Here is a 72,089-nt window from a genome sequence, read left to right on the forward strand (position 1 = left end):
ACTCCAGGTATCCCTATGTCCCAAGAAAACTACTGTATTTTTATTCCAGGGACTAACCACTTCCTTCATTCATATCTAGGTGCTCTTTAGGGTCATTTACTTACTCTTGATATGGAGAAGAAAGGGGAAAGAATCCTCAGCGATATCTGCTAATTCAGAGCTTTGATAGAGGATCACTGCACAGATATTGACTTTGTTAGGAAAATATAAAAGCCAGTATTTAAATTTTAAGGAGAGCTTCATTTCCTAATATGATGGTGAGCTGACATCTGTCTCTGGTTCTTCCTTCCTAAAGAAACCCTGAGATGCTGCAGAGAAACATAAGAAATACAAGTTACAGGTAATTATGATTCTCCAAGATATGGTGAATAACTTACTGAAACTCTGAAGGTATCTTGGGAAGACCGCGGGTGTTTGAGTATCAGGAAACAGTGGCAGAAAGGCTAGCCTGGAGCAGATGTTCAGAGGTCACAGATGTGGGGTAGTTTACAGAAAGCTTTTTCTTAAAGTCCAACCCATAATTCTCCCCTAGGTAGCCTTTCACTGACTCTCAACTCCATCAAGTGTCCTGGACAGATCACTGCATAGCTAGCTAGAAGATTAAATAACCATAAGCTTATAACAGTTCAGTTTAGTTCAGTTGCTCATTCGGGTCCAACTCTTTGTGACTCCCCTGGACTGCAGCATGTTCAAATAAAAGTTAATGTATATGAATTACATTATTACACATCTATAAGCACTAGACTAAACCTAAATGTCACTATCTATTATCCATATTTTATTAATTTTGAGATGAATAACACCATGGAGACTACATATTAGAAATAAAATCATTGCTAATTTTTTTCGTGTGTTTAAGAGAAATGATGGCAGTGAATCCGGATAAACTAACAGGTAGGCCTCTAGTTGTACCCTCCTCTCAACTTTCCCAATCTAGGGCTTAACAGTTCTTATAAGAAATGTCTCTGACAGCTATTCTTGCAGTCAGCCTAGTTTAAATCCTTGTGTAAATTACCTTTTTTTTTTTTTTTTTAAAGATTTTTCTCTTTGTCCTTGAAGTGCTTAAATTTCACTATGACATGTCTAGGTATGTATGTGTTTTTATTTAATTTGCCCAGAATATGATGTTTTATTTCCATATGATTACTCATGTCTTCCTTTGGTTTAGGTAATTCTCAGTTATGATCTCTTTAAATATGAACTCTAATAAGATGTGGGCTTCCCAGGGGGCTCAACAGTCAAGAATCTGCCTGCAAGGCTGAAGATGCAGGTTCAGCCCCTGGGTCAGGAAGATCCCCTGGAGAAGGGTATGGCAATCCACTCCAACATTCTTTCCTGGCGAATCCCATGGACAGAGGAGACTGGTGGACTACAGTCCATGGGGGTGCAAAGAGCTGGACATGACTGAAGCAACTAAACACACATGCACCATCAGACGCATGCCAAATATGTCCCTAATTATCACTGGGTTTTTTTTTATGGAGCTATAAAACTCTTCTTGTATAATCAAAGACATTAGGTAATCTAACATAACTATATTTGTCATAGATATATCCCATCCTGGACTAGAATTCTTTGCTTTCTAGGCATGTTGGTCAACTATCTTTATTTTAGCCTTTTTCCATAGGTTTTTTTTTTTTTTTTTCTTTTCTTTCATAGTCTATCTCCTGTTTCTCAAAACATTGGCATTTTTTTGTTTTTATCTTTCTCTCTGTTTCTTCATTTTGTGTGCACATATCCCCCAGCAGAATTCTAATAAAAGGTGTGTTAAATAATTGAAAATTACTTAATTTTATACCCAAATTTGACTTATAGTTTCACTAAACCTTCTGAGTTGAAGATTATTTTCCTTTAGTATTTCAAACATCATTGTCTTTAATTTCTAGTATTGCTATTTAGAAGTGTAATGACATATCAGTTAATGCTTTGTTATATGTGCAATCTATTTTTTCCTTTTCAAACCTTTTAGAATCTTTCACTAATCCATGATGTGTTGAAAACTTGTGATAATGTGCTTTTCTGTTGAACTTTATTTTTTTTTATTGATTGTACTAGGAACTTAATGGCCCTGTCACAGTGAAAATTGCCACTTACTGTTTGGGGCATTTATTTTTCATTTCTGATCCACTGAGATATTTATTTTGAGTATAATTTTTCACTTTGACATTTGAGAAAGTGTTTATTATTTCTCTGTATTAAAATTAAAGGCAATTTCATCCATAATGTTACAGAGTCATCATTCAGTTCAGTTCAGTTCAGTCGCTCAGTCATGTCCGACTCTTTGCGACCCCATGAACTGCAGCACGCCAGGTTTCCCTGTCCATCACCAACTCCTGGAGTTTACTCAAACTCATGTCCATCGAGTCGGTGATGCCATCCAGCCATCTCATCCTCTGTCGTCCCTTCCTCCTCCTCCCCCCAATCCCTCCCAGCATCAGGGTCTTTTCCAATGAGTCAACTCTTCGCATCAGGTGGCCAAAGTACTGGAGTTTCACCATCAGTACTTCCAATGAACACCCAGGACTGAGCTCCTTTAGGATGGACTGGTTGGATCTCCTTGCAGTCCAAGGGACTCTCAAGAGTCTTCTCCAACATCACAATTCAAAAGCATCAATTTTTCGGTGCTCAGCTTTCTTCACAGTCCAACTCTCACATCCATACATGACCACTGGAAAAACCATAGCCTTGACTAGATGGACCTATGTTGGCAAACTAATGTCTCTGCTTTTTAATATGCTATCTAGGTTGGTTATAACGCTCCTTCCAAGGAGTAAGCATCTTTTAATTTCATGGCTGCAGTCACCATCTGCAGTGATTTTGGAACCCAAAAATATAAAGTCTGACACTGTTTCCACTGTCTCCCCATCTATTTCCCATGAGGTGATAGGACCAGATGCCGTGATCTTAGTTTTCTGAATGTTGAGCTTTAAGCCAACTTTTTCACTCTCCTCTTTCACTTTCATCAAGAGGCTTTTTAGTTCCTCTTCACTCTCTGCCATAAGGGTGGTGTCATCTGCATATCTGAGGTTATTGATATTTGTCCCAGCAATCTTGATTCCAGCTTGTGCTTCTTCCAGCCCAGCGTTTCTCATGATGTAGTATGCATATAAGTTATATAAGCAGGGCGACAATATACAGACTTGATGTACTCTTTTTCCTATTTGGAACCAGTCTGTTGTTCCATGTCCAGTTCTAACTGTTGCTTCCTGACCTGCATACAGGTTTCTCAAGAGACAGGTCAGGTGGTCTTGTATACCCATCTCTTTTAGAATTTTCCACAGTTTACTGTGATCCACACAGTCGAAGGCTTTAGACTACAGTCAATAAAGCAGAAATAGATGTTTATCTGGAACTCTCTTGCATTTTCGATGATCCAGTGGATATTGGCAATTTGATCTCTGGTTCCTCTGCCTTTTCTAAAACCAGCTTGAATATCTGGAAGTTCTCGGTTCACGTATTGCTGAAGCCTGGCTTGGAGAATTTTGAGCATTACTGTTTTGTAATTTTTATGTAATTTTGAGCATTACAGAGTCATCATAGCTATAAGTAATTCTAATTGGGCTCCACTTATTTATTAGGCTCCTTCAATCAGTCCTTAATAGTGATCTTTCTAATGCTCAAATCTGATTATATAATTCTTATCCTTGAATTACTTCAGAAGTTTAGGAATTTGCCAAGCTCTAAATTCCGTTGCACAGAAGACAAAACCAAATTCCTTAACATAGTGGGCAAAACTCTTTATGACCTGACCTTGCTTAGTTCTTTGTTCTCATGGAACTTGATTTTTCCCACTGATGTACTCAACATTCACCACACCTAAATTTATTCTTCTTCACAAATTACTGATTCATTCAGATGCTGCCCAAAGATGACATTCTTTTCTAAATTTTGCCAATTGAATTCCTGCTCATCAGGCAAAATTTAATTCAAGCATTGCTTCTTTTAGACAGTGTGATTTGAATCTTCAATCTAAGCTAAATGAGTTTCCTAATAACCTACATGCACTTCTATCATATTTTTTGAAAACTTTGATTTTTTATTTAGCTTTGTGACAAAATGATATACTCGTTGAGTTTTGACATTAGGGAAGAATAGCTATAACAAACCTAGACAGTGTTCTAAAAAGAGGCATCACTTTGCTGACAAAGGTCCATCTAGTCAAAGCTACAGTTTTCTCCAGTAGTCATGTATGGATGTGACAATTGGACTGTAAAGAAGGGTGAGCGCCAAAGAATTGATGCTTTCAAACTATGGTGTTAGAGAAGACTCTTGAGAGTCCCTTGGGCAGCAAGGAGATCAAACCAGTCAATCCTAAAGGAATTCAACCGTGAATAGTCATTGGAAAGACTGGTGCTGAAGCTGAAGCTCCAGTACTTTGGTCAGCTGATACAAAGATCTGACTCATTGGAAAAAACCCAAGGCTGGGAAAAATGAGGGCAAGAGGAGAAGGGGAAAACAGAAGATGAGATGGTTGGACGGCATCACTGACTTAATGGACATGAGTTTGAGCAAATTCATGTTTAGTGAGATAGTGAAGGACAGGGAAGCCTGGTGTGCTACAGTACATGGGATCACAAAGAATTGGATATGATTTAGCTACTGAACAATAGCAATCGCTGTACACTTAAGAAAATGAGTACTACCTATGACACAGTAGACCACTGTCTTTGTTTGCTTTTTGAGAATAGAAAAAATTTAAAATGTTGTTTATAATATAAATGAACACAAAATTACAAATATATGTATTTAGTACTGGATTCAACTTGAAGAGGTCTTTACTAAAGTTATAAAATTGTGAAAAATAATTAAGGAAAATTGTAAAAATAGTTTTTTATATCACTTTGCTTTAAAGGCTGTCTCATGGAATGAAGGAAAATACAGATTGAAACCACCAAAAAGCTTTTATGCATACTAGATGCTAGGATGAACACAGTCCTTTTCAAATCCCAGAGAAATTACAATTTAAATAGCTTACAAAATTTATGCTTCATTGAAAAATACTGACTCTGTAGAATAGATATATGAGGGAAAATGTATGCACTTTTTTAAAAAATGTGAAACTAGAGAAGTATCTCATTAAATTTTTCAGTATAAAGAATCCTGACCTCTGTTATATGCACAAAGTAGCATGTTTCATTTATTTTATTAGGGGGTAATACTTAATTTTCCACTTGCTATAGTTTCAGGATTTTGCTATTGAGTATTTATATATAGCATTTTCTTTAAACTCATATAATGACATTCTCTTATGTGGATTTTAATTTCTAGAGAAGAAAAATGTAGACTGCATCTCTTTTTTGTTTGTTTATTTTTCAAATTTATTCCCCCCTCCCTTTTTTTCTGATAGGTTTACTCAGATTTGACTTGGTAACATACTTTCTTCAGTGGATACTATCATGCATGAGTTTCATGGACACTACACTTCACAGAAAAAATTAAAAAAAAAAAACTAAGAATTTGTTGGGCAAAAATTTACAAAGATAATTAGCAGAGTCAAATACATGGTTCTTCATATTTTTCCTGGCCCAAAGAGAACTGTGCCTAGATTGAGACTGGTTGGACTACACACTCCATGGACAGGATTATGGGAAAGAAAGATTTCTCAAATGATCTAAGCATTTTAGATAATTTCTAAAAGGGAGTAGAGAAGATCTGTGTAACTTTGTAACAGAGGAGGCTCCTTGTGTTGAAATAGTGACCTTGTTAGGAGGAAGCCCTCCAGGATGCAGACTCTGGTATTGGCTCATTCTTTCAATTGACTCAGTTAGAAGCACTTTGTTAGCTTTCAGCCTGTTTTGTTAAGTTACTATAAAGGATGAAAGAAGCAAGTTCTGTTGTATTTGTCTTTCTAAAATTACAGTATTGATGATTTGTCAAATGAGCTGTATTTTTCTGATTCGGGTGCAAACCAAGGAATATCCCTGCCTTTAGGTAACTTTCATTCTCCTGAAGGAAAACAACAGGAATATTAATTAATTAGTACACGACTAAAGGAATAATTAGTAAATCACTAAATATAATGTAGTACAAATTGCTTTGCACATAGTTAAAATTAGATAATGTGGGGGAAAAAAAATGTTACTAGGTAACTGCTTGTTTAAGTGGCATACCAAAGACTGTTAATGATCAGCAACTTTCTTGTTTTTCTCTTCAGTCTGGGAAAACCACTAAGTTATATTTTCCAACCTCTTTTCTTTAGTGTGGTTATGTAACTGAATTCTGGCCAATGGAATCAGAGAAAATCAATTAACTCTATCTGGTTCATAAAAGGACCCTGTGCAAGTCCACAAACTCTCTTCCCTAAAGGTGATATAGTCCAGATACAGAAAATTCAAGGTGGAAGGAATGCAGGAGCTTCTGTAGGCCCTATAAGATACTGGAGCCACTAAATTGAAGAAGCACCTGGAAAATTCATGGGGCTGATCAAATTCTTAGCATGTGCATAAATACACATAAACACACATATAGATTTGGTGAATTAAACAGAATATATAAGTGAGAAATAAACCTCATGTGTGTGTTTGTGTGTGTATGGGGGATTGTAAGCTTGAGAGTTTGGACTTTTTTGGTATGGCAAATGATTATATAATGATATGAATTTAAAATCATGATCAAATAAAGGAACCATCCATATACAAATCATGGGTAAGGGATTTCTCAGAGGTGGAGAAGGACAATCTATGTACAATCAATGTAAAGAAGACTGACTGGTGGGATGAGCAAAGGGTGAGCTAGTATGTGATGAGGCCAGAGAATCAGTGGAATTATATTATAGGCCAAAGCAGAGTATCAGTATGATTTTGTTGTAAATGGGAGGAAATCTCATTGAAAAGTTATAAACAAGAGGGTAATACCCCAAGCAATATTTCTAAAATACCATTTTTATCCTATTGTGGAGAAAACAGAACTGTTCAGATACAAAATGAAAAACTATTCAGAGTGCTATGGTAGTAGTCCAAATGAGAAATAAGGATGGTTTGGTCTAGATGGTCTTAGTAGAGACTGAAACAAGTGGATGGATTTTATATACACTTTAGAAGTATAATCAATAGAATTAATTGGGACTTCCTTGGTCCAGGGGCTACTCTGCACTCCTAGTGCAGGAGGCTTGGCTTGGATTCCTGGTCAGGGAACTATATCCCATGTGCCACAACTAAGTATTTACATGCTTCAACTAAAGATCTCTCGTGCTGCAACTGAGACATGGATTACAAATAAATATTTAAAAAAAATAGTTTCTGCTAGTGAGCTGAACCTGCCATAGATTTTGGGCTTGGCCAACTGATTGTATAATGGCATGGTTTACCAGGGTGGAAAAAATGAAGAAAGATCAGATTGGGAGTGGGAATTGTTTAAGCATTCTGCTTTTCACATGGTAAGTTTTAGGTGCTTATAGATCATGCATATGAAGATGCTAAGTGGACAGCTGGATACTGTATAAACATCTTGAGCTGAAGAGAAGACAGTGTTGAAGAGAGATATTTGGGATTCACTGACAAGTGTAGTAACTGCTGAGAAAGTTGAATGAGGTCACAGGTGGAGCGTGTGCAGATAGTGAAAAGGTGACAGGGACAAGACCCAGGAGACACTTCAACACTTGGAAGTCAAGCAGAAGATGACAAGCTGGCAAATGAGCTTGAAAAGGAGTAGCCAGTGAGTTAGAAAGGACATTTCTTATGGCAGATAAGAGAGAGATTTTTCTAGAATGGTTAAGAAGGCTAAAAGCTACTCAGGAGCCAAGTAAAGTAAAATCAGAGAAGTGACCATCAGATTTCACAAGGATAGAGACTTATGTATGTTTCATAGGTAGTTTCTTTAGAGTTTGGTCATGAAACAATTGTGTGGGTTAAGACAATGCCATGTGAGGAAGTGTAAATAGCAACAAGTTACTACTCCTTTTAAGGAGCAATGATGTGCAGGGTAATGAAAAAGTAGTAGATGGCGGCAGAATGATAAAAAATTAATTTTTATGAATATCTTAAGGAATGCTTGTATGTTGAAGAGAATATGAACAAAGGTAAAAGTTAGGGGAGAAATATCCTGGAGAATGTAAAACTGTCAGAATTCAGTCATAATAGATGACTTCTACAGTGCAAATGGGGAGTAGACTTTGGTGCAAACAGGACATTTACTCCAGCGTAACAAGAGGGAAGAACTAGTTTACCAATAATTTGACCATATAATGATGATCTAAAGAGATATTTCTATAGTTGCTACTAAGATTCAGAAAGCTGCTCTGGTATTTCCTTTATGAAGCCTGGGTCTTCAATTCTTTAAATCTCTGTATTACCCCATATCCTGCCAATATATTTTATTTTTCTTTAACTAAGAGTTAACTAACTCTTTTGCTTTGTAAAGAAAACTTCAACAGATAAAATGTCAGTGCTATGTGAAGATACCAGTCTTCATGAAAATTTGAGAAGCATTAGGTGGAAGGATTTTCTTGTACTAAAATGTCTTCTCAAGCTTCCTCAAACATATCCACAGATTCTAGAACTAAAGGATATTCATCAGGGTCTCAAAGACTACATAGTTACAGAAAGCTCATCATTGATGTGAACTGTAAATATAGTCAGGGTAAGGTGAGTAGATATGAAGCAATGGACTGATTATCTCTTCCTTCTCTCCTTTTCAATAGGTAAGAAATAGTTCCCAGCCTCTTTTATGACATTAATGAAAGTTATTTTGCATACAAAACATTTTTCTGTGATCAAGGTTGATATTTTAATGTAAAAACAAAAGTCAGAAGAATTGAATTTATCTAGGGCACTGCTTTTCCCCCATTACTTTAGCTATGGAACTGATTCAGTGAATGCAAACATGCGAAAACATATTCTGTAAAGTTAAAAATTGAACAGATTTGCTTAAATTAAGAAAGGGTATCCACAAACCCAACTTTGGTTAGCTTCTCTCTCAACCCTATCCATAGACTGCATAAACTTGGGGCTCTATTGGAGACCATGGTTTGGAAAACTACACATCTATATAGTAGAAGGAATTTATCTATCTATTTATCTATCATCCATCTATCTATTTATCTATCATCCATCTATCTACTTTCCAAATGTTAAAAAAAATAACACGAGTGAATATTTTGAATGTGTTACAGTACGAGTAGGTTCTTTGATCAAAATGCAAATCAGAACTGAAAGTGCTTAGTGAATTTGCTTCTGATTATACAACTATAAACTATAATTTGAATGGTTTGAATACATGCTCAAAGCCTTAAATTAAGTAGTATCCACCAATTCAACAAATCATATGGATCATTACATGCTAATTATATGCATTTTAACTTTATTACTTGTATTGTTTTTCTTTTTGTGTTGATGCAGAATAGCAGTGTCCAAACAAATGTGTGGGTGATAATACTAGTATATCATTATCTCAATAATGAGTAAGGTTGATTCAAGACAAGATGGGCTGGCTCTCCTCCTCCCTGACTATTTATTGTCTGTGCTTCAAAATATGTGCTCATTAAGAGTGAGTTTTTCAGATGGGGAAGAACATTATTTAGTCAAGAGTACATTAAGCACAACCTATCAAATTATTTTTTGTACATTTTATGATGAGTGCATTTGCCTCCTAAGAGAAAGTTTTATGTGGGCATGAACCCTTATTGCTCAGTTATCTTCAAAAGAGGTTCTAAAAGTTAGAGGGGTTAAGAATTGTATTCTTAAGATAATTAGCTATGGCATTTGTTTAAAAAATAGCTAAATCAACTTGCCCACTCTTATACATAGAACCATTCATCAGAGAACAGATGGTCCCCTAAAAGTGAAACTAAACAATTCTCAAAACATGACAATCCATTTATCTTAATGTGAACATCCTTTAGCAGATATTAAAAAAAAACAAGCAAGGCAGATTCATAACTTTTGTAGTGTATTATACATGCTCTTGAAATCCAAGAAAGCATCTTTGATTTAATAATCTGATTCATATTGGTAAATGCTACATGAAAATGTATATTAAAACAGTGTTTAAACATTTTGATTATATTCAAAGCTGCATTAGTAGGAATGATAACATTTATCATCAATATTTCTTTAAGCTTTCTATTCTGTCGTGTGGCAAAAATTATCTGAAATTCCATTCTGAATATCTCTATTTGCCTAGATATTCAAAATTTGGGTATCTATTGTGGAGCTGCATACTTTTACATTAAATTAAATAGTAAACATATGTGTGTTCTATTTTATCTTTTTGTAATTCATGCATTCATGTTTCAATTATTTAGCAAGTAGCTGTTGGACAACTGCTATGAATTATACCAGGAAATGGAAATAAATAGATAAATCAGTGGTCTCTACTTCTGCCTTTACAGTCTTATAGTATAAGTTGGTAGAGACACACTTATATCACAACAAGTGAAATAAGAATTGAAATATAATGGGGAAATATATGTTGGAAATATCATCTAATGTTACTTTCTCTCCTTATTTACAACTTCTTGGTACCTTCCAGCGCCCCCTCCTTTTCCTTCCCCTCATGCTATAAATTGGCTTCTTCCTGATTTTTGAGTTGTAAAAATATAGTTTCTGAAGAAAAGGAAAAGGACTAAGGGCTTTCCAAGGACTGGTAGACACCCAGTGTAGAAGAGCAGGTCCTAAATAGGAAAGGATTTTCTGTATTAGAGGAAGGAAGGAGCTGAAAAGAATATGATAAGATTAGATGGTTGTTGGTCATTATGAATGGGTACTCTTCTTAGTCTCTAGGAGAGCTGATCTACCAGAGTCAAAGATGAGCAAATAGATCCTGTAGAGACATTCATGATATCTGAGAGTAAAGGGAAACTGTACTGCTGCACACCTTGCCCAGTTATAATACTAGGCATTTGTGCTGGTCCCAGATAAACATTGATTGTGTGTTATGCTAAGCAGACAAGGCAGGCAGACTCTTATGGAGTTCCCCTAGATACACATGTGATACTGTAGCAGTAGTCGTTCACTCATTTACTTTTTTATTTACTTATTCATTCATTTTTATACTCATTCAATAAATGTTCCAGAAACTCTTCCTGACACTTGGGATAAATGGAATTCAATAAGCAGAATTCTAAGATGGCCCCCAATGACATTTGACCTTATATGATTCCCTCCCCTTTGAGTGAAAGGGAAAGCTGTGAATATAATGAGATATCTTTCATGAGATATGTTCTGTATAGCAAAGGCAACATATATGGATTGGCTTAGCCTAAATTACACAAGAGCTTGAAAACAAAGTTTTATCCAGCTGGTAGCAGAAGCAGAAAATACAGAGAACCTAAGCATGAGAAGAGTTTGACAAATTTTGCTGACCTGACAATGGAAAGAGTCATAGGGCAAGCAGTGAGGGCAACTTCTAAAAGCTAAGAGTGGCCTCTGCTGACAATCAGCAAGGAATTGGGGGCTTTATTCCTATGACTGAAAGGAACTGAATTCTGCCAACAATCTGAACAAGCTTGGAAGCACATTTCCTACCCTGAGCTTCTGGGTATGTGCCCAGCCTGGCTGACTGACACCTTGGTTTTGGTTTTGTAAAACCCTAAGCAGAGAATCCTGCCAAGTCCCTCCAGACTTTTGAACTATAGAACTGTGAGATAATGAAAGGCATTGTTGTAAGTCACTAAAGTTGTAGTAATTGTGTAAATTGCTATATAGCAATAGAAAACAAATACACAGATGAATAAGAGAGACAAAAAGCTCTACCACATGGAACCTAAGGTCTAGTGGGAAGAAATAGATAATTAAAAAAAAATAGAAGTTTTTTCTGTGACATCAAAAAATGCAAAATGGGAATTATGTTAAGGAGAACTGGAAGTGGGGAGATGTTGCAGTTTTAGAAAAGTGATTGAAAAGTACCAAGCTGAGATAATATTTAAGTTAAAAATTTCAGGAAGGAAGAAAGTTAGTCATGCAGATATGTCGGACAAGCAAGCCTGGGAATGGAAAGGATAAAGTCAGCTCTAAGTGCAACATTTTGAAGAATAACAAGAAGGACAACGTGGCCATAGTAAAATGGACAGAGAGGAAATTAGGAAATAAAATCAGAGGAGTAACAGGGAATTAGATCACATAGGGATTTACAGACCATTGTCTCAATACTGTTGTTTCCTCTGAATGAAACTAGAATCCAACTAGAATTTTGGTCAGAGGAGTGAGATGATCTGACTTTTCATTTAGTCACTCTAGCTGCAAAAGGAGCAACAGCATGAGTATGATAAAAACATGGAAAAAACAACTTTTAAGTCTAATGGTAGAGAAACAAAGCAAAACTCACATGAAACCTATATATTCCTGTAGCAAAGGACAAGATAATACTGTGAAGATCTCAAAAACTGTCTTTGAGGACAGATATCCCCTAGCATGTAAGCTTTATGAGGCAAAGTTTATTGTTTGTATTTGTCTTTGGCTTACTTTCCTAATTAGGGTATTTTTGGGGGCATACAATAGAATTTTACATAGTAATTAGTTGTCAAATAAATAAAGACATATATGAGTGAAACAGTGATCACCGAAAATCCCTCATTTATCCATTTTGCTTTTCAAACTGGGAGAAGTTAGGGGGTGTGGCAATGGGTTGAGCCTGTTTCTGATGCATTGATATAAGTATATATTTTGACTCTTTATTCACTTTTAAAGATATTATTTTCCCATTATTATTGAGAACCAATAAACTCAACGTCTCTTGAGGGAAAGGAGAATGTTTTGTTTGACTATAACCCCAGAAACGAGCAGACTCTTTCATACATTATAGGCACTGAAGAGGATATACATGTATATATATATATACATACATATATATATGTATATGTATATGCTGCTAAGTCGCTTCAGTCATGTCCGACTCTGTGCGACGCCAGAGACAGCAGCCCAACAGGCTCCTCTGTTCCTGGGATTCTCCAGGCAAGAACACTGGAGTGGGTTGCCATTTCCTTCTCCAATAATATATATATATATATATATCATGTACATATGGGCTTCCCTGGTGGCTCAGACAGTAAAGAATCTGCCTGCAATGTGGCAGACCCAGGTTCAATTCCTGTGTCAGGAATATACCCTGGAGAAAGGGACCTACTGGCAACCTCCTCCAGTATTCTTACTTAGAGAATTCCGTGGGTAGACGAGGCTGGCAAGCTGTGGTCCATGAGGTCACAAAGAGTCAGACACGACTGAGTGACTAACACACAGCATGTACATATAGGCACTGAAAAGGATATATATGTACGTGTGTGTGTGTACATGCTATGTATGTGTATATACATATGTACACATACACACACATAGCATGTGTGTATATATATATATATATGTATATATATATATATATATATATATATATATATATATCCTTTTCAGTGTCTATAATGTATGAAAAAGCCTGTTGGTTTCTGGAGCTATAATCATAAACAAAACATTCTCCTTGTCATCAAGAGATTTTGAGCCTATTGGTTCTCAATATAATGGGGAAATAATATCTTTAAAAGTGAATAAAGAATCAAAATATATACTTTAATCATTGCATCAGAAACATGTTCAACCTGTTGCCACACACATATACACATGTGTGTATATGTGTGTATACACACACACACACACACACACACACACACATTTAATCTATGCATAAAGAATGGGTTCTGTGATATTTATCCTAAGGATGCAAGGATTCTTCAATATATAGAAATCAGTCAATGTTATACACTATATTACCAACCTGAAAGTGAAAACCATATGAACATCTCAATAGATGCAGACAGATCTTTAGACTAAATTCAAGAACAAGACAAGGATGTCCACTCTCACAACTATGATTCAACATAGTTTTGGAAATTCTAGCCATGGAATCAGAGAATTAAAAAAAAATAAAAGGAATCCAAATTGGAAAAAGAAGTAAACATCTCACTGTTTGCGGATGACATAAAACTATACATAGAAAATCCTAAAGATGCTATAAAAAAACCACTAGCTATCATAAATGGATTTGATAAAGTTGCAGGATACAAAATTGATGCTCAGAAATCTCTTACATTCCTATAGACTAACAATGAAAGAGCAGAAAGAGAAATTAAAGAAACAATTTCATTCACCATTGCAACAAAATTTTAAATAACTAGGAATAAGCCTACCTAACTCTACCTAAGGAGGCAAAAGACCTTTACTTAAAAAGCTATAAGATACTGATGAAAGAAATCAAAGATGACATAAACAGATGGAAAGATATACCATGTTCTTGGATTAGAAGATTAAATATTGTAAAAATTACTATACTACCCCAACCAATCTAAAGATTCAATGTCATTCCTATTAGATTACCAGTGGCATTTTCCATTGGTAATTTTAATTAGAACAAAAAAATATTTCAATTTGTACAGAAACACCAAAGACCCTGAGTATCAAAAGGGATCTTAAGAAAAACAAAGCTAGAGGAATCGGGCTCCCTGATTTTAGACTATACTACAAAGCTACATTCATTAAAACAGTATAGTGCTGACATAAACACAGAAATATAGACCAATGGAAGAAGACAGAAAGCCCAGAGATACACCTATGCATCTATGGGCACTTTATCTATGATAAAGGAGGCAAAAATTTTTACAATGGAGAAAAGACAGTTTCTTCAATAAGTGGTACTGGGGAAATGGAACAGCTGTATGTAAACAGGTGAAATTAGAATACTCCCTAACAGGATACACAAAAATAAATTCAAAATGGATTAATGACCTAAATGTAAGGCTGGATACTATAAAACTCTTAGAGGAAAACATAGGTGGAGCATTCTTTTACATAAGTCATAGCATGATATTTTTGATTGACCTCCTAGAGTAAAGAAAAAAAAACAAAAATAAATAAATGGAATCTAATTAAACTTAAAAGCTTTTGCACAGCAAAGGAAGCCATATACAAAACAAAAAGACAACCCTCAAAGTGGGAGAAAATATTTGAAAATGAAACAACTGACAAGGGGTTGTTTCAGATGCAAATATGAAACAAATATTTAATTTGCATAGCATTTGCAAATACACAAACAGCTCATGCTGTTCAATATCAAAAAAGCAAAAAATGAATTAAAAAATGGTATTTGACCTAAAGAGACATTTCTCCAAAGACCTACAGATAGCCAATAAGCCAGGTAAATAGATGCTCAACATCACTAATTATTATAGAAATGCAAATCAAAACTACAATGCAACATCACTTCACACCACCAGTCAGAATGGCCATCATCAAAAAATCTATAAATACTAAATGCTGGAGAGGGTAAGGTAAAAAGGGAACCCTCCTACACTGTTGGTGGTAATGTAAATTGGCACAGTCACTATAGAGAACAGTATGGAAGTTCCTCAAAAAAAAAAAAGAAAGAAAGAAAGAAAACTAAAAATAGAACCATTTTTTGACCTAGCAATCTCACTCCTGGAAATATGCCAGAGAAAATCAGAATTCCCAATATTCATTGCGGCACCAGTTACAATAGCTGGACATGGAAGCAAGGGGGTAAGGAGGGAGATGAATAAATTGGGAGACTGGGATTGACATATAACACTACAGTGTATAAAATAGATAATTGTTAAGGACTTACTGTATAGCACAGGGAATACTAATCAATAATCTGCAATGGCCTATATGGGAAAGGAATCTAACAAAGAGTGGACATATGTATATATATGTTATATATATATATATATGTTATATATATTCATAACTGATTCACTTTACTGTACAGCTGTAAGTAACACAGCATTATAAATCAACTGTATTCCCAAAAAGTTAAAGAAAATGGAATAAATTCAGGGATGAAATCACTTGTTTAATCTCTTGTATAGTATGCCCAATTACTACTGGGGGTCAATTACGTTCACGAGGCTGGACTTACACACAAGTAATATGTACTATGTATACTAGAAACAAAAAAGAAAAAGTAAGCTCTGTAATTGAAGAATTTCTGTCATTTTTAATCATCAGTTTAACCCCAGTGTCTGGAATACTGACTACTCATTAAATGAATGAAAATATCAAGGAAAAATAATCAGAAAAACTGAATTCTAGTTTCCACTCACTATCCATTAGGAAGCTATACTTTTAGTTATATAGTTAGAAAGTAGATTGTCTAGTCAGTTGATTGTTAATGCTTGTTCTAAACCTAGGTAAGGAAATCAATTGTGCTAGTTTAGTAAATGAATGGATTTATTACACTTAACATGTAGGATTTGCTAATGTCTTACAGATTACTTATTCATTTATCTAGATTATTTTTAGTAATACTTTGAATACAGGCATTTTTTGATGAGAGAAAAACCAATAATGCTGGGTAGAGAAGGCAATCTGAAGAGCAGGGAATACAGGGGGGAAATCTCTAAGCAAGAAGGTTATTCTTTTGAGAAATGCACTGACAAAAGAAAAGTTGGAAACTTTAGATAATTTTATGTTTACTGAATGCCTAAAGAAATATTAATTATATAATTAATTATACAACAGTTATTAATTATACAATCATATGACCTGATCCCATGTACAACTGGTATTATACATACTTCTATCTGCACTTCACAGGTTGCCAGATATCTTTATATTAGCAAATCTTATTTGTCTTGCTAACAAAAATTTGATGCTTCTTGTTCTCATAACATTAAATCCAAGCTCTTTACAAGGAACTATAAAATATGTGTAATTTGACTTTCATTTTCAAACTCTTCTGATGTCATGGTCAGTCCATCATTGTACACAGACTATGTTCCAGTCACAAGAAATTCTAATAATAAATCCTTGTCTTTGTACACTATGTCTCTGCTTCCTGCAAGGATCCCTTTCCTCTCGTCCTTGCTACATCCAATTTATCACTCAAGATTCAGCCAAGATTCACTCTCCCTCCAGGAGGTCTTTTCATATAACCTCTACTGAGTGAACAGAGTTCTACCGTTAGGCTCCAATGGTGACATTACAGCAGAAATCATTAAAGGCTCCCAAAAGTCCTCATGTCCTTCATTCCTTTGACAATAAAACTCTTAAATGTTTATCACATGGTATATGACTGGCTTCTGCCCATGGAATGTGAACAGAAGATCTGCAAACAATTTCTGGGTCACATCCTTAGAGGGGAACTACTTGATTTCTACTTTGTCTTTTTCCTTCCTGCACATTGAAATCTGAAAGCAGTACATTAGAGAATGACAGGGCAAAAAGATAAATAAAATCTAGATTGGTGGTTCACTTGGTGGAGTGTAGCATCCCTATAGTTAATTGTCTTAATTGTCTATTAGTTAAGGCTTTTTTACAAGGGAAAAATAAACCTATCTTGTATAGTTTAGAGGTAGCTGGTCTTTATAAAGCAGCTGGACTAATGTCCTAATAAATGCTATACACTATTACTCCTTATATAGCCCCAATGATGTTATGCTATTATTAGTTGCCAAAGACTTCCTTTGTTAAGAGTATTTTGGTTACTCAGGTAAAAAAAAAAAAAGGAGGATTGATTTTAAGAATAAAGTGGTATTTCACAGAACTCCAGGGAAGTATATCTGGGTTTCATGGATGTCTAGTAACAGAAATTGTATAGCTACCAGAAAGCCAAATAATTCTTCTTTGAGGCTTAATCATTTACCCTGTGTGTCTTACTCTACTCTCTGAAAATCTACCTCATTCTTTGGTCTGGTTGTTAAATGTCTTGGCCTTCTTCACACACAGGGGAATAGACAGCCTTCCACCTTTCCAGAACATATCACTTAAATTTAAGCAAAATGTCAGATGAAACTAGATCCTTTAATTCTTAATTCTAACTTCTTTAAAAGAGAATCTCAGTGCCTGAGTTTTTCTTCAATCCTAATCTAATCATGAAGCCAGTGATGGGACATTCCCTTTCCACAATGAAAGGAAGTAATTGTTTGTGTCCATATACACTGAGAGGTGTCTCCTGTAGAAATCATTTGTTATTAGAGAGCCTTGTCAAGATTTTACTCATTTTGTTATCTTCAGAGCATAGTGCCCTTTCTGATAAAATAAATGTTTGCTGAATATAGAGTTGGAGAAAGAATAAATAGAATCCAGAGAGAGCATGCTGACATATGGCAGCCAAAAATGGTTTTTATTCTTTTTGGTGCAGATGTAAAAATTTCTTGTCTTACAGACAAGAAGTTATATCCAGACAGTGCAGAACTCAAAGAAGGTATTTTCTGGATGCAAATTTGTCACTGGTAGTTCTCAACAGGTAACATATAAAACACAGACAGAATTATCCTGTGTAATGTCCTCATCTCCTACAAATCACAGATTTGTGTGTGCTTATATTACTATTTTTTAATTTCAAAACATAATTTTAAAGTGTTGAACTATCTGAATTCTTAAAATAATTCTGTCAGTTCAAAAGGCCTCTGCTCCACAGCAATCAAACATGCATGATAAAATATTTAACCAAATGTATACCAGTGAGAGAGAAATAATGAATACTAATTTAATTCCATATTTTTGTTTCTCACTTTTCTTAGTCAATGGAAAATTATCTGAATTATCTGACATAGAAAACTAAATCACCTCAGCTATGAAGCCCTCTTTTACTGCTAAAGGTAAGAAAAGATAGAGGATTCATTCTGCGATAAAGACATTCAATCTTACTCATCACACTAGGTATGTCAGAAAAATCACCTCATGGATGAAAATAACAGATCGAGGATATCAGAGAATGATGGACTTGGGAGATAGAAAGCCATAGTTTATGTCAGAGCAATCCTGGATGGTGCAAGATAACAAAACAGTGCATCCATACCTTCTATTTTCAGCGCGGATAATCATCGGAGGGTTAATCCTTTAGACATTTGGAGATTATTCTATACTTGCAGAGATATCATAGTAATATCTTATCCTGTATTTCAATTACAGCACATAATTGTAATGATAAACTTTGTGGAGGAAAAATAAAGAAATATTACTCATGAACACCCCTGAATGTTTATTTTTAACTTTTTATTTTAAATAATTTAAAAAATGAAAAAAAATTAAAAATGAGATGAAAGTTTCAATAACTATACAAAAAACTTTTATGCACCATTTGTTAATATCCCACAAATATTAAGATGCTACCCTCTTTGCTCTATACTGTTTCTTCTATTTTTTTAGAACTATTTCTGCATCAGTTGACAAACAGATACCCTATCAAGTAAGCCTAGGCTTTACATTATCCCAGATCAGCTGAGTGAAGAAACAATTTTGGACATGGATCATGCAGCTCTAGTTGTTTTAGCCTCCAGCCATTTAAGTCAATCCTAGTCACCTGAATCACTTCTTCCTCACCATTTCAGTCTTGAAAGCCATGGCTCCAGACATCTTGGAGCAGAGGGAAGCCATTTACATTGTGCCCCTAACTGCATACCTGACCCATGCATTTTCTAAGCATCACAAAATTGTTGTTATTCTATAGCATTAAGTTTCAGAGTGTTTGGTTATGCAGTCATAGTAACTGAAATGATTAGTTATGAGATTATTTCACTGCTGCTGCTGCTAAGTCAGTTCAGTCGTGTCCGACTCTGTGTGACCATAGACGGCAGCCCACCAGGCTCCCCGGTCCCTGGGATTCTCCAGGCAAGAACACTGGAGTGGGTTGCCATTTCCTTCTCCAATGCATGAAAGTGAAAAGTGAAAGAGAAGTCGCTCCGTTGTGTCTGACTCTTAGCGACCCCATAGACTGCAGCCTACCAGGCTCCTCTGTCCATGGGATTTTCCAGGCAAGAGTACTGGAGTGAGGTGCCACTGCCTTCTCCATTATTTCGCTAGCCCAGTTTAAAATGTATTTTATCTTCTACCCAATTAACATTAGTGGAAATGAAGGGAAGCAGAGGTGCCTGAGAAATAGTTACAAATTAAAAGCATAAAAAGAACTTAGTGATGGTTTAATGAATGATGCATGATAAAGCAGATGAAAATATCAAGATTCCTAATTTGTTCTACACAATGGATGATGTTGTCTTTCAGTGAGGTGCTATTTATGATGTCTACTTCCCCCCCACCCTCCATCCTGGAAACACGGGAAAATGCATTCCAACCTCTTAGAACATTGGTGACATTGCTTGTCTAATTCTGGCCAATGAACTGTGAGTGAGGTAATGAAAAGCTTCAGTATATTTTTCATGTTTTTCCTGTTTCTTTTCTTTTTTTCCCTTTGGTGATAAGAATAGAAGCAGCCTGAATGACTGATTCACAGCAATAATGGTAACTTCCCTGGAGAGTTATCCAGGATACCAAGGATTTTGTGTAAATAAGAAATTAAGTTTATGCATTAAGTCTCTGACTTTATGGGGTTGTGTTGCACTATAGATTGGTCTTATTTGTTCTGACTGATTGCATGGGCAGTGCTTAGGAGAATTTTCTTGCCTCAGGAAGTTAGTTAGAATAATGTTTTTTGTTTGTTTGTTTTTCTAATTAAATGGGAATTGTGTCAGTTATTAGGTCATTAATAAATTACCTAGCAGCTATTTTAATTTGCTTTTTTCTTCACATGTTTTCACAATATTTATTTAAAAATCACATTGCAGAGTCAAATAATATCACAGGCACTATTCTAGGTGACAGAGATTTGGGTAAGATATAAATATATAACTACATATTGATAGATAGGTAGATAGATACTAGATTGAACAAGCATAAAACTTAATAGGTTGCAACACATAACTATAAGTACCATGATCCATGATACAAGGTATAAAATCATCAATGATACAAAAACTGTTCAAATATGTTATGCTTATTCAAGGAAGCCTAGAATTTCCTGGGGTTATCCAGGGAATCTTCCCAACTCAGGGATCAAAAGCATGTCTCCTGCAGCCCTTGCATTATAGGCAGAATCTTTACCTCTGAGCCACCAGGGAAGCCCTAAATTTTAGGTATATTTAATTCCAATATGTTTATGTGAAATTTTTAAATGTCAAACTGCAATGAATACAAAAAAAGTCTACTCACCATATTGCAATGATCTTTGTAGTATTTGTGTGAATGTGTGTATGCCACAGTGCAATTAAAATATTGAGGCTTCAATTTTTTTCTTTTTTCTGTTTAGATACCTTATGTTCTGTAAAACAGTTTTAAAACTTGATAACATTATTCAACTAGTGTTAAACAAATGTGTGAGTTGTGTTGCTCAGTCTAAAAAGCACCTATGCAGTGTCATTTTGAGAAGTGAGATGAAAGACTTATGTAATCATATGATTGGAGTGATAGATACATGAAACAGAAAAATTTCTTATTTTTTTGTGTGAAGATCTATGGGAAAATATTTTTAAAAACTATTATTTATCTTGAGGTTAAAAAGTTAATAGTATTTCATCAGGCAAGAAGAAGGAAAGACACTCTAAAAAGAGGGAATAAAAGGCATAGTGAGATGAGAACACATGAATTATTTTAAGAAGTGTGAAAAATCTGCCTGAGACCAAGCACTTCACAAGGTTAGTATTTGTGACCTGTCCTTTACATCTCTACATTCCATAACTCTGCCCACAATTCATACTCTTATTTTGAAAACTGCATTTTTTCTAAAGCCATGATCTAGCTATTTTATTCCTCTGCATTTGTGTCTTTGATGCATCTTCACTGCCTAAAGAAAAAAGAGCTCAACTCCTTCTTTTGCATTAGCTCCTGAATCCTTTACAGACAAGACTTAATTGACCTTTCTGGTCTCCCCTCATACTAAAAAAAATTTTTAGGAATTTAGATAGCAGTAACCTGGACTTCTAAATTACCCTCCAACCCCTTGCTATATTCAGAGTTCTTAACTTTTTCTAGGCCACAATTTTGTTGTCAGGTCTTTGGAACTACTTGTAGATATCATCGCCTGTTTAAAATTCTGAAGTGAAGTGAAATTTGCTCAGTCGTGTCTGACTCTTTGCAACCCCATGGACTGTATAGTGCATGGAATTGTCCAGGCCAGAATACTGGAGTAGGTAGCCTTTCCCTTCTCCAGGGGATCTTCCCAACCCAGGGATCGAACCCAGGTCTCCTGCATTGCAGGTGGATTCTTTACCAGCTGAGCCACACGGGAAACCCAAGAACACTGGAGTGGGTAGCCTGTCCCTTCTCCAGCAGATCTTCCTGACCCAGGAATTGAACCGGAGTCTCCTGCACTGCAGGTGGATTCTTTACCAACTGAGATATCAGGGAAGCCTTAAAATTCTGAACTTTGTTCTAAATACTCCACTTTGTCCATGTACTCCATCCTTCATTTCTGACATTTGACATTATTCCCAAATCCTTTATCTGTTGTTGAAAAAAGGGGGTTTCCCTAGTGGCTCAACTGGTAAAGAATCTACCTGCAGTGCAGAAGACCCAGGTTCTATCCCTGAGTCAGGAAGATTTCCTGGAGAAAGGAATGGCTACCCACTCCACTATTCTTGCCTGAAGAACCCCATGGACAGAGCATCCCGTCAGGCTATAATCCATGGTCTTGCAAAGAGGCAGACATGACTGAGTGACTAAGCACACTATGTTGTGTATACATTGTATTGGATTTCTATATTTTATGACAAATTGTGACAAATTAAATGGCTAAGCAATACACATTTAACTCACAGTTTCTGTGGGGTGTGGGTAGGGGCACGGTAAAGTTCAGTCCTCTGTAAGGCTACAACTAAAGTATTGGCCAAAGGTAAACTGTCATCTGGAGACTTGATTGGGGAAGGGCCTATTTCCAGCTTCACTCATATTATTGACAGAACTAATTTCTTTGCAGTTGTAGATTAGTGGTAGCTTGCTTCCTCACAGGGAGCAAGGGAGAGAGAGAGAGGCTCCAGAGTCATATGCTAGTAAGATTGGGTCTTTTGCAATGTAACACAATCGGAAAATGACAGCCCTTTGCTATAGTTTATAGGTCAGAAGCAAGTTACAGGAAGAAGGCAATGGCAACCCACTCTAGTACTCTTGCCTGGAAAATCCTGTGGATGGAGGAGCCCGGTAGGCTGCAGTCCATGTGGTCCCTAAGAGTGGGAAATGACTAAGTGATTTCACTTTCACTTTCATTCATTGGAGAAGGAAATGGCAACCCACTCCAGTGTTCTTGCCTGGAGAATCCCAGGGATGGGGGAGCCTGGTGGGCTGCCATCTATGGGGTCACACAGAGTTGGACATGGCTGAAGCAACTTAGCAGCAGCAGCAGCAAGTTACAGCACCCACACAACCCCTGCAGAATTTAACTGTAAAAGGATGTGAATATCTATAGGCAGAAATCATAAGGGAATTTGAAAATCCGTCTGCTACACACATGAATCTGTTTTTCTATCAGTTCAGTTAAGTTCAGTCATTCAGTCCTGTCTGACTCTTTGTGACCCCATGAATTGCAGCACGTCAGGCCTCCCTGTCCATCACCAACTCCCGGGGATTACCCAAACTCATGACCATTGAGCCGGTGATGCCATCCAACCATTTCATCCTCTGTCATCCCCTTCTCCTCCTGCCCTCAATGTTTCCCAGCATCAGAGTCTTTTTCAATGAGTCAGCTCTTCCCATCAGGTGGCCAAAATATTGGAGTTTCAACTTCAACATCAGTCCTTCCAATGAACACCCAGCACTGATTTCCTTTAGGATAGACTCGTTGGGTCTCCTTGCAGTCCAAAGGACTCTCAAGAGTCTTCTCCAACACCACAGTTCAAAAGCATCAATTCTTCTGTGCTCAGCTTTCTTTATGGTCCAACTCTCACATCCATACATGACTACTGGAAAAAACCATAGCCTTGACTAGACGGACCTTTGTTGGAAAAGTAAGGTCTCTGCTTTTTAATATGCTGTCTAGGTTGGTTATAATTTTCCTTCCAAGGAGTAAACATCTTTTAATTTCATGGCTGAAATCATCATCTGCAGTGATTTTGGAGCGCCCCAAAATAAAGTCAGCCACTCTTTCCACTGTTTCACCATCTATTTGCCATGAAGTGATGGGACAAGATGCCATGATCTTAGTTTTCTGAATGTTGAGCTTTAAGCCAACTTTTTCACTCTCCTCTTTCACTTTCAAGGCTCTTTAGTTTTTCTTCACTTTCTGCCATAAGGGTGGTGTTATCTGCATATCTGAGGTTATTGATATTTCTCTCAGCAATCTTGATTCCAGCTTGTGCTTCATCCAGCCCAGCATTTCTCATGATGTACTCTGCATATAAGTTAAATAAGTAGGGTGACAGTATACAGCCTTGACTTACTCCTTTTCCTATTTGGAACCAGTCTGTTGTTCCATGTCCAGTTCTAACTGTTGTTTCCTGACTGGCATACAGGTTTCTCAAGAGGCAGGTCAGGTGGTCTGGTATTCCCATCTCTTTCAGTATTTTCCACAGTTTATTGTGATCCACACAGTCAAAGGCTTTGGCGTAGTCAATAAAGCATAAATAGATGTTTTTCTGGAATTCTCTTGCTTTTTCAATGATCCAGCAAATTTTGGCAATTTCATCTCTGGTTCCTCTGCCTTATCAGCTTGAATATCTGTAAGTTCACAGTTCATGTATTTCTAAAGCCTGGCTTGAAGAATTTTGAGCATTACTTTACTAGCATGTGAGATGAGTGAAATTGTGTGATAGTTTGAGCATTCTTTGGCATTGCCTTTCTTTGGGATTGGAATGAAAACTGACCTTTTCCAGTCCTGTGGCCACTGCTGAGTTTTCCAAATTTGCTGACATACTGAGTGCAGCACTTTCACAGCATCATCTTTTAGGATTTGAAATAGCACAACTGGAATTTCGTCACCTCCACTAGCTTTATTCATAGTGATACTTCCTAACGCCCACTTGACTTCACATTCCAGGATGTCTGGCTCTAGGTGAGTGATCACACCATCGTGAATATATGGGTCATACAGAACTTTTATGTATAGTTCTTCTGTGTATTCTTGCCACCTCTTCTTAATATCTTCTGCTTCTGTTGGGTCAATACCATTTCCGTCCTTTATTGAGCCCATCTTTGCATGAAATGTTCCCTTGGTATCTCTAATTTTCTTGAAGAGATCTCTAATCTTTCCCATTCTGTTGTTTTCCTCTATTTCTTTGCACTGATCACTGAGGAAGGCTTTCTTATCTCTCCTTGCTATTCTTTGAAACTCTGCATTCAAATGGGTATATCTTTCTTTTTCTCCTTTGCTTTTCACTTTTCTTTTCATAGCTATTTGTAAGGCCTCCTCAGACAGCCATTTTGACTCATGCATTTCATTTTCTTGGGGATGGTCTTGATCCCTGTCTCCTGTACAATGTCACAAACCACCGTACATAGTTCATCAGGCACTCTATCAGATCTAATCCCTTAAATCTATTTCTCAGTTCCACTGGCTATCATGTAAGAGTAATTCACACACATAAACACAAGCATGTAGCCATGTACACACATGCCCCCCCCCCACACACACATACAAGGCATCCCAAGTTCTCAGTGTAATTTCAAGCTTTAATAATTTCAGACATTTGAAGTGTGACCAGTGTATAAATACTACAAAGTATGATATTTAATTTTTTATAATTATTTAAATTTATAAAGATTCAGTTTTAAAGTTTTAATTTTTGGTCAGTGTTCAAATTTTCAGTCAGAATCTCTATTTGTCCTCTCTTTCCACATGCATATTATTTTACAAGAACTCTGTCTCTCTAAAATACAATGTATGTATATGTTTATATATCTATGCATGTCTAAATATCTATATAAATCTATCAATATAGATCTACCTATACATATATATGTGTGTGTGTATGTGTGTGTATATATATATATAAGGGAAAGTTGCTCAGTCGTGTCTGATTCTTTGCGACCCCATGGACTATACAGTTCATGGAATTCTCCAGGCCAGAATAGTGGACTGGGTAGCCTTTCCCTTCTCCAGGTGATCTTCCCAACCCAGGGATTGAACCCAGGTCTCCCACATTGCGGGCAAATTCTTTACCAGTTGAGCCATAAGGGAAGCCCGTATGTAAATATGAACTGATGATTTTATGGAAACTCAAAGATTGTCTAGTTTAAATGCCCTCATTTCAGAGACAAGAAAAGTGAGGAAAGCTCAGTGGATCAAGTGATATGATTACCAAGACATTAACAAAGAAACAAAATGAGAATTCAGAACTGCTGATAACTTTTTTTCAGTTTTTCTTTCCAATCTCACCACAATACCTCTCTTAGTATATTGTTAATAACAAGGTAAGAGCAAGAATAGCTAGGTTAATTCTAGTGGTCACAAATAGCAAGATTTTGTTACTGTTTATGGTTGAATAATATTTCAGTGTATTTACATGCCATATGTTCTTTATCCCTTCATTGATCAGTGGACCCTTTCGTTGCCTCCATACCTTGGCTATTTATTGTAAATGAGACTGCAGTGAACATAGAAGTTCATATATCTTTCCAAGGTAGTGTCTTTGTTCTCTTCAAATCAATGTTCAGAAGGTAATTGCTGGATTATATGGTAATTCTATTTTTAAAATGTGAGAGACCTCCATACTGTTTTCTATAGTAACTACATCAACATACATTCTGACCAAAAGTTGAGGAGTGGGCTAAACAGGTGAAGGGAATTAAGAGTTACAAACTTTCAGTTATAAAACAAATAATGTGCATGCAATGTGTAGCATAGAGACTATAGCTGATAAAACTATAATAACTTTATATGGTGATAGATGGTAAATAGTTTTATAGAGGCAACCATTTAGAAATATATAAATATCAAATCACTACAATGTACATCTGAACTAATATGATACTGTATGCCAGTTATACTTCAGCTTAAAAGTGTGCTTCAATCAAGGCTTGCTCATGCATGCATGTGTGTGCTTAGTCATGTCTGATTCTTTGCATTGAATCTGTCATCAAAGACATTAAAGAAATGTTGACTATTCATAGGACTTTCCTTATTGGTGATGGCAAAAGAGATTTTATTTCACATCAGATATCAGTTATTTAATTCTATCCTATCAATGATTACAATCTACTAACAGCATGTTTTCATCTAAAAAAAAACCTAAAATAATATTTTCAAAAGAAAATAAATACAATAACAGTTATCATAATCTATGTGAGTATCTCTGATTAGTCTTCATAGGCTACATGGTATTGAAGTTGCCTTTTTTTTGAGGAATTCTTGTATGTAGTGTGTGTATATATTCTATATTTCTCCAAACCTAGAAACTGCAATTTAATAATGAATTGTTAAGTAAAAGTTTATATATACTATGTAATTCAATTTGTAACTAATGCATACTTGAGTGTATTCAGAATATTTGATTTTAAGTGTCATTGGGTTTAGCAATCAGAATGTTTCAAGGAGTATGGTTAGTTAGAATTTTGAATACCCATGCTCCAGAGTCACTTGAAGTCTCTATACATAATAGCTATGATTTAATCTAAAAGTGACATTTATGTAGTAAAAATAGTCTTATTTACAAAGCAAAGATATCAGTTTAAAGTACATTTATGTCAAAGTTGAATGAATAGTATGATTCAAATCATTTATTTTGTAAACTAGCTGCAGGTTTTAAATTAGTTTCTAAATAATTTACTTCTACATTTCATATTTAAGCAATGTTGCTGGGGTATTTTGTTTTTGTGAACCATAGCCAGTTAGCAGGATGTTCATTAATGTTTGTTTATTTTCTAAATAAACAAAGGTATGCTAAAATAGTTCAAACAATATTTCACTGAATGCTATTAGGAATTTAAAACATCTAATTACTTCTGGTATGCAAATTTAGTGAAACCTAATTAAATAAATATCATATCTATGGATCAACCTATTAAACAAATGCTCTTGCTTTATATCAGTCTTTCACATCCTGTATTTAAGGGGAAATGTGTTTAAACAAACAAGTGATTAAAAAAATAACTGTAAAATAAGTAATTCCCTTGAGTAATAAGTGATGAAGCAAAACAATTATGTCCACCTTGAAGTTGCACTTACACATTTTTCTTCAATTCCTGGAAGAGAAGTTCATCCTTAAGTGAATGAATTCCAAATAAATGTGTGAGATTTTGGAGGGGTGAATTATCTTTGAATTATTGCTTTATGAAATTGGTTATATATAGTGTAACAAGGGAAATAGTAATTCACATGACATAGGAAAAATTCTTGCAAAATTATGAAGATTTTCTCCAAATATTAAAGTTCAAAATGAGGAAAATATAAAATGTAAAAGTATTTACAGTAATTGCATAATTTTATCTAAGCCACTAAAGGTGTCTTAACAAGCTGGATTCCTTTGATCCACTATAAAGCTTTGTCAACTAAAGCTTTTTTCTTTAAATTGATTCTCCATTTTGTCTTCTCATTTTCTCAACAGTGCACAGCAGGAAACACTGTCTACAGACAGAAAACAGGATCTAGCTGTAGGCACACTTATGAAACAAAGGGGCCTCGATTAAATAAAAAAAAACAAAACAAAAACTTCTGTTACTATTTGATCTTAAAATATTGAACTTGTCAATCAGGTACAGACATAGAATCCCATTTAAATCTGTTATAACAATGTTACAGTTGTATTGCTGGCCATTTTAAAAACCAAAGAGGTCCACACGATGTTATGTAATGTTAATTTTACTCTAATTGTTTATATTTTACCACTACATATTCTATTTCTTTAAATGTTTCAGTTTGTATGGGGGTATAGCTGATTAACAATATTGTGGTAGTTTCAGGTGGCCAGCAAAGGGACTCAGCCATACATGTATCTATTCTCCCCCAAACTTCCCTCCATCCAGCCTGCCACATAATGTTGAGCAGAGTTCCCTGTGCTATACAGTGACCTTCCCAACCCAGGGATTGAACCCGGTCTCCCACGTTGTAGGCAGTCGCTTTACCATCTGAGCCATCAGGGAAGTCCCTTAGGACCTTGTTAGTTATCCATTTTAAATATAGCAGTATGCACGTGTCCATCCCAAACTCCGTAACTATCCCTTCCCCCATCCTTCTCCTGGCAACCATAATTTCATTCTCGAAGTCTGTGAGTGTCTTTGTTTTTGCACATTCTATTTTACAAACATAAAATCAGTGAAGTGCCTTTTTAAATCAGGTTTAAACCTTTGGAAAATCAGGAAAACTGTCTAGAGTTTAACGCTATGTGGTTTAAGAGCAAAACTCAATTTGAGTGTCAACCTTGCCTACTTATTTCTCTGTAGGTTAGAAAGAGAGCGTTAGGAATGGAGAAAACAGAAGAAAGGGTGTGGAAGGCATTTGGCTAAGCTATAAATTGAACTTGGTTTGGAAAAACACGATAGGCTTATGCTGCTAGCTGCTTACAAACTGGCAGAGTTCATTCAAAAGTGTGTAACTGGCATATTCTAAGTGAGAATGTTGATTCTCATCATGTGCTGCTTTTTGTCTCCTTTAGGCCAAAACTGGACACTTTCTGGTGCTTCTGTAATAATGCAACATTTCATCCTCACATTAAGTCCATGCCAGTTCATTAAAGAAGCTAACCCTCTACTTACCAGGCTACCTGATTTCACTTTTAAGAGCTTTTTTTTCATTCAGTGGAAGAACTTTGCTGTTTCTTTCTTAATAGGGTCAGTAGAACCTTTGAACTTATTTTCACTTAAAATACATAGAGATTTGCACTGAGTAAGTAAAGAAACCTATGTTCACCCTGCATAGGCAGAACATGTACAAGGTCCTGAGTTGATGGCCCTTCATATTCTTGAATCTGCAATATGGGGCCTGATTAACCTCAGGACATTCATGGTCATTGCAACTAACATTGCATCAGGTCTCTGTGAAGTTGCATCAAAAAAGACTAAATTACATATTCTTTTTTGAGAAATTCCTGTTATTCTCTTTGAATTCCAAATTCCCAAATAGATTTCATTTATAAATCTCCTCTTTAATCCAGTGAAGGTAGTGGTGATATGATAAGTATTCAAGTGGATCCATTTGGGACTCATCAGCAGTCCAAAAGAACATTCTTGATTCTTATTTTTGGTTACTGACATTATAAAAATTACTAGTATCATGATGGATATGTACTTCGTGTTTAGGATAAAGTCTAGAAATCAAATCTGTAGCCTTTGAAAGTAATACTGAAATTATTTTCAGAAAGAAATACTTTAAAAATAGCTTATATTTTGTCCCTGTAAGAGAACATTTTTCTATGGAAACATAATATAAAAACAGTTCACTCCATAAGTTAGTATGCTTTTCTATCAGTAAATGAAAAAAAAAATTAAAAGCTAAACTAAACTTTTCTGACTTCAAAAATAATGTAGCTTGAAGGAAAAGAAAATCAGAAAAGTTTGAGAAACTTGGTTTTCACAGTCTCAGGTAGAAAGAAATTAAGTGAACAATCCTCTTTTCATTAGTTTTCTTAAGTTTTACTCATGGGATCATATGCAAACAGCAAATAAAATTTTAGTTTGAGCTTAATTTAGAAAGCAATAATTTATATTTATATGATACTTTATAAATTGATTTTATGTGTGTCATTTCATTTAATACTTCCTTTTATGTTTGTGATTTACCATAGAAAATATCACCATTTCTTTACATTTCTATACATTTATTTCTTATACATGAGAAAGAAACTGAGCCTTAGAAAAACTGTGATTTAGATAAGGAGGCTATATAGCTACAACACGGAAAATCCCCTATCTTTTTTATTCCTACTCAGGTGTTATTTCCTCTAAACCAGAATGCATAGCTATGAGTAACAGGAGTTAAACACCAATTTGAATAGATATAAAATTTGTATTATACAGAGGAAGCAAGCAAAAAACAGTTCGGGGTGCTCTAAAATAAATGAACAGTTTTCTAAAAATCCATTAAAAGAAAAGTATACATGGTGAATTTTTCATTAATGGTCCGGAGATAACCAGGAATATTAGCAAGTGTATAGTTAGGATACTATACTGGGAAAGGCACGAAAAGCCAGGAAGGAAACTGGAATATTGGGAAATAAGTGAATCAATCAAGATAGAAATTGATATTAAGAAAACCTTTGAAGACTGGAGAGCTCTGTAAAACATAGTCAACTGGGGCAAAGCAAATAAAAGGAGAAAAAGAAAGATGTTATAAAAATAAATGGCAAGTATATAAGTAAAGGCTTTCTAAATTAAAGAGGGAAGAAAAACTTGAATACAGAAAATATTATTAAATGTGTGTTGGTATTAATAAGGCCTCTTTATAATGTTCATTATCAAAAAATAGGGCAGCGAAATGATATATTTAATACTCTCTGACAGTGAGAAAAACTGAATATTTGACCCTAAGAAATTTATCAGAGACCATAAATAGGTATTTCTTTTTCTAGGATCTTGAAGAAAATAAAAGTCAGCAGGAAAGACATCCCACTAAGGGCAAAATTGAAAGAGTGGCAGAAACTTTCAAAAATAGTATCAAGAAGCCTGAAGCACAGGGTGAACCAAGGCTTTTGAAAAGCACTAGAGAAAATTTAAATATAATTTTTAAGAAATACTGAGCAAGGGATAGGCCTGATTCCTGGGCCAGACGGTATAATATTAGCAGATGACATTGGAAGGACTAAACTCTTATTTTGCCTGTTTTCTCAATCAGGGAAAAAAAAAAAAAGATCTTCAAATTGAAATGGGTAGGACAAACAAGGGAATCAAATCCTAAGATAAGTAAAGAGATAGTAAGGGAGCACTTAGCTACTTCAAAGAGTTCACATTACCAGACTCAGATTGATTACCTCTCCAAGGACTGAAATAACTTGTTCTTAGACTCTGACTCATCTCATGAATCTGTCTGCTCCTCCCTGTCTTTTCTGCCACTGCCCTGTCCACAAAGTCATCATCATCTCTCTACTTGATTATTTTAGCAGTCTTCTATCCACTTGACCCCAGCCAGTCTCTACTGAGATTTATCTTCCATATATCTTAGGATGCTTTGTGTGGACCTCTATACTGTAGCACCAGTTTGCAATTCCAATACCAGCTCCCCCAGTACCGTTTAGCTGATGCCATAGCCGAGCTAAGCTACTGTTAGATATATCATGCTCAAATAAGCTTCCTTGTCTTGGAACATGCTGTCCAATTTGCCTAAAAAAGATTGTCAGAGTTCATGGATCCACTGGCTTCTTTGGGGCCTGGGTTAATGACAATTCTTTTTTGTAGTTTACTCTAGGTCTAAAGGAAGAATTAATTCTATACCTTTCTATCTTCCTGACTATGTAGCTTGTTTCTTCAAATGAATGGATAAGATTTATCTATATTGAAATTCTGCAGGCCAAGTGTTAAATGTCTGCTGAATTAAATGTAGTTATTATTATACCACTAAATATTTTCATAAATGCTTCAAAAAACATGAAACACAAAATATCATTAATTTTTGATTCCCAAGATTATATATTAGGGGCTTCCCTTGTGGCTCAGCTGGTAAAGAATCCACCTGCAATGCAGGAGACCTAGGTTTGATCTCTGAGATGGGAAGATCCCCTAGAGAAGGGAAAGGCTACCCACTCCAGTATTCTGGCCTGGAGAATTCCATGGACTCAATAGTCCATGGGATCACAGAGAGTTGGACACTACTGAGCGACTTTCACTTTTACCCTCATGATTATACTTAGTATTTTTAAAGTTAACATATTGTCATTATAAAGATTCCAACACTGTATGGCCTGCAGGGGTATACATTTAGAATCCAACTCTTCTCTCTCTTCACCATGTACCCATTTTTGTAACTGAGGGTAAATAACCGTGCGTGTGTGGATGCATGTGTGTAAGTCAACACATCAACATATGTAGATCTACTTTACCCTTTTAAACAATTATATGATATACCTTAGCTATCAACATATCATGATTTCTTATATGGTAAAGAAGAGAGCAAAGAGAAGATTTTTTAATTTATATATTGTAGGCATTTTTAACTGGGCCTGATTCATATATTTAGGAATACGAATACAATAGGAGAATAATATCAGAGAACTTCCACTTTCTTGAAATTATCACAGCGTAAGCATGTCTCTGTGCTGAGTGATTATAACATTTAAGGAACTTTTAAGAATGTTTATCATTAGCTTAAGCTTCAGAAAATATGTAACTCCACTCTATAAAACCTGCTAAAATGAGCATATATATTATAAATAGTAATAAATATATTGCATTATAACATATTAATATAATGTGGATTAAATGCATGTATGTGCTTATTTATAATATATTAAACAAATTTCAAATAAATTTAAATAAGTGAGCATAATATGTATATACATTTGTTTTTATTTTGCAAGATAGATTTTAAGAAATGAGGCTGCTGAATCAAAACATATATGCATTTTGAAGCTTCATACTTGGGAAGAACCATAACTGATTTTATCGTGGTAGTCATGTATAGTTTTGATTATTGAATGGATGTCCACATAGAAAAAAAATCTCTAAACTTATGTTTCAACCTTATATCATTTCTAATTTTCTCAATTCCTATATTAAAAGCATAAAACCATGCTTAATAAATAGATAATAAAAAAGAGTGGATGCAAAGCTAATTCTATGAGAGAATACATAAATATCTTGACAAGTTGAATGATAAAAACAATAAAAAATAAGAACTAATGAAAATATGTATAGAGATCAAAATTTTTTTCACAAATATTTCAAAGGAAAATGTTCAGAAGTTTCAGCTGACAAAATTTCTCCCTAGTCATCAATATATAATAAATTGTCAGTTTATATTAGAATTAATATCTAGAACATGAATGGCACAGATTTCGTTATTCTTTGAGATGCAGGCTCTAGCTGAAATTTTGCCTCTCATTCTCTATACCCCATTTTAGGATGGATATTTTCAAATTGAAAATACCAAAGAATAATGACTAATGAGGAAGGGTCTTGAAATTATATCATAGGAGAAATGGTAAAATAAATGGGCAAATTCCTCTTGAGAAGAGAGAACATGTACACAAATAATTCAGAGGTTTTAGAATGTTTGAAAATCTGCTGTTCATGAGAAATTGGATGTGTCTATGAAGCTCCAGATTAATGGAGGGAAATTACAGAGACACTGATTTTAACCCAGGATACAGAAGACATTTAACATTTAGAAGTTTCCTGACTTAGGGAAAAAAAGATTTTTTGTGAGATAGTAAGCTGTGCTCTTTTCTAGAAAATGTAGAAATCTCCACCCAGGATTTCATAGTTGGAGCTCCTGTGTTGTGTGAGTTTATTAAAAGTGGATGACTTTTAATAGCCCTTTACATCAGAGATTTTTATAAAGTGAAACACAACCATCAGAATCACTGATGTTTATGGAGAGCTTATGATGTGTCTTTCAGGTATTCTTTAAATCTATTGTATGAAATAGCTTATTTAATCCTAAGAACTATGCTGTTATCGACAAAGGTCTGTGTAGTCAAAGCTATGATTTTTCCAGTAGTCAAGTATCAATGTGAGAGTTGGACTATAAAGAAAGCTGAGTGCTGAAGAATTGATACATTTGAACTGTGGTATTGGAGAAGACTCTTGAGAGTCCCTTAGACTGCAAGGAGATCAAACCATTCAATCCTAAAGGAAATCAGTCCTGCATATTCATTGGAAGGACTCATGCTGAAGCTGAAGCTCCAGTATTTTGGCCACCTGATGCACAGAACTGACTCATTGGAAAAGACCCTGTTGTTGGGAAAGATTGAAGGCAGGAGAAGGGGATGACAGAGGATGAGATGCTTGGATGGCATCACCTACTCGATGGACATGAGTTTGAGTAAGCTCCAGGAGTTGGTGATGGCCAGGGAAGCCTGGCGTGCTGCAGTCCGTGGGATTGCAAAGAGTTGAACACGACTGAGTGATTGACCTGACCTGAACTGAACAGCAATGCTGTGTACTAGGTAAGAGTATTATCATCTGTAGGTCTTAGAAATAGCACATCCTTTGGTACTAGTTTTGCAACCAGAAAGTGGCTGTCTGTCTCTGTGTTATTATTTAAGCTTCATGATATACCATACCCCCAAAATGGGATGCACATTTTATCTTGTGATGAGTTACTTTGTATACTTTGTAACAGGTTCAAATGGATGAATGCAAGTGTTTGCATCTTATTCTCTAATAAGCCCTAGAGTATTTTTATTCTTCTCTGTTTACTAACTGACTGCACTGAATCCAATGTTTTAAGAATAGTATCTGCAGGTGCAGTAGTATAGAGACCCTAGTAGTCTGTTTGACCCTTACAGCCTGGTTCTGGGAATTTCACCTCCCATGTCCTTTCCATCTGTGCCTAGTGTGTTGTAGTAGTTCTCCAAAATTTTCAGGGATGAGTAGCATGCTCAGTTATTCTTTGAACTACAAGCTATGACAGCAGCAATAGTTTGAAATTGTTCTTTGCCAATCATAAGCTATTTGGCTATGGGCTAGGTCATAACCTGCCTAGTCATAATTTTCCTCACCTGTAAGATGAAAAGTAATAATGGTAAGAACATTGGAGATTATAATGTGGTTTAAATAATGTAAGTTATTGTGGGGATTACATACAGAAACACATAGAAGGTTCTGAGCACAGTAACTGACACATGGTAAATGCTAGATAAATGTTAGCTATTACTGTGATGATGGGGATGATGACATCTGTCAGTATAATGTTCTATACTCCAGATTCATAGGAAACAGGATGCATGGGAACACACATGCATGTTGCAAATCTTGATAATAATAAACATTATTGTGCATATGTTTTCACAAAGCAGTTAACAGAGGTTCCATATTGCAATAATTTCTAAAATGTCCTGTAATGAAAAAACATAGTTCTCAGCCCTGAGCAAAGTTCCATAAATCATTAAAAATTCCTATCCCCACTGAGTCTCTTTGTGACACCTCCAGCAGCTCAGCAGTTCTTCACAGGCCCAGCAGCTTGAAGGTCAAGGATGCAGGATCTCCAGGTACCAGGGCCACTTCAGCATTTAACCCCTAGTCCAGTAAATTTAAGGCTACGCACATTTGTTCTCTCCTTTGAGATAGGATCCAGCGCAGTCTTATCAGGTGATTCTCCCCAGGGAAGAGAAACTTACTCCAGGACAAGCTTACCAACCACATCAAATAAGGGCAGACAGGGGACAGTCCCCTATGTCCCATGTGTGAATGCTCTGGGAGTTATGAAAAGGCCTTGAGAGTGTCACGATAAATAAAGAGAAAAATATACAAATGAGGGAAGTGGAGATGGTTTTGCAGACAGATGGGCCACCGTGGTTGGTTGTCAGAATCTTGAGTGGTTTCTTCAACCTTATGGCCAGAGCAGGAAAGAGTTTCAAGTAAAAGAAAATGGCTTTGCGAAGGTTATCTTCTCAGACAGATATTTATGATTTCACAGATTGCATATATGGTGCTTTTGTTACTAGTTTACATACAATGAAATTGATAAAACTAAACGTCTAAATCCCATTCTCTTACATAAACACCTCAGGAGTTTAAGAAAAAGAGAAAGATTAAAATTTAAGATCTGTCTTACTTTTTTCCATAAGCTGTTTCAATTTGTTTATTGCCATTTGAATGATATTTATAATAAATTATTATTATTTGAACTTAAATAGGGACTAGAGCAATTTAAATTTGCGCTTTATTTTATTTTTGATTTTTGAAATAATTAATAGCAAACCCACAAAGATGAAATGTCACAGTGTATGGGACATCCCTTTCTTTATGTCTAAAATACCTTCTCTGCCTTAAACTTCAAGAAATGGTAGAAAGCACCTGGGTATATGGATATGTTTGTTTTCCTCAGATTTCTTCTTCTCTCAGACTCATACAAGGGGAAGATATATAAAATATGCACAGTACTACTACTTTTAATAAACTCAGTGTCTATGCGGTTGATTCACATGTTAATATTACTGGGTAGAGATAATTTCATAACAAAAATTAAAATATCCAGAAGTCATCGGATATAAGTGAGAAGTTAGAAAATGGAGAATAGAGTGCAGCTTTGCTGGGCTGTAGTCAATAATCCTCTGGAGTAGGAAATCACAACCCGCTCCTGTATTTGTGCCTGAAAAGTTCCACGGACAGAAAAGCCTAGCGGGCTACAGTCCATGGGTGTGCAAAGAGTCGGACACAACTGAGCACACAAAGAAAAGAATTTTTGACATTTCGGTAACTTAAAACACCACAGAATAGAAGCTAAAACTTTTCAGTCTAGTTCTACATATATATTTTTTTAATCTCTGAGCTGTTTTGAATGGTAGTAGAAAGAGGCACAGAGAAATTCGCTTCTGTCTCTATAAGAAGACAACACTCCTATGCTGTCTTTACTTACACCAGTATTTACTTGTGTTCCTATCTACTATGTGCTGGTTCCTTCGGATCTATGTTTCCGGAGAGAAGATGACCGAAATGTTCTTTGCTTTCAAAGACAGAGTTTATATCCTACAAGGGGGGACTTATCAAGTATATATATGACTACACAAGGTGGAATCACATAGGTACCAGAGAGAAAGATGGCTGGGAGAGTAGAAATGGGCCTATAAAATCAGCCAGTCTGTCTAATCTGCCTCCCTTTATAGATGAGAAAAGAAGTCAAGAGTAGTAAGTCAGCCTTGCTTAAGGTCACACAGCATATTAGAACACACCCAGGACTAAGTCAGGTCAAGTCAAATCAAGGGCTGTTTTAAAATTTAAGCTGCACTCTTATTTTGGGGGAACTTAATTAACTTTAATTTTGTGGGGACTTTGGTATGTATCACTTTAATTCGAGTATAAAAATATATCAAAAATATTGTTGGACACGATAAAGTGCATGGAACAAATTAAATTTTTGGGTTAGCAGAGTAAATAATTTTTGTAACTGTCTAAACCCATTATTCATGTATCTGATCCATTTTACAAAGTAGTTGTAAAATTCAGAATTGTCAGTTGAACAAAGCAACTGATAAAATTGCTTTGACTTCATAGATAGGTCATGACAAAAGCACTGTTTTGTTATCAACAGCTATTTGAAATCTAACTAGGGTCCATGAGAATAGTGGTTGAGAATCTCTTTTAAATTGTCTGAACCTTCACATGATTGTAGTTTTACTCTCAGTGAATGTTGATTGGAATGAACACAAAACAGCTAAAAGCTCATAATAATTCTTTAACAGTTTTAAATTATGATTCAAGGAAGCGTCATTTATAGACACCTGAAAAAATAAAAATAGTGAGTATGTGTGTATTCTGTCAAAGTGCCGTCTTACATGAACATGAGACTAACGGATTCACTTATTCATTCATCATTTATTCATCCAAGAAAAATTAATCTCTTACAGTCATGAGACATAATATCAATAAAGCAAATAAAAACTAGCCGTGGAATTTTCTGTGGATCAAAGCATTAAGTGAAAACGTAACTTTTTTGTCAGTATATTCTCACCAACTACAGTATTTTTCTTGTGTACTTCACAGAAGGTGATGTATAATATCGTCCCACCAGTGTAAGAGATGGTACCTCTACTGAGCTCAACAGATCTGCAGATGACTTTTAAATAGGTTGATGAGTGGTCTTTTTTTTTTTTTTTGATGAGTGGTTCTTAAGGGAAAGGACAGAAGCTGAAATGTCCACATAGCACTAATGGGCACTTTAATTCAAATTAGCCAGGCAGAGTGTTATCTTTAAAGGCAAGAGATTTAAACTCTACATGTGTAAGGCTTACTTGGCACTGCTTGTTTTAAGGTTGGCATGAAGTACATTTACTCCAGCTACAAAATCCTAGAACAATGTTCATATGAAGTATTCATTTGCTTTTGATTTCCAAGTTCTTCCAGTAGACCTGTATGCATTCTAAAGGTAGTTTCATATTGAAAAAAAAATGAGGAGCTTCATAGGCATTCCACAGTTACTTGTTCAGGGATTTCCTTTTCTTTTCTTGGAACTTTGGGTTCCTGGTAAGAACAGCAAACTAATAGAAATGTGAATGAACCCTGTCTATTTAAGTGAAAACTTTCTTTTTTATTACATTCATTTTTTTTCTATAATAACTAGGCTATATATTTACATGAAATTTATACAAACAGCATTGCCATGGTCTGTTTGTTTTGCCTTTTAATCAGATCATTTCTGATAGGTTGTATAAACAAGGATGTTAGTGTCCTCTTTCCAAAATAAGTACAGCTGAAAAACAGCTTCCTGATTTTAAATCATGGCTTTCACATCCACAATTGGACTTAAATATCCAGGAAGATATTTATGGACTGTAACAGATGATGGCTGCCCTCTAGTGACTAGACATTCTTGCTGTTTCAGTTTAGGTTAGAAAAGGGCGTTTAAAACGTATGTCCTAATTTCTATTCAATCAGTTGGGCGTTAGAAACCTTTATCGAGAGAACACAATACATACTGAATATTAATTATATTCTATGAATGCAGATATATATGAAATGCAGATATATTTTCTCAATCACAGCACTTTTGCCAACATATATTTCTTAAAAATTCAACCATTTTCAAGCTAATCAGTTTTTTTTAATGTAGGAAGGCTAATTATCTAATAGTACTAACTATTGAATTTTCTTCCTGTCTCTCAACCTTTCTCCATCTTATTCTCTCTGGCAAAGAAAACATATTCTGTTAATTTGACAAACAGTTTTCATTTCCAACTATCTTCAGAGAAATTGCTTTTTTTTTTTCTAATTGCTAAAATGCCTGGAGTTTTATTTAGATGATCATACAAAACTGGATACATCAAACCACATTTAAAATTCAACCAGCAAGACTGTAACTGCCCCCAATCAATAGTAGTGAAACTTAGTTATCCAGACCACACCTGCAAGGTGGCTTTCCTGTTCCATTGCAGCTATAAGGTACAGCATGGCAATATTAGATTTGATTACTTTCAAACCAAACAAAAACAAAACAAACAGAAATAACAACAAAACCCATGGCACTTCAGCCTATTGCTGATAGAACTGAATCAAAATAAATCTTATTGCCAAGCAGACCAGAGAAAAATCACCTCTTTGAAGGCTGACAGGAAAGCAAATCGTTTTTCACTCACTACCTCGTTGTTTCCTTTATCTTCAAACCAAAAGATATTTTCTACAATGTTGAGGTGTTACTTTTTTCTTTAAAAAGCAAGTTTTTGCTGAAAGTGTGGAAACCTCAAAATCAGCTATCATAGAGGGAAAAATTCTTCCCAGCCTCTATGAAATGATGAACCATCCCTTGTTTAAAATATTTGACCTTGGATCACATTCTGATATATATAAATATTCAGGATAAAAGTGTAGCTGGAAAAATTGATGCATCTTTATTGCTATAGTACCTAATGAAAAAATATTGATAATTAAAAGAGGTTTGAGTAGATAATCTACTCAAATTTTCCACATGGTCAATCATCTAAATGGTCTATTGCATGGTCTAAAGCTAATAGAGTAAATTCAGTTGATGGTTGGTTCTGATTTGGGTATATATTTCCAAACCTTTATAAGAGAATTATTTTTTTTTTCTTATTTGTCCTTATTCCATTTGTACTTTTCTTTCTGCATAGTAAAACCAACAAATGAGGAATCAGAACAAAATTTTCTGGGCTTTGTGGCTATGTAAAAACAGCTAACATCACCTGACCAACATCAGCCTTTAAGTTCATCTCTATCATTCCTGGAAAAATATGCAGTTCATTTCTGCTTAATAAATATTTGTGGAGTTCTGATTCTGTTAGGTGTATTAGCTCTAGGAGATGAAAACACAGATAAGATTGAGTTTCTGCTTGAAATGAACAAATACTTACAAAAATTGTGGTATCCAATAATAAATATATATGCAAAAAGAGTACAGAATAAGGATTCATTCCCTGCAGACTAGGGAAGAGCTATTAGAAGGGATGATTCCCAATAGAGTCAACATTTTGAAAGATAAATAGGAACTCTCAAGACAGATAAGAGGAGGAAAGGACACTCAACGAGGACAAAATGACCACTTTTTTTTTCTTGTTTATATTTACTGAAATATGGTTGATGTATAATATTATATGTTACAGATTTAGTATATAGTGATTCACAGTTTTTAGTTTATACTCCATTTATAGTTATTATAAAACATTAACTAGGTTCCCTGTGTGGTACATTATATCTTTGTAGCTTATTTTATATATAATAGTTTGTATTTCTTAACTCCCTATCCCTAAATTGACCCTCCCCCATTCTCCCTTCCCACTGATAACCAGTAGTTTATGCTCTAAATTTATCAGTATGCTTCTGTTTTATTATATTCACTAGTGTGTTGCCTTTTTTAGATTCCACATATAAATGATATCACACATGATTTGTCTTTCCCTGTCTGACTTATCTCATTTAGTATAATTTCCTCCAAGTCTGTCCACATTGCTGCAAATGGCAAAATTTCATCCCTTTTATGGCTAAGCAATATTCCATTGGGTGGGCTTCCTAGGTCACTCAAGTGGTAAAGAGTCCACTTAACAATGTAGGAGATGCAGGTTCAATCCCTGGGTCAGAAATATCCCCCAGAGAAGAAAATGGAAACTGACTCTGGTATTCTTGACTGGAAAATCCCATGGACAGTGGAGCCTGGCAGGTTACAATCCATGGAGTGGCAAAGAGTCAGATATGACTTAGTGACTGAGCATTAAACCTGGTATTCCATTATATATTTCCCACAGTGGCTGCACCAATTACATTACCACCAACAGTGTATGAGATATCCCTTTTCTCCACATTCTTACTGAACTTTTTATTTGTGGTTTTTTGAAGACAGTCGTTCTGACAAATAAGGAGTGATATCTCATTGTAGTTTTGATTTGCATTTCCGTGATGATTAGCCGTGTTGAACATCTTTTCATGTGCCTATTGACCCATTTGCATGTCCTGTTTGGAAAAAAAAATCTATTTAGGTCTTTTGATTTTTTTTTTTTTGATGTTGAATTATATGAGCTGCTTATATATTTTAGAGTTTATGAGCCCCTTATGTATTTCAGATATTAACCTCTTATCTGTCATATTATTTGCAAATATTTTCTCCCATTTTGTAGACTTTTTATTTTGTTGATTGTTCCTTTATATGTGCAAAAGTTTTAAAGTGTAATTAGTTTCAATTTGTTTATTTTTGCTTTTATTTCCTTTGCTTTAGGACATAGATAAAAAAAATTGTTATGATTTGTGTCAAAGAGTATTGTGTCTGTTTTCCTTTAGGAATTTTATGGCTTCCAGTCTTAAAATTTTGACCTTTTGAGTTTGTTTGAACTGAATTATGTCAATTGTTGTATATCTTATTATAAATGTTGTCCATATTATGTTCCAAATTTAGTAGTAATTTAATAAATTAATAAATCAATAAATTAACTAATAAACTAAATAAACTAAATTATTATTTATATAAACTAAATAAATTAATTAAATTTATTTATTTATAAATTAAATAATATATATTTATAAATTATATAAAATAATTTATATTTATAAATTAAATTTATTAAATAAATAAACTAAATTAATAAATCAAATACTGATTTGAACAATCAGTCCCTTAAAAACAAATTGCTCTTCTGAACTCCTACCTTACTTCATTCAGTGTCCTAGGTGCTGATGAAAAAATAAAACTAAACATAATATGGCACATGCCCTCAAACTGCTTACATGTTTGTAAAGCATGCAACTCTACCAAAGTTGTAATTAGAGAGTCAGTGCAGACAAAGAAAGGTAGGGAAGAGGCAGCAGTAAAAGAGTTCTTCCAGCATATCTTTGAAAGAGAAAAGACAAGTGAAAAATTGATAATAATAAAGGATAGGAAAAGTTATAAAGGAGATATATATCCTTACAAAGGAGTAAGGTGTTATATATTCTTACAAAGGATAAAGGAGTAGGTGGCCAGGATAAGTAAGGCAATTCACATTTTATGCTCTTCTGAGAACCTCAAAGCTTAAAGACACAGGTCACAGGGAAGGTGGGTGTGAAACTCATGCTAATAACAGGGTATTTATTTAAGAATTTGTACAGTGAGGGAATGAACCACACCAAGGTCTGCCACAAATACATAAAACTGGTCTCGCATGCATAGTCAAGAGCAAGGTTGAGGACTGGGTTAAATAAATAGTAAAATGAATAGAGCATACCGTCTTCCATAGTGGCTGTATCAGTTTACATTCCCACCAACAGTGCAAGCGTGATCCCTTTTCTCCACACCCTTTCTAGAATTTGTTGTTTGTAGACTTTTTGATGAGGGCCATTCTTACCAGTGTGAAGTGATATTTCCTTGTAGTTTTGATTTGCATTTTTCTAATAATGAACGATGTTGCTGTGTGGCTCAGGAAACTCAAACAGGGGCTCTGTGTCAACCTAGAGGGGTGAGATGGGGAGGGAGATGGGAGGGAGTTTCAAAAGGGAGGGAATATATGTATACCTATGGCTGATTCATATTGAGGTTTGAGAGAAAACAGCAAAATTCTGTAAAACAATTATCCTTCAGTAAAAAATAAATTAATTTAAAAAAATGAATAGAGAAAAATCTACACTCAGCTGGTAAAGAATCTGCCTGCAATGCAGGAAACACAGGAGATGGAGATTTGATCCCTGGGTTAGGACAACCCTCTTGAGGATGGCAAGGCAACCTACTCCTCTTCTTGCCAGGAGAATCCCATGGACAAGAACCTGGCAGGTGACAGTCCATAGGGTCACAAGCAGTTGGATACTACTCTTCTAATTGGATAACAATTAGAAGATTTCTGAGCATAAAGGGAATATTGAATGCAACAAGCATTTATTTTGACTTCCTCCATACTCCGGGCTTTCCTCATAGCTCAATTAAAGAACCTGCCTGCAATGCAGGAGTCCCTGGTTCAATTCCTTGGGCTTTCCTTGTGACTCATCTCATAAATAATTCACCTACATTTTGTGAGACCTGGGTTTAATCCCTGGTTGGGAAGATTCCCCTGGAGAAGGGAAAAGCTACTACTCCAGTATTCTAGCCTGAAGAATTCCATGGACTGTATAGTCCATGGGGTCGCAAAGAACTGGACACGAATGAGCAACTTTCACTTTCACTTTCTTCCATACTCTAATGACAGTGAAATGTGTATATCCAAAAATGAAAAAAGCAAGAGACAGCAATTAAAAAAAAATAAAATCTGGAAAGCAATAAGTAATAGATGATTTATTAGATCTAAGAAAATTGAATCTTATCCTAGAAGGTGAAAGCTGAGAATCACACCACAAAATTTCCCAAGGGCTCTAGATTTAGAAAAATCAAAATAGGTAATTTTGTCTCTAGAGTTAAAAGAAATATTAAAATTAGGAGGATTGTTTGACAGCCTGATTAAGAAGCAAGGAGGATTGCATATTCTTTAGTGTTTTGCAGAATAGTCTTACTCCAACACATGAGAAAAAAATGGAAGTTTATTCTTTGGAGATTGTAATTTTGGACTTTGGGCTATGGGGCATATTTGAGAATAAGTGTAAATTGTGGTATTTAGAGGGATTGAGTGAATTTACTAGTCTCCCAGTGTGCTGAAAGCCAAGAAGTCACCCTTCACACAAAAGATTAGAAGACAAATCCAAGAGGAAAGACTTTGGGAGTCATGCTGACAGTAGCTTATATAGTAATGTTAGATAAGTGTATATTTGATAAGATCCATCCATGAACTCAGAGCTTCCAATTAGCTTTTTCATGATGAAATGATGACTAAGGAAAGTACAAACCAGGATTTCTGGAAGGTTCTGATAATATTCCCTTTTTTGATCTGAGAATTGATTACCCAGGTGTGATCAGTTTGTGAAATTTTATCATTCTAAACATGGACATTATACTCATTAAATTAAAATATTTAAAATTAATAAAGGATCAGAATAATCCCAGATAGTTGCTAACTGGCAGTGGCATAATCCTCCTGATATTTATTTCCTTTAAATAACTTTATTTCAAAAATAAATAAATAAATAAATAACTTTATTTCTATCAGCAATGGTCTTCATCACAGAATAGGTCATTTGAGGAGAAAAAGAAAAAAAAAAATGAATTCCAAAATGTTGGATAAACCTTCTTTTAATTTTGTCCAATGGTATAACTTGAACTAATATTATGACTCCTGGACCACAGATTTTTCTGGAGGCTACACTGGCAGCTCTTGACTATGCTCCAATTTTTTTCTGTAATAATAAAGGCTTCTAAACACATTTGTCTAAACTCTTTTAACCAAGGTCATACTGTATGTGTTTAAACTTGATACCATTGAAATCTTAAACCCCAAGATTTTACCTACAAATATGTATGTTGTCTTCTAATTCTGGAGCTTTGGAGTTAGGATTCACAAAGGATTATTTTATTGACAAGTAGCCATTTGCCTGGTACCAATTGTTAAACTTTCAAGACCTTCCCAGTGGCTCAATGGGTAAAGAATCTGCCTGCAATTCAGGAGACACAGGAGACATGAGTTTGTTCCCTGGGTAGGGAAGATCCCCTGGAGGAGGGCATGGCAACCCACTCCAGTATTCTTGCCTAGAGAATCCCACGGACAGAGGAGCCGGCGGGCTATCGTCCATGGGGTTGCAAAGAGTCGGACACAACCGAGCAGCTGCACACACCAGCAATTGTTAAACTGAGTGCTCTTACAGTTTAGAGACTATGAGCAGTATTTCTCACATGGAATATGACTTAATAAATAAAATATTTCAAAGGAATGAGGAAATGCACAATTTTCCATGCTTTGCTTGCAAAGATGAGTAGCTGAACTAAAGTATTCCTATATGAAGCTGAAGAAAAATATCTCTGTGTATTGAAATGCTGTTGATAATTCACAGGTATTGCAGAAGAGAGTGATCTAAAGGAAATAATGCATGTTTATTCTAACAGTTGATTTCCTAACAGTGGTGAATTTTGCCAATTTTTACTCCACTAGGATCCTCATACTTGTACTTTAGACTTAAGAAATCCTTGTCACTGCCCTGTTCTCATTGGCCACCAGTCTCGGCCTGGAGATTTTGCAGTGAGTTCTCTTGCTGGAAGCCTGGCCAGATTCCAAGAGTTCCCTGCTCAGGGGGTTTTCCTGCTGTGTGCCATTAACTATGGAAATATTTATATTTTGTGGATTCTGGTAAAATTCGATGCCTCCGAGCTCAAAACATCTAAGAGAATATGGAGAACTTCATGCTGAAAGAGCCAGTGGTAGTACCGTGTGTAAACTGCTGTTTGGAGGCAGCGCGAGGAGAGAGCGTAAATCCCCAAGACTACATTCTTGCTCCTCTGTTATCCATTCTCCAACCAGCAACACTTTATTCTGTGACTCAAGCTTTGTCACTCCTTTTATAAAAGTATGTCCCAAGTTTCTCAAGTTGTCACTAAATAAAATGTAAATGCCTTTCATGACCTCCCTGTGTAGACATTAGCAGCATACCCATGTGCAGCTGGTTCTAAGCAGCCACTTTGCCACTTACTCTCCTCTCTGCAGCCACACTAGGTATTGACTATACCAAAACCCAAAAGGGGGTTGCAATCGTTATGCATTGACACAGTTGTGTTGATTGATTATAGACAATTCATGTTCTATTAGTCACTAAAATGTTTTGCGTGTCAGCCCTGCTGTTTTCCTGGGCCTGGAAACTTCTGCAGTTACTAGCTGTTCCACTGCCTGAAATATGCTCATCACCTTTCATCTCTTAACACGACTGGCTCCTTCCTGTCTTCAGGTTGGCATAAATGTCTCCTCTCTAAATCTCTTTCCCTTTCTATGTTGCATCAAGACGTTTTTTTTTTTTCTTCCTGTATGGTAGTCACTCTCTCACAAAACATCAATCCGATGTTCATAGCACTTCTCATGCCCTGTATCTTATTCAAGGTAATTGTCAACCTTTGTTATTGGAGTGTAAGCTTCATAAAGGCAAGGTCTTCCTGTCTGTTTACTGGATTTTGAGCTTTGAGCAGATGTTTTGACTCAGTTAATCCTAGTATGTGAATGAACAAATAATAGGGATTTAAACATCATTAATGAATGTGAACAACTATGCAGTACTATCATGTAAATACCCTAACGTGCACAAATAAGGAGAAGCAAGCCTTAGCCAAGGGCTTTTGTAGATTAAGAACCTAAGTCATAGAGTCAAAAAGTCCATGAATATCTCTGTAAATAAGGTATAAGATTATATATCAAACAACAGTATATTAGTGTGCAAAGTAGGAAGAAATTTTAACCATGAATCTGTCTTTTCTGCTGTATCTTGACATCCAAATACCATCATCACTAACAGTACTATTTTTGAATGTGAAAATATAAAAATGTCAGGATCGCACCACTAACCTAGTGTATATTTAATTGAGAATTGCATTGATAGGGTTGAACTTTCTAATCTGTAACTAAAATCCTCTGAGTAAAGAGCTTCAGTCAACACAAGCGGATTCCTGAGACCTCAAGAATTAGGGGAGCTTGGTCAGCTTTAATTTGAAGGACCAGGAAGCCAGGGGATAGGACATTTCCTAAACTCAATTCCAAATTTTCACAGATCTGTTCTCAAAGCATTTTATCTAACTATGATGCCTCTGATTCAACAAAAGTGTGAATGCTTTCTCAGATAGATCAATGTTCCTCAGGTCAGTTTTCCCACATTCTTTCAGTCCACCACTCTAATAACTTCTATCCTAAATTCCCACTGGTGGGAATTCAAAATTTAATCTCCAGGAGGATGTGGAATGGATTAAATGAGCAAATAAAAAATGTCAAACTTCCTATATATCTAAGGCTGAAATCCCATTCTATGTTCTGTTTTGCAACTCAAATTATATCCAGACACATTGTCTCATCAAAAATTCTATAACAACATCAACTGATTATCTTTATATGAAAACTGACCCAAATTTATTATATAATTCCATCCTATTATCAAATTCTTAAGGATAAATTAATACTCCAAAATATTAATGTCAAATCTTATAAATTCAAAAGATTTAAAGTCTAAAATCAGATTCCCTTGACTTCCTAAGTTGAAAGTCCAAGGTCTGGAAATGCAAGAATCCAACAGTAAACCACCCAAAGATTTTTTTCGTTTTGCTACTCTCACTCCAAGGGTTTCCAACTAGGTTCTTGGGTGGAGTCAGGCTAGGCTCTATTGTACCTGTTCCTTTAGCACTGCTGAAGTTACTTATCTAAACTATCAGTTGTGTCTAACTCATTGCAACCCCATGGACTGCAGCCCACCAGGCTTTCCTGTCCATCACCAACTCCTGGAGCTTACTCAAATTCATGTGCATAGAGTTGGTGGTGTCATCCAACCATCTCATCCTCTGTCGTCCTCTTCTCTTCCTCCCTTGAATCTTTCCCAAAGTCAGGGTCTTTTCCAATGAGTTAGTTCTTCACATCAGATGGCCAAAATATTGGACCTTCAGTTTCAGCATCAGTCCTACCAAAGAATATTCAGAATTGATTTCCTTTAGGATTGTCTGGCTTGATATCCTTGCAGTCTAAGGGACTCTGAAGAGTCTTCTCCAACACCACAGGTCAAAAGCATCAATTTTTTGGTGTTCAGCTTTCTTTATAGTCCACCTCTCATATATCCATACATGACTACTGGAAAAACCATAGCTTTGACTAGATGGGCTTTTATTGGTAAAGTAATGTCTCTCCTTTTTTTCTAAACTATATGACATTGCTAATCCCAAGTTTCATGTTGAAAATGAAAAGATACACAGCTGATTCATAGCACTAACACACACACCCAAAATTTTTTAAATGAATCCATCCACTGTCCCTGGAAATGTTTTGCACAAGGAAAATTATGGCTCTATATTCTGGAATTTAGTTGCCAAGACCATAGAAATGGTGACAGAAATTAATGGATACTATATTAAAAGAAGTCAAGTTTGGAAAAAAAAAAAAAGTCTTCAGGGCCACCCGCCATAGATTCCCAGGTAATCTATGCTAATCTTCCAGAATCTATCACTGTTAATCTAAACTTACTTGGTAAAAACACCATCTTCTGCCAAGATGTATATTTTAAAACCCTACGTTGATAACCAGAACATAATATTTCCTCTTTCAGAAATGATATTTTTGAGAAATTGTTGCCCTTTGCCAAATTTTTAAATGAGATGATTTTCTATATATAATTCATATTTGCTTCAATTGGAGGATAACCTTGGAAGATTTTCAATGGATGTTGCTGCTAGTGTTTCTGTACCATATGCTTCTACTCATCTGGAAAGATGAAATATCTCTGTCATGCCTTGTCACAGTAACTTTTTTTTTTCACACAGGACATCTGTATTTATTTTTTTCATATACAATTTTCCAAAGTGAAATAGAATCAACATAAACCAGATTTTCTCAAAGCATCCAAAGTACACCCTTTTTTATCACCCAGAATTGGGTACACCTAACAAGAAATTTAGAGAAACCAAGGGAATATTTCACGCAATGGGTTTGATAAAGGATAGAAATGGTATGGACCTAACAGAAGCAGAAGATATTAAGACGAGGTGGCAAGAATACACAGAAGAACTGTACAAAAAAAATCTTCATGACCCAGATAAACACGATGCTGTGATCACTCACCTAGAGCCAGACATCCTGGAATGTGAAGTCAAGTGGGCCTTAGAAAGTATCACTATGAATAAAGCTAGCAGAGGTGATGGAATTCCAGTTGAGCTATTTCAAATCCTGAAAGATGATGCCATGAAAGTGCTGCACTCAATATGCCAGCAAATTTGGAAAACTCAGCAGGGGCCACAGGGCAGGAAAAGGTCAGTTTTCATTCTAATCCCAAAGAAAGGCAAAGCCAAAGAATGCTCAAACTACTGCACAATTGCACTCATCTCACACGCTAGTAAAGTAATGCTCAAAATTCTCCAAGCCAGGCTTCAGCAATACGTGAACCATAAACTTCCAGATGTGCAATCTGGTTTTAGAAAAGGCAGAGGAACCAGAGATCAAATTGCCAACATCTGCTGGATCATTGAAAAAGCAAGAGAGTTCCAGAAAATATATATTTCTGCTTTCTTGACTGTGCCAGAGCCTTTGACTGTGTGGATCACAATAAACTGTGGAAAATTCTTAAAGAAATAGAAATACCAGACCACCTGATCTGCCTCTTGAGAAACCTGTATGCAGGTCAGGAAGCAACAGTTAGAACTAGACAAGCAACAACAGACTGGTTCCAAATAGGAAAAGGAGTACGTCAAATCTGTATATTGTTACCCTACTTATTTAACTGATAAGCAGAGTACATTATGACAAATGCTGGGCTGGAAGAAGCACAAGCTGGAATCAAGTTTGCTGGGAGAAATATCAATAACCTCAGCTATGCAGATTACACCACCCTTATGGTAGAAAATGAAGAGGAGCTAAAAAGCCTCTTGATGAAAGTGAAAGAGGAGAGTGAAAAAAAATGGCTTAAAGCTCAACATTCAGAAAACTAAGATCATGGCATCTTGTCCCATCACTTCATGGCAAATAGATGGGGAAACAGTGGAAACAGTGGCTGACTTTATTTTTTGGGGCTCCAAAATCACTGCAGACGGTGATTGCAGCCATGAAATTAAAAGACGCTTACTCCTTGGAAGGAAAGTTATGACCAACCTAGATGGCATATTAAAAAGCAGAGACATTGCTTTGCCAACAAAGGTCTGTCTAGTCCAGGCTATGGTTTTTCCAGTGGTCATGTATGGATGTGAGAGTTGGTCTGTGAAGAAAGCTGAGCACCAAAAAATTGATGCTTTTGAACTGTGGTGTTGGAGAAGACTCTTGAGAGTCCCCTGGACTGCAAGGAAATCCAACCAGTCCATCCTCAAGCAAATCATTCCCAGGTGTTCATTGGAAGGACTGAAGCTAAAACTGAAACTCCAATACTTTGGCCAACTCATGCGAAGAGTTGACTCATTGGAAAAGACCCTGATGCTGGGAGGTATTGGGGGCAGGAGAAGAAGGGGATGACAGAGGATGAGATGGCTGGATGGCATCACCGACTCGATAGACATGAGTTTGAGCAAACTCCAGGAGTTGGTGATGGACAGGGAGGCCTGGCATGCTGCGATTCATGGGGTTGCAAAGGGTCAGACATGACTGAGCGACTGAACTGAATGGAACTGAACAAAAAATTATTTTCTCTGTTCACCAACATCAGAACCAGGGTTTGATTGCTTTTTATAGTTCTTCCTGGTGTGCTGCAGTCCATGAGATTGCAGAGTTGGACGTGACTTAGCAACTGAACAACAGCAGCATCCTTTAAATCCTCTAAAGTTTGCTTTTCTTAGAGAAGAATAGATTTGTCAGGCATATTGTCTACAATAACTACAACACCCTGAAATGTCACCTAAAAATATTTGATTATTTTATGCTGACCTTCCCTGTCCCTCCACTTTTATCTGTTTAGATATTCAAAAAGATGTGTCCTGTATTGATATTACAGAAAAGTCTCCATCAGTAGCTTTGAAAGTCTTCTTTCCAATAATGTCCTTGGTCCTAGCTTCCTCTGGTGGATGTATTCAAGTCTCTTATCTTGGATTTTGCTCTCTTCTTCTATCAGATGTCATTGGGCTTCAGTCACTTTCTGATCTAGCAACAACCTAAATATCTCTCCTTTTCTAATGCCCTCTTTTAAAAAGTTTTACTTAGGTGCTTCATCTTTATACTACGCAAAATTTGAAGAAAAAAGAGAGAAGGAACAGAGTCATGACTTAAGTTCCTTGGCTAAAATTTGCTTGTTAGACAAGACATTCTCCTCCTTTCTGGAGAAAGTAGTTAGGAGGACAGCTACAGGTCGGACTGTTCTAATGATTCAATTGGTTTCAGGATGCCAAGAGACAGGAAATTCTTTCTCAACAATTTCTTTTTTTAAAGTAAGAATTGAAGATTTCCAAAAAGTGAACAAGTAACAATGACAATAAAACCATAGGAGAGAGTCAAGGTTTAAATATAAAGCAAATTGCAATCTCTCATACTTCTGCCTCACCTCCAGCCAGATTCACTGCTTTGTAGTGGCTAAAGTTAGACTGGGAAAAAAAAAAAGAAAAGAAAAGCTACAGAGAAAACAGATGAGGATGGCAGGCAAAGAGGCCTTAGTATGACTAGAAATTACCACCTTAAATCTGAAAATTCTTAAAAAGTGTTTGGACAGATCCAAGTACAGACTACAAGGATGAGATTTCAAGAGCAAGTGATTCAAAGTTCAGTTCAGTTCAGTCACTCAGTCATGTCTGACTCTTTGCAACCCCATGAACTGCAGCACGCCAGGCCTCCCTGTCCATCACCAACTGCCAGAATCCACCCAAACACATGTCCATTGAGTCGATGATGCCATCCAACCATCTCATCCTCTGTCGTCCCCTTTTCCTCCTGCCCTCAATCTTTCCCAGCATCAGGGTCTTTTCAAATGAGTTAACTCTTCGCATCAGGTGGCCAAAGTATTGAAGTTTCAGCTTCAACATCAGTCCTTCCAATGAACACCGAAGACTGATCTGCTTCAGGATGGACTGGTTGCATCTCCTTGCAGTCCAAGGGACTCTCAAAAGTCTTCTACAATACCACAGTTCAAAAGCATTAATTCTTTGGCGCTCACCTTTCTCTATAGTCCAAATCTCACATCCATACATGACTACTGGAAAAACCAGTACAGTACAAATGGCAAGATGGAAAGGGATACTCTCTGAAACATGTAGCTGTTGGGAAGATAAATAAAGCAAACCTCCCCGCTCCATCCGTCCCCAGAAAAAAAGGTGTGTCCTTTGGCAAGTGATTAATGAAGGAAAAATGTAAAATAAAAAGGGGAGGAAGTTTAGTGTTCTGAAAGACTAAAGAGGGTCATAAAATCCAATCTATAACCAAACCATCAAGGCAAACACTTCTAAAGTACCTGGATTGTACTATACCTAGAGAAGAGTTTCCTTATACTAAAAATATTGCATATTATTTTACAATATTCCTGATATAACCCACTAATACCATAAAATGAACAAAAGTAAAATATTGACAAACCTATTTAAAAAATTAGAAAAAAAAATCACATGAAACACATAGAAAATACACCACTTCCTCTCCCAATTAACAAACTAGAAGATATGTATAAATGGGCTTTCCAAACAGAAGTATATGTACTCAAATGAGCATTTGAATCAGAAATTTAAAAAATAAAACAGGATGAGCAAAATGCAGAGTGAAATAAAAAAGGGAGTGAATTGAACTCTGGAAAGGAAAGTAATGGAAAAGAAATATTAAAATTTCAAAATATATTTCAAAGCTAAAAGGAGACTGAACACAAATAAAACATTTATTAACTAGTTGAGAAAGGCAAAAAAAAAAAAATCCAGAAAATAAAAATGACATTAAAAGATGAAAATATATAAGAAAAATAAAAAGAAACTGAGAGCAAGTAATATAAATTCAAGACAGGCCAAAAAATTGTATTTCTATAAATGATGCCCCTGTAGAACATTTATGAATTAATGAAACATAGCTAATATCTACACAAACAAGTACAACAAAATAAGCATTTGTAAAATATAATAAAAGAGTTGAGATTAGATATATTTGCCATATGGTTATATATTGAAATGTGAACTCATTTACCTAGGAAAGAAAAGATATTTTCATTTTGGCTCACAAAACAAGACCTAATTTAATTCTGTGCATAAGAGGCACACCTAAAACAAAGTGATTCAGGCAGCAGTGGATAAAAATATATTTGCACAAGTGCAAATCAAAAGAGAGAAGGAATAGTGATCCTAATATCAGACACTGTAGATATCAAACTGAAGACCATTAAATGTCATAGCAAATGACACTGTACTATTTGACCTTGTTCTGGAAGTATTAGTCAATGCAATTAAATAAGAGTAAATTGTTTCCAATTATCATGGTAAAATATTAAGAGAAATATCTACTGTTGATAAATTAAAAGGCATATTTAAGGACTGTAACCACCAATCACATTATGAATAGTGATGATTATATGTAAATTCCCCTCAGGAAGAGAATTAGAAGTGGGCAGCCATGGATGAGCCCTATTTTCTTTGTGTGTGTGTGTGTTTATTATTTTTAATGATGTAACATATTGTATAACTTCTTAAATATTAAAAATATAATAATCACAACTTCTAATATAATTGATGTTCAACTGTATAATTATAATACTCTTATCCTCTTTTGTATCACTTGAGAATTTATTTTTCAAAGCTATGCTCAAAAGTCATTTTACTTCATCTCAATATTTATGAATAATACTTACATATTCATAAAACTTTTTCTTGCTATCCCAGATAGGTTTACTATTTTGCTTCTCTATACTCCAAGAATTCTTTATGACTCTATTAAACAACTAATCACAATTATTGTAATTTATGTAGTAACTATCTGTTTCCCTTGCCAGAATGAGAATGACTCAAGATTAGGCATTATGTATTTTGTTCATGTTTGTACTTCAGGCACTCAGAGAGACTGAAATGTATTTTTCTCAATATGCAAATATTTATGAAACTAAAAGTGACATTCTGTTTCTTTTAGGCGTTAATTAGAGCTCCATACAGAACAGAAGACAGTCAAATTCTGGAAAATTGTCTTGGCTCTGTTATTTCTCTATTCTTCAGTCATTAATTCCTCCAGGTCAAAATAAGAAATAATTTGGAAAGGAAGAGTCAAAATTTGAAGCCTATTATCCTGGGGCTTCCCTGATAGCTCAGTTGGTAAAGAATCCACCTGCAATGCAGGAAACCCCATTTTGATTCCTGGGTTGGGAAGATCTGCTAGAGAAAGGATAGGCTAATCACTCCAATATTCTTGGTCTTCCCTTGTGGCTCAGCTGGTAAAGAATCCACTTGCAATACAGCAGACTTGGGTTCAGTCCCGGGGTTGGGAAGATCCCCTAGAGAAGGGAAAGGCTACCCACTCCAATATTCTGGCCTGGAAAATTCCATGGACTGTATAGTCAGTCCATGGGGTCACAAAGAGTCAGACACAACTGAATGACTTTCAAAATCCTGACTAGCCTAGTGTCGCCCTCCATGATTAATACTTTCTAATGATGGTTGAAGGCAAAAACAAACAAAACAAACAGAGTTGATTTGCAGCACCAAGGACGTTGAAGTCCTAACCCCTGCCTCCTTTTTTTCTGTGAACGTGGCATTATTTGAAAATGGAGACTTTGCATATGATCAGGTTAAGATAAAATGACATTAAGGTGGGTTCTAATCCAGTATGACAAGTGTCATGATGAAAAGGGAAAATTTGAACACAGAGACTGATGTGCAAATAGGGAGAAGTTCTTATAAAGATGAGAGTTATACTGTCTAAAGCCTACAAAAAGATAGGAAACAGTCTTGGATCAGACCTTTAATTGAAATCTTCATGGGGGTGTGGCACCGCCAACACCTTGATCTCAGATTTCTAGCCTTCAGATTTGTGAGACAATACCTTTATATTGCCTAAGCTGCTGGACTTATGGTATTTTGTTACAGCAACCCTAGAAACCTAAAATGGGCTTTGTTGGAAACATTTTCAAGCAGGGAGTCAGCAAAATGAGGAACTCTACTTCCTTACTCTTTCCTCTACCCTTGGAGAGAATTACAAAGAGTAGAGAGAACAGCAGCAAGCATGGAGTGCTCCAGGAGAGAGACTTCCAATTGCTATGTAATCCTCGACGGTGTGGGGAGGGTCTGGTGAATCTGACTAGTGAAACTTTGAGCTTAGTGCTAAGTCTCTAGAGGAATTATTTGGAGACCCCAATTGATAGTCTATCAATTAATTGATAGACCCCAATTGACCTAACAATGTTGAGAAAATTAGAATTGGGTTGACTACTGGAATGAGTTGCCATTCCTTTCTCCAAGGGATCTTCTGGACATATGGATCAAACCCAGGTCTCCTGCACTGCATTCTTTACCAACTGAACCATCAGGAAAGACCATTTATATAGTATATACACATGATTTATGTACAACAAGACATTTTTATAGTATATACCATGAATTGTATATATGTATAAATTGTATATGCAAATTGTATATAGTATATACTATAAATTGTGCATATATGTATAATGCATATTCATCACTTTCAGTCAGTCAGTTCAGTCACTCAGTTGTGTCCAACTCTTTGCAACCCCATGGACTTAGCATGCCATGCTTCCCTGTCCATCACCAACTCCCAGAGTATATTCAAACTCATGTCCATCATGTCAGTGATGCCATCGAACCATCTCATCCTCTGTCATCCCCTTCTCTTCCTGCCTTCAATCTTTCCCAGCAAAAAGGTGTTTTCCAATGTGTCAGTTCTTCTCATCAGGTGGCCAAAGTATTGGAGTTTCATCTATAGCATCAGTCCTTCCAATGTATACTCAGGATTGATTTCCTCTAGGATGGACTGGTTTGATCTGCTTGCAGTCCAAGGGACTCTCAAGAGTCTTCACCAACACTACAGTTAAAAAACATCAACTCCTTGGCCCTCAACTTTCCTTATCGTCCAACTCTCACATCCATACATGACTACTGGAAAAACCATAGCTTTGACTAGGCAGACCTTTGTTGGTAAAGTAATGTCTCTGCTTTTTAATACACTGTCTAGGTTGGCCACAGCTTTTCTTCCAAGGAGCAAGCATCTTTTAATTTCATGGCTGTAGTCACAATTGGTAGTGATTTTGAAGCTCAAAAAATAAAGTTTGTCACTTTTTCCATTGTTTCCCCATCTATTTTCATGAAGTGATGGGACTGGATGCCATGATTTTAGTTTTATGAATGTTGAGTTTTAAGCCAACTTTTTCACTCTCCTCTTTCACATTCATCAAGAGGCTTTAGTTCTTCTTAGCTTTCTGCCATAAGGGTGGTGTCATCTGCATATCTGAGGTTATTGATATTTCTCCTGGCAATCTTGATTCCAACTTATGCTTCATCCAGCCTGGCATTTCACATGACGTACTCTGTATATAAGTTAAATAGGCAGGGTGACAATATACGGCCTTGACATAACTCCCTTCTCGATTTGGACAAGTCTGTTGTCCCAAGTCCAGTTCTAACTGTTTCATCTTGACCTGCATGCAGATTTCTCTGGAGGCAGGTCAGATTGTCTGGTATTCCCATCTCTTTCAGAATTTTCCACAGTTTATTGTGATCCACACAGTCAAAGACTTTGGCGTAGTCTATAAAGCAAAAGTAGATGTTTTATTGGAACTCACTTGCTTTTTTGATGATCTGGCAGATGTTGGCAATTTGATCTGTGGTTACCCTGCCTTTTCTAAATCCAGCTTAAACATCTGGAAGTTCACAGTTCATGTAGTGTTGAAGCCTGGCTGGAGAATTTTGAGTATTACAATGCTAGCATGTGAGATGAGTACAATTGTGCGGTAGTTTGAATATTCTTTGGCATTGCCTTTCTTTGGAATTGGAATGAAAACTGACCTTTTCCAGTCCTTTGGCCACTGCTGCATTTTCTAAGTTTGCTGGCATATTGAGCGCAGCACTTTCACAGCATCATCTTTCAGGATTTGAAATAACTCAGCTGGAATTCCATCACCTCCTCTAGCTTTGTTCAAGCTGATGCTTCCTAAGGCCCACTTGACTTCACATTCCAGATGCCTGGCTCTAGGTGAATGACCACACCATAGTGGTTATCTGGGTGATGAAGATCCTTTTTGTATAGTTCTTCTGTGTATTCTTGCCACCTCTTCTTAATATCTTCTGCTTCTATTAGGTCCATACCATTTCTGTCCTTTATTGTGCTCATCTTTGCATGAAATGTTCCCTTGGTATCTCTAATTTTCTTGAAGAGATCTCTAGTTTTTCCCATTCTATTGTTTTCCTCTATTTCTTCACTTTACCACCAACTATAAGTTTTTCTGTTTTGTTTTGTTTTTTACTATTTCCCTTTTTATTTTAGAGACTGAAGAATAGAGGTGTTCAAAAATTTTTACCCAAGTTGTTGTATGGCAGAATTCAGACTCCAAGAATTGTGGCTCATAAGACTATGCTATTAATATTACTTCTTAAGGAACTCTCTAAAGCTAGCATAAGCAAAAGAAAAACAAAGGAATTTTTATGGAACAAGAAGCATTCGTAGGGAGTGAATGGATCCAGAAAGTGAACATAACTAGCTCTTGTCTTTGGGCCCCTCTGGCAACTGCTCTATTTTCTTTTCTAACTACAGACTAATTCTCTTGTATATGCTGTTCTATAAGCTACTCATAATAATTGAAAGGGGTGAGAGATACACATTTTCCTTTCAAATAATGCATATATATCACCTATATTTAAAATCACATAACCTCAATTTGAACTTTTCCAAAGAAGTAGGTGATTAGCTCAGTATAAAACAATGGGCCACCCTTGGTACAAATTACTATTGTAGGACTGGAGGTACAAGATAATGCTTAACAATCACAGTTTCCAGGACACTGGTTTTGTACCTATGAATTTGAGTAGAGGAGAGACGTTTTGTAGACAAGTAGAATGGGGACAAGTATCCAGTAAGCAAGCATCCATTATTGACTGCCAATAATCAGCTTATAATAAGCTAAGAATAGAAGGGTCACAAATTTAAAAATAAACACATAAGATAGATGACTTTCAATCGTCTTCCATGTATAATAATTTTAGGTTTTAAATATACTATTCCCTGCTTAGAATCTGAGTTTTTGAATTATGATTTTTAATTATTTCTAGAAAACACTCCCATTGTGTATCTATTCCTAATGTTCACTCACTGAACATTTAGAATATGGGTATAGCTTGAATTGCATTCCCAACTCTCCAGAGGATGTTGAAGTTCTAATTCTCAGGATCTGTGAATGTAAGCTTATTTGAAAATAGGGTCTTTGCCGATGATAAGATTAATATGAGATCATTAGTGTAGCCTAACCCAACATGACTGTATCTTTGTCAACCGGGGTAATTTGGGCATAGAATCAGACAGGTGAATGGGGAGAACACCATGTGAAGATGAAGGAGACACTGGTATGAATCACCTACCACCCCAAGAAGAACAAGACTACTAGTATACCACCAGAAGCTAAAAAGGGGCATGGGACAGTTTCTGGTACTCTGTTATGGCAGCCCTAGAAAATTAACACAAAAATGTATGTGCATAAGCAGTTGGCCCTCAAGAAACCTACAATCTATGATGGGGAGATTGCCTTATAAACAAATCTGACAGGACAGGGAGAGCCAGTAACATTTTCTCAGTCAAAAATGCCTCAGGTCAAGGTCTGAGGAGGTGACAATTCCATCCATCGCATCTCCCCACAACTAGCTTTCAGTTTCATTGCACTTTCTTCAGTTGATACCTTTAAATGATACAGAAATATCTACTCTCCTGTTTTGAAAAAAATAATCTCTTCTATGTATTATTAAACAACTGCATGCTTTACGAATGACACAGCCATCATAATGTAATTTTACATCTTCAAAATATATTACACATACTGAAATGATTTGCTCACATATTAGAGAGGGACCTCCTGAAAACAAGGGATAATACCTTATTAAAATTTGTCTTCAGCTCTTAATAGAGTGACAGTATATTTTGAGGAATAGATGAACAAATAAATATCAATAGACTAATTATACAAATATCACCTTTACAAGGCACCAAGTCTTGTCTCTTTTATGCAGCTTCCAGACAGGTCTATCTCTGTTAAATAAATCCAGTTTGAGCTCAACAGAGAATGAAACATATATGGGAGTTAATATTCTTGCTACTACTCCACATACTTTCCTGGGTACATAGGGCAAGACCCAGAATAGCATTCCATTTGTTTGAATGACAGATTAGTTGATTGATTTTTGTGACAAATGACAAATGCCAGTTGCCAAATTATATCTTCAAACAACTTCTGTCATTCAAAATTCAACTGAACTATATTCCTAAAACAATCTAATCCTGGGGAAATACAACAGAAAAATTACCTTAAGTGCCACTGTATTCTGGGTCATCAGTATTTCTATTTAGGAGTGATCAAAAGGAAGCTTTCTAGTCTAGACTGGGCAGACCAAGCCCTTACAAAGAAGATTCTGTCCCCATTGAAATGCAACAACATTCACAGTTTTCTTGGAAGTGAATTCTCCTCTCTTGCCCTCCCTGAGAGAACAAAGGAGGGCTGGTTACTATCTGCTCTGTCTATGGGTTGGTATCTGGAAATCAGAGTCCACTTGGAACTCCTTTTCTGACTTCTGCCACTACTGTGTAAGCATGATGAAAACCAGAAGGATGTGGATATAAAGAAGAAACTAGGTCTCCCTGCAGACATAATTTTACCTTTATTCTACTTATCACCAAGGGACCCTAGTCTATATTTAGAGAGAAAAAGATACTATGCAGAGCTGGACCTATGGTATTTTTTAGTTTTATGGTCCATGACAGTCCAAAAGATTTTAAATGCAAACTGGACTACTGGGCAGGAAGCTTGGGTTTCTCTCCTGGTTCTGCCTCCTGGTATCCAATGAGATGGGATGGATGTATATGATATATAGACGTTATGGATATTTAAAAATTTCCTATGACTAGAATCACATTTCATCCAGTATCTCTACTCTTTTTTCATGCAAAGTGTACATCATTTCTATCTGGCCTCTTAGAAATCTCTTCTAATTAGAATATATGTTTTTATTTTTATTTTTTCCTCCTCCAAACTGATTTGATTTTCTTGGAGTGGGATTTATTTATTTTTTTCATGAAAACAGTTAGTTCAAAAATTTGTAATTATTTCCCTTTAGTCTGCTAAAAATGTTTCTATAGTTATTTTTTGAGTAATGAACACATTTATCCACCCTTCCAGATAGCTCAGTTGGTAAAGAAACTGCCTGCATTGCAGAAGATCCCAGTTCAATTCCTGGGTTGGGAAGATCTGCTGCAGAAGGGATAGGCTACCCACTCCAATATGCTTGGGTTTCCCTTGTGGCTTAGCTGGTAAAGAATCTGCCTGCAATGTGGGAGACCTGGGTTCAATTCCTGGGTTTGGGAAGATCCCCTGGAAAAGGGAAGACTACCCACTATAGTATTCTCACCTGGAGAATTCCATGGACTATATAGTCCATGGGGTCACAAAGAGTCAGACACAACTGAGTGACTTTCACTTTCACTATTAAACAAGCATTTGATTAAAAATAATTCTTCTTAGCTTCTAGTATTAACACTGATAGTCTATCCCAGAAATACCAAGGTGAAGAAAATAGGGTACAAACTTCAAGAGTTGACAGACTAGTCAAGACAATGGTCAGTTATCTTTAATTCCAAGGGCTATGTTACAAAGTTACCATGAACCCCAATTATTACAAATAGGGTTAGGTTCCTAGTCAAAACAATGGTCAGTTACCTTTATCTCCAAGGGCTATATTCTACAGTTAGAATCAAAAGGGTTGAACCCCAATCACAAAAAGGGTTAGGATCCTATGAGCCTCTGGTCACATTTTGCCCAAATGAACAACACATAAACTAGATTTGTTGTATTTTATTTATTTATTTATTTTAACTAAAGAAACCACATTAAATATGTGCTGCTTGATTAATATTGAACTCACAGCCATTCAATGAGGAGAATCCCATCCTTCTCAGCCTGTGGCGTCTGCAGCCCTCTTCACATTTGGCTTCCGTGATAGCTCAGTCAGTAAAGAATCTGCCTGCAATGCAGGAGACCCCCAGTGGATTCCTGGGTCGGGAAGATCCACTGGAGAAGGGATAGGCTACCCACTCCAGTATTCTTGGGCTTCCCTTGTGTCTCAACTGGTAAAGAATCTGCCTGCAATGCAGGAGACCTGGGTTTGATCCCTGGGTTGGGGAGATCCCCTGGAGAAGGGAATGGCTACCCACTCCAATATTCTGGCCTAGAGAATTCCTTGGGGTCACAAAGAGTTGGACACCACAGACTGACTTTCACTTTCATGTTCATGGCCAACAGCTCCAAGAGTCATGCTTGAAAGAAGCTTTCTAATTCATGAATTTTCTCCTTAAGGAAAATCAGAGGCTTCTTGCACTTAGGCATAGTTAACAGCACTTTATATTAAAGAGAAAAATCACCTACAGAAAGCATAAATATGTAAAAAAGTGCACCAAATATATTACAAAAGGACACATTTACAGTAGGAGAGTTGAAATAAAAAGGCAGAATGCTGTCTTTACCTCAGGTGGGAACCCTTGCATTGTTTTTGCCACTCTGTACATGTCAGCCACTCTGAGCATGTCAGCAAATGACTATAAGAGTGTCATGAATTTGGGATTGTAAAGAAATTTTAATGAGTAGGTAAACTGATTCATTAGGAAAAAAAAAAAAAAAACCCTAATGCTGGGAAAAATTGAAGGCAGGAGGACAAGGGGACAACAGAGGATGAGATGGTTGGATGGCTTCACCAACTTGATGGACATGGTTTGAGCAAGCTCCAGGAGTTGGTGATGGACAGGGAAGCCTGACATGCTGCAGTTTGTGGGGTGTTGCAGTCCAAAGAGTCAAACAGGACTGAGAGACTGAACTGAACTGAAATTTACAAATACAGAATCATAAATAATGATGATCAACTGTACGTGAACGAAAGGGGAAAACCGTTCCATCATTCCAAAGGAAAATTAAACACAGAGGAGAAAAAAGTTGATGCTGAAGAACATTCTGTAGGACAAATGCTGAGTGAGATAGTGTTTACTGGCTTCTTTCATGTAGACAAAAGGCCACATCAGTCAAAGAAAATATATTAAGATTATGATAACATGAGACTTTGTGGTGCACTCAAGAAATATAGTAGCTTGATGATTCTTGATTCTAAACTTCATGTTAGAAAATTTAGAAGTCTGAAGAGTGTAATAGAAGCCAGATAATGAAGGATCTTAATGTTCACCTTTGTCGTTTGGAATATTTTTTATGATGAAAAGCCATGGTTATGTTATAAATGTATACAAAGCATGAATAAAGTCTGATGATACTATCTCAGTGTCTTGTGAGAAGTAAATGTTAAATACATTAAAAAGTGATATTTTAAATAAAATAAAAAATTCACTATAGTCTGTTCAAGTCAGGTTTTATGTTTTAACACAGAATAATAATTTTAGCTTTATTAAAGAAGGAAACTGCAAAGAAAATATTCTGTTGATGTCTAACTGAAATGCAATTCTTAGAAGATTATAAAAAGCCTAATTTAACATTATTTAATCTGGTAAAGGTACAATGTTTCATAGTAAATTGGATGATGATTATGAAACAGCCATTTTTATTTTCCTAAAACAAAAAAGACTTCTCTGGCCCCGTTACCTACTCCAGCCATTATGAGGTGTTTCTCATATAGGTTTCTACCCAGTGGGGATAATACTGGAACTTTCTTCATTTGTGCCCATAGCAATTTGTCTCTCTACATATTATAATATTTATCAAACTACACTAAGTATACCTTAGTTTACAGCTGAATAACTCTTGATGATGGGGAGTATTTTATTCACCATTGTAGCCCCAAGCTCTAATACATGTCTTTCACTCGAGAGCTGATGAACAAATCAATAGTAAGAGAGTGAAACATTAGATCAGCCTTAGGGTTTAACTCTGATATCCTTTGCTCTCCATATGGGAGGGAGTAATCCAAAATGCTTTTTTTTCAGTTCTATATCTAAAATTTTCAATGTCAAAATAATTTGGGAAAGTGTTTGTCAGTTGTGAGCCATTTTATTGAAAATATTGTCATTTATACATGTTTAATAATTGGGTGATGTGCAAGAAATGACAAAGTATACATGGCATTTAACAAAGGTGATATGCCTTTTGAAGAAATATCTTTTCAAAATTTTCTGTAAGTGACTTAGTAGCAATTATTTTACCTGATACATGCTATTTAGAGTGTTTCTATGGCACAACCTGCTACAATTGAAGAAGCCATCCTGCAGAGGCACCTATCATCACAACTGTCATGTTTTTATTTTTGCTAGGGATTTTAAATCTCACCACAAAGTCCACACAAGAATCCCACTGTGGCTCATGTCTTACACAGTGCATTGCTTCTCTGACTTTTTGAGCAAGATCAATCAATCAATTTCTTCCACCAGGAACTGAACAGTCATGACATCACCACCAAGTTTAGTCCTGTTCTAGAAAACCAATTGAGCTTGACCAAAATGAGCAGCAATTTATTTTCAACCAGAGAGACTCAGTCTCTATAGGGTTTTAAATATCAGATACTGCTGCTGGAGTTGGGTCCAGTAAGTACCTCTATAGAGCCAAGGAGGGAAGGGTAAAAGAAGATCAATGTGCTCATTTTCAATAAATCACTAGATTAATCCAGGTGGGATTCTGCAGCTGTGGGAGGAAAGCAAAAGGAGGTCATTATTTGTATTTAAGAGTGCAAAAGCAAAATCAATTTTTTAAACCAAGGTTCAGGAGGGCTGACTGAAGGAATGGTAGATATATAAAGAAAAGTATAAATTTTTGGATTAGAAAAGCTTTTCCACCACTGCCTCTCATTAATGTCAATGAAACCCACATTTAAAAATTCAGTCTGGTTGCAATATTCAATATATTTTATACTATTAAAATTTTATTTAAAAGGGGCTTGATTTCCAGGTTGTTTAAAAAAACAAAAATCACTCTCGCCAAGATTTTTTTAAGCACTCACTTTTTTTCACCTATAACATCAATAATAACTAATGAAACCTTCTGTTACTATGGTCTTTGGTTATATACCTGCATTTGGAAACACTCTTAGCACATGCAGTTACATTACTTGGGCTTAATAGCCTCCTCAGGCAAAAGAGTATTATATATGAATATTAAATTGTTAAAGAAAATTTTTGAATCAGGCACAATACTAATTATAATCTTTATAATTTCTACAGTATTTGTTAGAAAGTTTTCTATAAACTAGTATCACTAAGTTGACACAAAAGAAAATATTCCTAGGTAGTTGATTATCAAGAAATATTTAACTTACTGAATTTATTTATCTGCAGTTCTTAAAAATTAGTTTGAATATACTTTTATTTAAAGTAAGGTGTTTAATATCAGTTATGTGCATCAAAATGTGTTTGGTCATTTGAAAGGAGGAAAAATAGTAAAAATAGAACAAAATTGAAATTGTATAAGTGCTATGCAGTCAGAGTATAAATGATTAGGTGATGTTGACATGGCTAAAATTGTTTTGAGGCTTGAATATGAATTTGAAAAACTTTTAGTATTAGTAAAGAAAAATTGATAGCACACTCCATGGTATAGTAATGGAACAAACAAAGAAATATAGATAGATAAACAGATAGATATATAGGAACAAAAATCACAAGTTTCTTTAAGAGTGTCTCTAGAATTCCAGGAGCTTTATGTTTCTTAAAGACATAGCTGAAATCAAAATTACCAATAAGAGTGTTAAAAATATGCATCTTTGAATTTCAATCCAGACTTCTTTCATGTGGGTCCAAAGAATCTCTGGTGATTATCATACAGACTGCAATTTGAGAGTCAGAGTCACCATATTATTAAAATTTAGCCATATATGAAACTAACTACCAGCACTCACCAGTTAATACTGGCAACCTCTTTCCAGACATGATGAAAATTTACATGGAAAGGTTTGCCTTTTCTTGGGGAAGGACATGATTTTCAAGTAGTTAAAAGGAACAGTTTTGTAATTCTTCTTACCTTAGTTTGAATCTAAAGGACAAACTGCTTCATTTCTCTGAGGTTTGATTTTTTTTTTTCCCCTTTTTAATCCAGGCTCTTAGATTGTTTTGAAGGCAGGGATCATGTCTGCTTGGTTTATAGTATTCTCAGCACCTAGCTTGAAAAATTTTTGTGGCATACAGATGATGATGCAAGGAGATCCAACCAGTCCATCCTAAAGAAAATCGGTCCTGAATGTTCATTGGAAGGACTGATGTTGAAGCTGAAACTCCAATACTTAGGCCACCTGATGAAAAGAGCTGACTCATTTGAAAAGACCCTGATGCTGGGAAAGATTGAAGGTGGGAGAAGAGGACAACAGAGGATGTGATAGATGGCATCACCGACTCAATGGACATGAGTTTGAATAAACTCCAGGAGCTGGTGATAGACAGGGAGGCCTGGCATGCTGCAGTCCATGGGTTGCAAAGAGTCAGACACAACTGAGCAACTGAACTGAACTGAACTGAACAGATGATGATGAAGTTTACTATTAATTAAGTAAGATAATGCTAATCTCAGTGGAGATGTTACGTAGCTACAATAGGAAAAAGGAGTTCAGAATGGTGGTGGTTAAAAGACAAAGAAGGGAAAAGCCAATGAAAATAGAACAAAGGAAGGTGCAAGGACCAGAATGAGACCCTCAGGTAAAGCAAACAGCCCTCCTAGCTAGACCAATTTACATAGGGCAGGCTCAGGGGAAGGAGAAAAAACATAAAAAGAGGAGCCAAAATTGAGCCAGAGGCTTCTCTTTTTGCATCTTTTGGCTCAACCTGCCCTCATGACTTGAGGATGTATTTTTCCTTTTCTTGCCAAGTAAAACTGAGCTGTAACACAGAGCTGTAACACTGGTCCACCCATCACTTGAAATTTTTGCTTCAGCGAGACAGAACCAAGGAAATTACAAACTTCTTCAACATATAGGGTGCCATGACCCAGATTTAACCTGGCTGAAACAACCTTGGCTCAGCCCCCATAAGGTGGAGGCCAAGCACAGCAGAAGCCCAACTTGGCAAAAGCTCCCACAGTGGAAGCTGGGCACGAAGAAAACCCAGCTCAGGGGAAGTGACAAGAAGCCCAGCATGCTAGAAACTGGGACAGCAAAAACAAACTCAGCAGAAAGCTCAGGCGGTTCAGTCTCAGATTCCATATGACCTCCTGTTAAAATAGGAGGTCCTTGCTCCTATGACTGGAAGGACATATGGCTAACAAAATCTTAATTCCTTTACAATCTCTAGTTTCTTGTTTTCTTGAACCTCCTGCGAACAAGCAAGTGGCAGTGGGTGCCCCAGGGTGCCCCAAGGCTCTACTATCTCCTAGTAGCTATTGCCCAAGTGGGTGGGGGTTCTTCTGTCCTTAATCTTCTTTGTGCCAAGGTTCAGGCCAATGAAAACTGTGAGCACAGATTATGAAGGGGATTCCTTGGCACGTTTTTCCCACTGCTTTTTCCTCCCATCCTTCAGATCCTCTCTCCTGGGACTTGAGCCCAGCTAAAACCCACAGTGCCTGGTTTCAGGACCCAGTGAAGGTCGGGCTCTTGATGTCTCATTGCAAAAAAATTCAGTGAGAGACAGAGGTAGGTAAGAGGTGGGTTTGTTCAGATTCAGAGAGAAGCGCACTCCACAGGGTGTGGCCCATTGCAGAGGGCTAGTGCAGTGGCTATGGAATGTGATGTGGTTAGTTTTCAAGGGCTGGGTGATTTCATATGCTAATAAGTGGGAGAATCATTCCAACAATTGGGGAACCAACCACTCCTTGGTCTTTTGACAGTGACTTGGAACTGTCCTGGCACCTTCTGGTTGTGTCATTTAGCTTGCATATTGAGGATCAAGGTTTAGTTGAATTTGACTTGTCACCTGATTTTAATTGGTTTATGTTATGTCCTTGGGCTATGTCATTCTTTAAAAGTTGTACCCTGCCCCCTTCCCTCCCATTTCATGCTCTTTTCCTGAGCCCCTTCTAGACCCACAATGTTGCCTCTACAATCTTCTGGAGGGACAACCAGAAAATAGCTGGCTCTTGGGAGAGAAATACTGTATAATATCCAGTCCCTCTAGAGATTCAGGCCTTCATCTTCCGTGTTTCCTACAACATGCTCAACAACAGCATCTCTCAGTGAACCCACTAGGGAGGGTGACAGGCATGCAATGCCTGCTAGAAATCCATCTGTCGGTAGCATCCCTTCAAGGGAAATTGGGCTTCCTCGGGTAATGTTTGCCACTTTGGAAGTTAAGCTCTGCAGGCCATTTGGGCCCAAACCCTTACCACCTTTCTCCTAAAGTTATAAACATACCCCTGGATCAAATCTCCGTTCCACTTTTATGGAACATCTAGTCTGTTGCCTCTTATCAATTTGTTCTTAAGCCACTTACTAACTTCTACAACCAGGACCCTGCCCCCTAGTAGGCAACATTGCTCCACATTGATTATTACTGAAATACTCTTAATGCCCCTAACAGGAACAGATAACCTGCTCCTTTGTCATTACTTCTGTTATTACCTAAAGTGTATCTATGACAATGAAGTGTTTACTGTTGAAAACACCCTAAATTGCCCTTACTAGGAGGACTAGGGGAGGAAATAAGTGACCTATATTCCCTCAGAGAAATAAGAGGATAAGGCTTATGGCTGTTGCACCAAGCCCCACCTTGAGGGCACAGGCTTGGCATCTCTTCCCCTCCATGGTGGACAAACCATCAATAAGTTAAGATTACAACCCCTTAATTCTACCCAGCACTGGTCATGCTGGAGACCCTGGGGATGCCCAACTCCAGTACGGGGGTCCCAGGAGGTTGACCTGCCTCAACCTGCCTAGGGATCTCGTCCTTGAAAGGTTGTCACACCTCAACCTACTTGGGAATCCACCAGTCCAGGGATCCCAGAAGGTCAACATGCCTCGACCTGCCCAGGGACCCAATTCTCATGAGGCCAACCTGCCTCAACCTGCCCAGGCACTTGGTCTCCAGGAGGCTGTCACATCTCAGCCTGCCTGGGGATCTGCACCCTGATGCAGGGATGCCTGGCTCTCAGGTTGCAACAGTACTGGGTAGGATAAGCTTCATAAAGACTCACCCCTAAGGAAGTCCACCCATGAAAAGAGAAGAGAAGTCCCCCAGCTCAATTTTGGCTTCTCTTTTTATATACTTTTTTTCTCCTCCCACTGAGCCTGACCTATGTAAATTGGGCTAGCCAGGAGGGCTGTTTCTTTTACCTGAATTTTCACTCCAGTCCTTGGACCTTCCTTTGTTCTATTTTTGCCGGCTTTTCCCTTCTTTGTCTTTTAACTACTACCATTCTGGACTCCTTTTTGTTATTCTACCTACCTAATAGCCCAGCAAAAAGTAATCAGCTATGCCCGAGTTGAGTCTCAGCAATAACTCAGGGTCCAATGAGAACCCATTGCCTTTCTGAAAAGTCTAAAAGAGGCCCTCCAAAAGTTTACCAATCTGGACTTGGACTTTTAAGAGGGACAGGTGATTTTAAAGGATAAAAATCTGAGAGGAATTGTCAGAAGATCCTCTGACCAATCTTGAGGAAATCTAGTACACTGATGGAAGGAGCTTTGTCTTGGATGGAAAAAGAAGAGTTGGATATATAGTAGTCTCCAATTTTGAGACCATAGAGGCTAAACCTTTGTCACCAGGTACTTCAGCCCAGTTGGTTGAGCTCATAGCCCTGAGTCAAGCTCTAGATCTGGAAAAAAGGAAAAAGAGTAGCCATTTACACTGACTCCAAGTATGCTGTTCTGGTGCTACATACACATGCAGCTATTTGGAAATAAAGAGGCCACTTGACCACCCAAGGGTCCCCAATCAAATATGGTGATCCAATCCTTCTTGGAGGCAGTCCATCCATCTGCTGAGATTTCAGTTTCCCATTGTAAAAGACACCAAAAAGGGAGCACAGAAGTGACATGGAGGAATCAAGCAGCCAACCAGGCAGCTAAGAGAGCAGCTTTACAGAGCAATAACCTAATAAGGGGTGCTATGTTAGTTCCACAGACTAATTTGCCAGAAACTCCTTCATATAATAAAGGTGAGACTCTTAAAGCTAAGAGTGAGGGCTTTCAAGAAGATTATATGGGGTGGTTCAAAAAGGAGGGGCTCCTTTTTCTCTCTGGGAACCTCCAGTGGAAGTTGATTAACTCCTTACATACCACCACTCATTTAGGGGATAAGGCCCTCCAAAGATTGCTAAATAGGTCCTTCAGAGGAAGAGACCTCCAAACGACTATAAGGCAAGTTGTCTCCTCTTGTCCCACTTGCCAATTAAACAACCCCAAGGAGCTTGAAGACCCCAGCTGGCCTGGGTCTTCCAATGGCATGGGACCTACCCAGGAGAAGACAGGCAGATGGACTTCAGACAGATGCCAGTTTCTCAAGGGTATAAATAGGTACTAGTCATAAATACATTCACAGGATGGATTGAAGTCTTTTCCACTGGGACTGAGAAGGGTGAGGAGTTGGTAAAAAAAAAAAAACAAAAAACTGTTCCATGAAATCAATCTGAGATTTGGTCTGCCCAGGTAATTACAAAGTGACGATGGGGCATCATTTACTTCTAAGGTCACCCAAGGGGTCATTAAAGCATTGGACATTATTTATTATCTACATTGTGCCTGGAGGCCTCAGTCTTCAGGAATAGTAGAAAGAGCCAACTAATTCTTAAAATCAGTGATTAAAAAGATAACGCAGGAGACCTCCCTGGGATGAAAGTAGGCTTTACCAATAGCTCTCCTCTGCACCAATATTGCCCCTAAGGAACAGGCTTGTCTTAGTCCTTATGAGATGCTATATGGGAGACCTTTTGTTTATGTTAATTACTTCTTCTTAGATCCAGAGGCTCAGACCCTCTGGTCTTGTACCATGGCCATTGGGCAATTCCAACAACATATATGCTTACTGGGTGTCAACCAGGACCCAAAAGATTCTAAAAAGCCAGCACTATATGGTCCATGGACTTGAGTCCTAATTAAAGTCTGGGAAGATGGGTTCCCAAAGGCTCAACTCCAGCCTACATGGAAGGGCCCCTACCCTGTAATACTTTCTACCTCCAAAGCAGTCAAGGTACCAGGACACGACTCCTGGATTCACTACTCACAAGTCAAGCCATGGAAGATACCAGAAGAGGACATTCAATATAACTGTGAGCCCCTGGGAGAGCTCAGATACCTATTCAGAACTACAAATGACTGCCATTCTAATGAACACCCTCTAAATCAAGTTTATGGGGGTAAGATTTCTCAGGACAGCTCTAAAGAGCCAACACAGCTTGACAGGAGTTGTATTCCAAAATACACAGGAGATAGATCTCCTGATCCCTCAACAAGGAGGGACTTGAGCCATCTTGAATGAGACGTCTTGAATGAAAAATATCCAGATCCTACAGGACCTCAAAGAATGAGCTGGAGAGTTCTTGGGGTGGTTACAATCTCTCTTTGGGGGATCATTCTCCTGGTGAAGGAGAATTTGGAGTTGGCTAATGCACCTACTAATCCTTGTTATCACATATTGATGCTGCTTATGATTGCTCCATGTATTATCAATTGTCTTGTCTCTGCTCAGGTCAACAAGCTATAAAATGCAGTGCCAGTTCAAGAAGGATATATAAAACTACAGTCGACTATGGAAAATACCACTCACCCTTAGAGGGAAACCACTATATATTCTGAGGCTTCACTAGCAAGAGGGGGAGGTCCAATGCCCCTCACCATCCCAGTTCAGCAGGAAGTTGCCAGAGAGACCTTGACGCCCCTATTCCCAAAGAATTGTGTCTCCCATCTCTTGAGGGTGAAATGTTAGGCAGCTAGAATAGGAAAAAGAGGTCCAGAATGGTGGTGGCTAAAAGACAAAGAAGGGAAAAGCCCATGAAAATAGAACAAAGGAAGGTCTGAGGACCAGAATAAGAAATTCAGATAAAACAAACAGCCCTCCTGGCTGGCCCAAGTTACATAGGGCAGACTCAGGGTGAGGAGAAAAAACATATAAAAAGAGGAGCCAAAATCGAGCTGGGGGCCTCTCTTCTTTTTGAGTCTTTTGGATTGGCATGCCCTCATACCTTGAGGAAGTATTTTCCCTTGTTTGCCAATAAAACTGAGCTGTAACACGGAGCTTTAACACTGGTCTGTTGGTCACTTGAAATTTTTGCTGCAGCAAGACAGAACCAAGCAAATTACAAACTTTCCTGACAGATATATGTAAAAAAGCACTCAAAATAATGTAGTTAATGATTCAATTACAATAGAAAGTCAACCATGCATTCTGCATTTATCTAGACTTTCTGTTCTTGATTAAGTACTGGGAACATGAAAATAAATAAGACAGAATTTTTTACCTCAAATATTTTACTGTTTTTGCAAAGAAATTCAAATAAATGGAAAATTGCATTAAAATATGATGGAAAAATGACTATGCTGATAGCTTACAGTGAATGATGGCAGATTGTGATCTCCAAAGAAGAAGATTTAGCTTTGGGACCAGGGACCAGCCTTAATCACTCAAGAGCTTTTGTGTATCAGAGTTTTATTGAAGTGAAAAAAAGACAGAGGAAGCTTCTGACATAGACATCAGAAAGGGGATGGAGAGTGCCCACTCACTAGTCTTATCAAGGCCTTATATACTTTTAGCAGACTCATTCCCAGAAACGTACATCTTAAATTAACAAGATTAATCAGAAGGTTCTTGTCTGGGGAGTGTGTAATTT

This window comes from Cervus elaphus, chromosome 20, assembly GCF_910594005.1.
Source record: "Cervus elaphus chromosome 20, mCerEla1.1, whole genome shotgun sequence".
Lineage (NCBI taxonomy): Eukaryota > Metazoa > Chordata > Mammalia > Artiodactyla > Cervidae > Cervus > Cervus elaphus.